The sequence below is a fragment of the Chrysemys picta genome, unplaced genomic scaffold (assembly GCF_011386835.1).
Source record: "Chrysemys picta bellii isolate R12L10 unplaced genomic scaffold, ASM1138683v2 scaf309, whole genome shotgun sequence".
Taxonomy (NCBI): Eukaryota; Metazoa; Chordata; order Testudines; family Emydidae; genus Chrysemys; species Chrysemys picta.
In genome coordinates this window covers 1-71,782 of record NW_027053016.1, presented here as the reverse complement: position 1 = coordinate 71,782, position 71,782 = coordinate 1, and the positions used below count along the sequence as shown (strand labels likewise).

The 71,782-nt window shown below is 45.8% G+C and overlaps 1 protein-coding gene across 5 annotated transcripts; it reads right to left on the bottom strand.

Moving 5' to 3' along the window:
- Positions 1-33,733: 33,733 nt before the first annotated feature.
- Positions 33,734-71,279, bottom strand: LOC135978552 (centromere protein F-like). Of its 5 annotated transcripts, XM_065579451.1 has the most exons (12): positions 71,063-71,270; positions 63,130-63,231; positions 58,304-58,426; positions 55,839-55,961; positions 51,230-51,365; positions 48,680-48,825; positions 45,691-45,772; positions 42,709-42,789; positions 41,313-41,506; positions 39,262-39,531; positions 34,591-34,683; positions 33,740-34,193 (listed from the first exon to the last, which is right to left on the bottom strand). In XM_065579451.1, the coding sequence occupies exons 2-12, from the start codon at positions 63,223-63,225 to the stop codon at positions 33,987-33,989; spliced, it is 1,551 nt and encodes a 516-aa protein (XP_065435523.1). In that variant the 5' UTR covers positions 63,226-63,231; positions 71,063-71,270; the 3' UTR covers positions 33,740-33,986. The 5 variants fall into 5 exon arrangements, with proteins under 5 accessions (XP_065435528.1, XP_065435524.1, XP_065435525.1 ...); XM_065579456.1 differs by lacking the exon at positions 39,262-39,531 and having other exon boundaries at positions 33,734-34,193; positions 71,063-71,279; XM_065579452.1 differs by lacking the exon at positions 34,591-34,683 and having other exon boundaries at positions 33,738-34,193; positions 71,063-71,273.
- Positions 71,280-71,782: the final 503 nt, after the last annotated feature.

Here is a 71,782-nt window from a genome sequence, read left to right as displayed (position 1 = left end):
ACGATTTGTGATGGGGGGGGAGGGGAGAGCCATCACGTTTTCTTTCAGTCAGAGCTCTGCTTGCCAGTGGGAATTTTTCCTATTATATTATCACGACCCTCTGTCCAAACCCAAAACTGGGGGCACCTCAGGCTACGCCAAGCCTCATGCTGTAGACTAGGAAACTGCTCCTCTTTCTGCCTGGCTTCGACAATTGCAGACAGACACACACACATCCTAGCACCATGAAGAAGGGCAGACCTGCCCCCCCAGTTCTCCTGCTACACTCCCCCTGCAGCCCGCTGAATGCAGCTAACAAAGGCGAACAGGACGGCTGTGAGGCGCCCTAAACTGATCCACCCAGTGATGCTCTGCATCCCTCCCATCAACTTCCCCAGCCTCCTGCTGACACCCATCCATAATGCAGTTGACAAGGATGTTTTCACACCCCCGAGAGGAGCAAAGCATGGACGCTCCAGCCAGAACGGGCCCTGGCCCCTTTCCTCTCCCCCTCTCCCCAGCAGCCAGCTCGCAAAGATGTGCTGGATTTAAAGCGCTTGCAAAAGACATCGTTGCAGAGCGGGGTTTGGCCGGCGAAATGGTCCGGGTGGGAGCCCGGAGCCCAGCCTGACCCTCCCGGTCAGGGGGAGCTACACCCACCTTAGACAAAGGAGAAGTGTTAGAAACAAAAGCCAGGCGGGTGTTTAACCGAGCGTGCAAAATCTGGGACGGAGGCACAGGAAGGAAAGGGGTGAAGAGGGACTGAGCAGCCCTGAGTCCCTCCTGCGAGGAGGCATTGGGAAAGCAAGGGAGCATGCAGCATTCAGACAGACTTTGATCTAGAAACGCACGCTATTGTGCCAGTACTCACTTCTTATTTACAGACCCGGCGCCCTCTCCTCGCTTCACGGGCAGGCATTTTTTTCACGGCTTGTGTAGGTGCCGTTTGACCAAATGGAAAAAGAAAGAGAGAGAGAGAAAAGGACCAGACCCAGGGCGGATTTGCTGCTGCTGAGCTCAGATTCCACGCGGAGCAGAGCCTGGCATTCTCCCTGTCACTGGAGGGATGTGAACGATCACAGTGTGTGTGAGAGTGAGAGAGATCACCCTGTGAGAGAGAGGGAAAGGGTGTGCGTGTGAGATCACCCTGTCTCTTTGTGTGATGGCCCTGGCTGTGTGTGTAAGAATCTTACAGAAAGATCACCCTATCTGTGGGTGTGATCACCGTCTGTGTGTGTGAGACTCACTCAGGCGCCAGGTGCGTGTATCAGCCTCTTTCTGTGTGTGGCTGCCAGTCCCTGAGGTGAGTCTGTCACAATCTCAGTGTGTCTGTGTCTTTCGGTGGGGTGTGTGTGTGTGTATATATCCACATCCCTCCCTCTGTCAGTGTGGGCGGGGGCCTGTCTACTCTCAGCCCCGGTGCCTGGTTCTCATGCAGTGTCTGTGCCCCCGCTCTGTCACTTTGTCTCAGGCACCAGGCATGGGGTGCCTGACTCTGGGTGCAGTTGTGTGCTTCGAGAACTCTGTGTGTGTGTGGGTGTGTGTCCTTGCTCTCCGCTTGTGTGTGTGTGTGTGTGTGTGTGTGTGTTGGCGCCCGCTCCCCTCCTCATTCTCTTTCCCCCAGTGTATCCCAACTGCTGGGTGCATCTCCCTCACCCTCCCTCCCTCTACCCAGCCTGCTCCAGCACCAGGGGCAGCTGCACCCTCATCTCGGTGAGCTGCTCAGCATTTCTTCCCGGCCCCTTCGCTCGGCAGCGCAAGAACTAGGCTGAGGCAGATGCTGCAGGGATGGAGGGGGGGAAAGAGGGTTAAGAGAAAAGGTCCATGCAGGAAAGATAAATCCCAAACTGGTGGGCGCTGACTTTGGAGCTCCCGGGGGAGAGCAATGGGGTGGAAGAAAAGCCAACAGCCTGAGTCCACGCATGAAAAAAGTGGGAGAGATGTTTGGCAAAGATAGGGGTAGGAACAAATTGGTCTGTAATATTGGTATGCCGTCCTTGACAAACCCAACAAAATGCATGGTTAGACTGGGCTGTTGGTTCAGAAGAACCTGCTGTTGCAGATGATGGGGGGTGGGGGAGAGGCATGGTGCAGCGGTTGCCTCCTGTAATTCCTGCCTCTTTTTCTTGGGGGACAGAGATATGAAGTTCTGATAGCTGGGAGCCTGCTGGGGCCAGAACTGCTTCCTAGTTGTCACCGATATGTAGATTCCAAGCAACTTCAGTGTTGCCCTGGAATGTTTTAGACTATGCAGCCTATCGTCCATGTTTTCCAAAAAGGAGACCCCCCCTCAAAGGACAAGACGACTGCAGCCACAGATCTCTCCTCATAGATATGGCAGATGCCATGTATCATGCTAATGAGTCTGCCACATCCAAGCTGTCCTGGAGAGCTGTCCTTGCCACGAGCTTGCCCTCCTCTGCCATCAGAGTGAACTCGCGTCTCGAGTCTGCCTTTCTCGGGAGGTGTGCTCTGTACTGATGGTGTCACACTCAGAGTACTCTCTGAACCTGATGGCTCCACTGGAGGGCAAAGGGCCACCCCGATAAGGAGACACTTAAGTTTCACTGCTCTCTCTTTTAAAGCAAGGCTTAAACCCTCTACAAAAGTGTAACACTTGTCACTAATATGGAGCGCCTCCAAACACTTTAGGCAATTGGGATGTGGGTCACTGCTGACAATGGCCTGGCACATGACCAGCAGGACTTGAACCCCAGAGAGTGAGGCATGTCTCCAGCACAAGTCCAGGTACCATGAATCAAATCTGGTCCAAAAAGGACCTAAAAACTGAAGCCTATCACTAACTGTACATTATATCTAACTAACTACTAGCCACTAAATGACAAAACAGACTATATACAGAAAGAGTGCGGAAAATGAACTTGTGACTTATTTATTTAACATTTGCATATTCGCCGAGCCAAGAAATAGCATTCTTAATGGCCAAGTGGAGTTCTCGGAGCCCGCCTCTAAATTTGGCTAGCGGGCACTCCTCGACAACACGTATCATTGTTTGATCTGCACCACAGCTGCAGCTTGGATTGTCTCGAAAACCCCAACAGTGCTGGTTGGCTGCACAGAGGCCTTGCCCAGTCTGGAATCAGTTAAGAAGGGCCCACTGACAACGTCGCAAAGCGGGGAGCATGGGCAGTAGGGTCTGTGACGGGAATTGATTGGTGTTTGATGTTAAGCATCAGTCTTCCCACCACAAGGCCTCTGCAGCCATGTTCTGCCATGAAAGAAGCATAGCTGGTGGGCTAAAAATAGTGATAGCAAGCCTGGGAGCACTCCAACAGTAGTCACTCATGGCAAGAAGAAACTGAGGCAGGGGTGGCTCCAGGCACCAGCGCAGCAAGTGCATGCCTGGGGCGGCAAGCCACAGGGGGCGGCCTGCCGATCGCTGTGAGGGCAGCAGTCAGGCAGCCTTCGGCAGCGTGCCTGCGGGAGGTCCGCCAGTCCCGCGACTTCAGCGGCAATTCGGCAGAGGGCACGCCGAAGGCGCGGCACTGGCAGATCACCCACAGAAACGCCGCCGAGTCCGCGTGACTGCCATGCTTGGGGTGGCAAAAAACATAGAGCCACCCCTGAACTGAGGGGATTTGGGGGAGGCTCCATCTTCTTATGCCAGCATGCAGTGGCACACAACGGCAGAGGGCAATCGAGCCACCCAGACAGGTACCGCTCAGTGAAGAAGTTCTCTGACAACTGCACATGAGTCATGCTCACAGCTAGTGGAATAAACATGTGCAATCACTCAAAGAAGAAATAATATTTGTTCCCCCAAGAACTTGTAGTGAAGAATCCCCTAGGAGATGTTCCCAAGACAGAGGGATAGCAATGATCTTTAGCTCCAGAAAATATGTTCAGTCTAATTTAGTTTTAATGTTTATAATTATGTAAACTGACAGCGACACGTATGGCATCAAGAAAGCATTGGCACAGCAACACCAAAAATCAAATACAATTCAGAGTCCTTCTCATTCAGAAGTTAGAATCACTGGGGCGGAGGGGGGAGAAGTCACTGTTTGCTCACTCTCCAGCTAGGTGTCGTTTGCATAGCCTCCAGCTAGGTGTAGACCAGAGGTCGGCAACCTATGGCACGCGTGCCAAAGACGGCATGCAAGCTGATTTTTAATGGCACAGTGCGGCCGCCGCTGGCCCCGGCAGCGGGCTGAGTGGAGCCGATGGCCAGGACCCCGGTAGGCAGCATGCCATTAAATGGCAGATTTTTAATGGCAGATTGCCATTAAAAATCCTGCCCGGCCCAGCCCCCTCTTCTCCTCCCCCTGCCTACCGCTCTCTCTGGCGGGGGCAGAAGCAAACTTGGTCCTGCCGGCTGCTGCTGTAGGGCAGGCTCCGCCGGCAGTCAAGCTTCCCTCCCCCCGCCTCTTCCCTGAGCGTGCTGCGTCGTGCCCCGTCTCCTCTCCTTCCCTGCCTCCAATGGCCCTCGCGATGGAGGGGAGAAGAGAAGCCCCAGCGCCCTCACTGCTCAGACCAGGAAGGAGGCGGAGAAGAGGCAGGAGGGGGGTGGAATCAGAGCGTATCCCTCTAGCCCCCTGCTGTGAGCTTCTCAGGGCTGGGGGCTGGGAGCACCCCCCCAATCCCAGCCTACCCCCCAGCCTTCTGCCCTGACCCCTGCACCCCCCTCACACCCCAGCCCCCTGCACCCCACACAACCCCAGCCCTGACTCTGGCACCCCCCCACACATACCCAGCCCCCTCACACCCCATGCCCTGACTCCTGTACCCTCCACATATACCCAGCCCCCCCAAACCTCATGCCCTGACTCTTACACTCTCCACATCCCACCCCCCACCCTGAGCACCAAATGGGAGCTCCTGCACCCCCCCCTCACATTCCCACCTGTACCCCTTGCACCAAATGGGAGCTGCCCAGGTAAACGCTCCACACCCAAACCTCCTGCCCCAACCCTGAGCCCCCTCCCTCATTCTAGCTCCTGGCCAGACCCTGCACCCCAACCCTCAGCCTGCTCCTTCACCCCCAGCCCTGTGCTCAGTGCAGCCCCACCCTCAGCTCAGTGCAGGAAGAGAGGAAGAGAATGGGCCAGAACTATATGTGGGTAGGGCCGGGACCCCAGGCCGGCAGAGGACTGAGCGGGGCCAGCAGCCAGGACCCTGGCTGGCAGGAGCCAGCAGATGGAACCCCAGACCGGCAGCGGGCTGAGCCGCTCAGCCCGCCACCGGCCTGGGGTGCCGGCCCCCCTCAGCCCGCTGCCAGCCTGGGATTCTGGCTGCCAGCCCCTTGCCAGCCGGGGTCCCGGACGCAGGCCCCGCAGGTCCCCTGCTGGCCTAGGTGAACGAAACCTTGTTTACTTTACATACAACAGTAGTTTAGTTATATAATATATAGACTTATAGAGAGAGACCTTCTAAAAAATGTTAAAATGTATTACCGGCACACAAAACCTTAAATTAAAATGAATAAATAAAGACTCGGCACACCACTTCAGAAAGGTTGCCAACCCCTGGTGTAGACTAATAGAAGCCACTTCTAAAGGCTTGTCAACATGGGCATATTCAGGAAAGTTAATCAAAATTAACTAATCCCTTCCAAAGTGAATTAAGATAAAGTGGCCTTAATTCAGTTTAATTCTAAACGAGAGGCACAGGGTAAAATGCAATCGAATCTACTTTCAATTCACACCTTTAGTTAATTTGAATTAATTTTCCTGAGTGTCCCTGTGTAGCCAAGCCCGAAAACTGACAATATGATTCAGTAATCTGAAGACAATGTGATTTTCTTTAGGAACATGGGTTGTCTTCTTCCCACTGCATCACCTAGAACCCAAATCTGCCATCTCTGTCTTGCACATAACCCTGTTTTCTGTGAATGAACAGGTTTATTGCATAGTTTTGAATAAATGTGTTGGGTAAAATGTATCCCTAGGGTAACTTTGTGGAAATCAATGAAGTTAATCCAGCATGAAATTAGCCTTTATTTCCCATCCCCTCCCCCAGATTACTACGACCCACAAGAAACACATCTAGTTACATCAACAAATGTATTAAGAGTTTTCTTTAGCAAAACCTGCATGTGTATATGTGTAAACTCATTACATGTAAAATAATGGAGATGCATTCATGGCATGAAGCTTGTTAATCATATGCTAATAGCTATCTTCTTAGCTGCTTGTGTCAATATGGTGACCTCAAAACTACATAGATTGTTCAGTACACCACAGGTCATCTTTTGCTAGCAGAGCTCCTAATTACCGTGGAGACTGTGGATATTTAAAATAATAACAAGCTAGAGCAGTGGTTCTCAACTGATTACACATTGTGGGCCACATATGTGACCCACAATGTGTTCCCTGGGTTCAGGGGCTGGGTGGCAGGGCAGCGGCAGCCCCAATCCTCACCATGCAGGCCAGGCGGCTGCCCCAGACCTCGCAGGGCCGGGCGGCCGCCCCATGACCCAGACTCCTGCCACGCCGGGTAACAAGGCAGCCTGGCCAGAGCCCTCTGAGTCGGGCAGCAGGGCAGCTCAGACCCCTCCGTGCCGGGCAGCTGGGAACCCGGTGGACTCCGGGCCGGCCTTTAGCACACAGCTGAGCAGGGCCACAGCATAAGAGTCGCAGGGGCCCAGGGCAGAAAGCTGAAGCCCCACCACCTGGGGCTGGAGCCTGAGCAATGTAGGTTTGCAAGGTCCCCATGCAATTGCCTTGCCTGTTACCCCCTAATGCTGGCCCTGGCTTTAATACGCAAAAAAACCAGTTACTATGGCACAGATGGGCCACGGAGTTTTTATAAAAAGAAGAACAGGAGGACTTGTGGCACCTTAGAGACTAACAAGTTTATTAGAGCATAAGCTTTCGTGGACTATAGCCCACTTCTTCGGATGCATATAGAATGGAACATATATTGAGGAGATATATATACACACATACAGAGAGCATAAACAGGTGGGAGTTGTCTTACCACCTCTGAGAGGCCAATTAATTAAGAGAAAAAAACTTTTGAAGTGATAATCAAGCTAGCCCAGCACAGACAGACAGTTAGATAACAAGTGTGAGAATACTTACAAGGGGAGATAGATTTCAATGTTTGTAATGGCCCAACCATTCCCAGTCCTTATTCAAACCCGAGTTGATTGTGTCTAGTTTGCATATCAATTCTAGCTCAGCAGTTTCTCGTTGGAGTCTGTTTTTGAAGTTTTTCTGTTGTAATATAGCCACCCGCAGGTCTGTCACTGAATGACCAGACAGGTTAAAGTGTTCTCCCACTGGTTTTTGAGTATTTTGATTCCTGATGTCAGATTTGTGTCCATTAATTCTTTTGCGTAGAGACTGTCCGGTTTGGCCAATGTACATGGCAGAGGGGCATTGCTGGCACATGATGGCATATATCACATTGGTAGATGTGCAGGTGAACGAGCCCCTGATGGTATGGCTGATGTGATTAGGTCCTATGATGATGTCACTGGAATAGATATGTGGACAGAGTTGACATCGGGGTTTGTTACAAGGATAGGTTCCTGGGTTAGTGGTTTTGTTCAGTGATGTGTGGTTGCTGGTGAGTATTTGCTTTAGGTTGGGGGGTTGTCTGTAAGCGAGGACAGGTCTGTCTCCCAAGATCTGTGAGAGTAAAGTTAAAGTATAAAGTTTTTATAGCGTGTTGGGCGGGGGGGGCGGGGTCGGAGGGCTCAGAAATAAGGTTGAGAACCCCTGGTTTATTGTCTTATTGACATGGATGTAGATGAATTAGGTTGCTGAGAGGAGCAGCCACAACTCTTGTTAAAGTCCTAGGCACCTTGACTGAAATCCTCACCTTACTGATGTTAATAGGAACTCTCCCATAGATTTCAGTACTCCGTGGTATTGTGAAGAGCATCCCATTTACCTCTCTCTGAAGAAATGCAAGTATCCCATGGGACAGTCCAAAGTGATTAGGGGAATGACCTGGCCGATATTCCTTCTTGATATATATATCTGAAATTGTTGCTTTATTTGCCTACATTGGGATTAGCACTCAATATCCAAAAGTGTCAGAACTTGCTCCTTGGCAATTAAACAAGAGGCAGTAGAGTCTTTGTCCCAGACCTATTACAGTCTTTACCAGCAGACATAAGGGAGGAGTAAACAGCATACGATTTCCAGTCACTGCTATATAGAATTGATAAACTAAGCCCTAAAGTGTGAGCCTGGTTAATTTTGTGCCGGACTTGCTCAAAGCATCTAAGGGCTTGGCTACACTGAAAACTTGAAAGCGCTGTTGCAGGAATGCTCCCGCAGCAGCGCTTTGAAGTGCGAGCGTGGTAATCCATCTGGTTTAATCCTAGTAATCCACCTCCATGAGGGGATTAGCACCCAGAGCGTGTCCACACTAGCGCTTTAAAGCGCTCAGACTTGCTGCGCGCAGGGGGTGATATTTCACCCCCCTGAGCCAGCAAGTTAGAGCACTATAAAATGTAAGTGTAGCCAAGCCCTAAGGTACATTAGAGCTGCTGCAAACTGCGCTGTTTTTCCATTGACTTAGAAGGACTTGGATCCAGAATTTCAGGAGATTTGGTTCATATATGAAGATTATTTGGGCTATGAAGGACAATGTTAATTTCTCCCCACCTTGGACCATCTTAGCTCTGCTGGCTGGTATTTGGGGGAGCAAAGCAGATACTATAGACCGTCCCTGCCTACCTGCTGGTAAGAGGAGGGTAATACCCACCAACACAGACTCTAGACCGCGCCTCCACAGGTCTAGACTCAAGATTCAGGGAGTGCCATACAAGGGGAGAGAGGAGTATTCTTACTCCTGGTGCCACTATGCATGTAGCTGTGTTAAAGGTTGCCACAATCTGACACTGAATGACTTAGATTCAGGAGAACAACAAGAAGGAAGACAAGTAAGGTCTCTCCTGTACGGACTGCAGAAATTCAGGAGAACAAGAGAGGCAAGTTCTGCATATAGACAAATTTTAGAGAATGAAAGATGCAGTACACAGCAAACAGAAGGCATCACCCTTTCATAGCTACATACCCAACAAAATAAGTTAGAACAGATGGATGGTCTTGAGGTAAAGTCCCTGAATGGGAACTCAAAAAATCTGGGTTCAATTTTCAGCTTTACCACAGGCTTCCCATGTGACCCTTGAACAAATAACTCATTCATTCCATAGCTGGCTAGCTGAAAAATGGGGAGAACACCTCCTCGGTCACTCTAGTCTATATAGTAAGATCTCTGGGCAGCGCTGTCTCTCACTATGTTTGTGCAATGTTTAGGACAATGGGCCCCCCCATCCCTGATGAGCCCTCTAGTAATTGCTGTAATATTATAACTTCCTCTAGCCTATAGCTTTTCCTGGCACACAAGTTACATTAGGTTACAACACCCTGGAACCAACGTACTGACCTATCACATCACCTCAGGAAGAAAACCGTTACAAAGAGAAGAATGCACAGGAGCATACTGTAGGCCTCTAATGCACACTGCACTTGATTTATATCTGATTTCAGGATAAGGGAGCTGGGACATTGTTCTGAGTTTCTGCCTTCAGCAGCAGCAGCGAAGAGGAAAACCTAAATATGTTTTAAGAAACAGTACACCCCATCTTACCAGTTCCACCTCTGCTCAACACACAGCACTTAGATGTGTATATAGTGAAATCAATTCTAAGTTTATTTGGCAAAACATAGTGGAGAGACTCAAGTTGTAGCAAGTAGAAGGACTGGAAACAAATGGTCACATATAAAATAAAATCATAACAGGCATTTGAGAACCTAGACTTAATTAACAAGATATTCTCATGTCGTGTAAAGTATTGCTCGTCCAAAATCCTTGTAGCACTTTACAACCAGACTGGCTATGACCCTCCTTTCACAAGACAAGCATCCCATCAGCTTGCTTCCTCGGTGAAGGATTTAGTATGTCACTCTGCACGCCATGATAGATCAGATCAGTCCTTTGTCTTTATTCATAAAGAGGGTACCTCCCTCCCTCTGTTTGTTCCATCCTGTAGATTTCGCTGTCTCTTATTTGGCAGCTGGCTCAGTATGCAGATAGTCATACATTATGAGGCATACAGTACACAAACGGCCAGTCAGGGAGATAGGTGTCTGTTACCTCCGGCCTGAAAGGATCATCTCCAAGGTATGTCACCTCCTGGTGACCTGCCTTAACTCCAAGATCTTAAGTACATAATTTTCAGTATACATACATACCTCCTTAAATATTATCCGTACGTACAGTTCACAATGATTTTGACAACCTGTCGGCTTCTGGCTCTTGGCGGACACCTTACACACCACCCTTCAGTGAACTATTATTAAGGCTACATTTTAGTCACTACATTTTAGTGAAAGTTATGAACAAGTCCAGGCAGTAAACAAAAATTCATAGCCAGTGACCTGTCCATGACTTGTACTATATACCCCTGACTAAAACTTGGGCCTGGGACCCCCCAAAACACCTGGATCCTTACTAAACTGGTGAATGTCACATTTAGAGAAAAGTAGCTGGCATTTGCTTCTCTTGCACTAGCTTGTGGTACTTACCTTTATGGAAATCAAAGTTCTGGGTCCTTCTCGTCGGCGGTACTGCTGACTGCTGCACACTATCTTCAGCTTTTTTTGTTTTCCTTCGTGCATATATCTGACCCCGGAGATCCAGGTCACTCACATTATGCCACTGAAACATTTGCGTTAGAAACTTTCTCAAAGTGAAATATTTTAGTATTCAATTCTCTGCCCCTGGAACAAACAGTTTTCCAATGAGACTCAAATCTGTTGCTTGTTAAAGCATTATTCTGGATGAGTAATTGGATTTCCTTCTGTAAGCTACCAGCATGCTCACTAAGGGTCTGATTCACTATTGTCCTGCACCTTGTACTGTTAATTTCCACCAGGGAGCCCCATGAATACAATGTGAGAGGGGCACTGCATGTGGTGCACCACTTGCTCAGTCAGAGAGACAGTACCTATATAGAGGGGCTGGGAGAGGTGTGTGGGGGGGAATGAAAAGGGAGAATGTCAAAGAGACCGCATCCCCTAGGCCCATCTCCTCTAATCTGTGTCCTCTGCACGTGCATTAGTGGTCAGGATGCCCAGGTACTAAATGATTAGCAGAATCAGACTGACTTTCTGTATCTTTCCATCATTGATATATAGGTATTATTATTTACATTCTGGTAGCATCTGGAGGTTGCCAGTCAATGAATAGGGCCCTGTTGTGCTAGGCACAAAGTAGTAAAATATAACAGGGTATTTATACAGCTCACTGCCCGGGGTTCCCTTGGGTGAGAAATTTAAAAATTGAGTTTCTTTCTCTTTTGAGTGGACAACTAAGACTTCATGGCTCCTTTCATAGGAGAAAAGATTAGTCAGTGTATCCTTGACCAACACTCTACACCCTCAAAGTCCCTTATAGTTCAGTGTGTAGTGTGCCCTCTTCAGTATGACTTTATGTACTGTGCTTTGGCATCTTTTTAGATGAAAGGAAGAGAGACACATATAAATTAACAGTATTTATTATTGATGCACCGGACATTCATTCTTCAGAAATACTGGGTATGTTATAAGAATATATATACACAACAGAGCTAAACTGAGTGTCACAAAAACCAACAATGTGTGATTTATAATGACTAAGACCTTACTACAGGGAATTTCCTAGGGTTTAATGATCAACAGGAGTTAATTGAGTAAGGCTTAGGACATTGCTGTTTAAAACTCACACTGCTGCAATAGATTCAGGTAGAATCAGTTTTTGAGGAATTGGCATGAAATGTCCTTTAAAACATAGGGCTGTCTTTGCTTACTTGTTTCCATAATGTAGGAGTGCTGTCTGGTGTACTCTCTTAAGCAGTAGGTCATGTGGGAGTTAAAACATGTGCCTTGCATGAAGATTAAATAGCAATCTAAATATTTACAAAGTAATTGGAATGCAAAACGTGATTTTGTGTCTCAGTTCAGCTAGAATGGGTGTTTTTGGTAGCAGTTTAGACATTAGTCTGAGTGACAGTCAGTAGGCAGGTGAAAATCTATTGAAGAACAAATCAAAGCTGAAATTAGTGAATTCTAGGTTAATTTCATAGACTCAGGGTGCATCTTCACTACCCACCGTATCGGCAGGTAGCAATTGATTTATCCGGGATTGATATATCACGTCTCGTTAAGACGCAATATATCGATCTCCGAACACGCTCACTGTCGACTCCGGAACTCCACCAGAGCGAGCGGCGGTAGTGCAGTCGACGGGGGAGCCGCGGCCGTCGATCCCGCGCCGTGTGGACCCCAGGTAATTCGATCCAAGGTACTTCAACTTCAGCTCTATTATTTGCGTAGCTGAAGTTGCGTATCTTGGATCGATCCCCTCCCCCCCAGTGTAGACCAACCCAAAGGAACTTTCTGAAGTGATGCATTAAATGGAAAGGATCTGTAATTTAGTCTTGACTAGACAATGTTGAGTGTATATTGCTTAAGGTCTAATCCTACCAGATCCTGAATGCCATATGTTGTGGTACTCTGCGCCCTCAACTCCAATGGGAGCTGGGGGGGGGGGGCTTTATTCCTCACAGGAGGCACTCAGCACTTCTAAAGATAGGTCCTTAAATGGTAGTGGATATTTTTATTCTATCCCACTGCACTCTATTTGTTACCCAAGAATTTACTGTACTGTCCCCAGGACTAAAAATTTGAGATCTTGTCATATTCCTGTCAAAATTATTAACTAACTAGAGTGAATTCAGAAAACAACAAAAATGATTAGAGCAGAGGAGGAATTGATTGATAAGGAAGAGTTTTTAAAATGCCAGATATAACTGAGGTTGGCTAAGCAGTGATTGCTGGGGAACGGCAAGATCATCTAGATGAGTTTGAAAAGTGTAAACACTAAGGAGGGAGAGGTATCATATAGAAGGGTACAAAGAGGTATAAATAAGGATTAGGTTAAATAAATGAGAAATGTACTCTGATTGTCAGAAACTTGCTGACACAGGTAAGATTGGAGAATAGTTTCCCTTATTCTCCATCCCCACACAAGGGAGGTGATGGAAGTCCAATTAATTTGAGACTTTAATGCATTGTCCCTATCAGCTCTTTATAGAAGAATCCTGCATTGGCAGGGCCTGGATGATCTACTAGATCTTCTCCACTTCTAGTTTCTATTTGTCTTTAAAACAAAGCATTTGTTTTCACTTAACATCTTCTTTTAGACCTGGGTACACAAAGCAGTAGGATGAAAATAACACACAACCCTTTCCAGAGGATGTTTGCAAGCCCCGTTGGACTTCTGGGCAACTAGCCATTTGACTAGTAGGGTGGGGGTGGTTACTTCTTTGAGCTGCAAGGCTGATTTGTTCTTCCCATACACATACTCTCCAGGGCCGACTCTAGGCACCAGCAAAGCAAGCAGGTGCTTGGGGTGGCACGTTTGCAGGAGTGGCAGGGATCCAGCATGGGAGCTGAGAACCAACAGGGGGCCTTTGGAGCTGTAGTTCCTTGGTTAGCTCCCTGCCTATAGAGCCAGCCCTGGAGCAGGGAAAGAACTACATTTCCCAGCATTCCTTTGGCAGCTATCAACAGGAAAGGGAGGGGGAGGGAGTGAGGTAGCTGAGACCTCATGGTGCAGCTTGCTGTGAATGGAGAGCTCATGGTGGCACTGTGAATGGTAGGGATACCATATTTTAACACTCAAAAAAGAGGACACTCCACTGGGGGGGGTTAGCCCTGCCCCCTATCCACTCCCTCCCACCCCCTGCCTGCCCCCGCACAGAACCCCCAACCCCTCCAACCCCCTGCTCCTTGTCCCCTGATCACCCCCTCCCGGGACCCCTGCCCCTATGTGATGTTATTGATATAATCTGGGACCATATAGAACATGGTTGCAACCAAATCCTGTAGTGGCACCAAATCTTGTATAAAGGGGGTCAAATGAGGTGTCTTAGACAAAGTTAGGGTTTGCTGGTTATAATTATACTGTCTATATGTGTGTATCAATTTTGTAGTTGAAGTTGTGAATATTGGCTTTATACTGTCTGTATTTCAAACTTATGCTATGCTTCTGGGTGACGTCCCAGACAAGTTGGTGTTAGCTCTGCCTAGCCTGCTTGATGGCCCATTAAGGACCATCAGCTATACAATTGACCCATGGAGAGAAGGCAAATACGCCTTGTAACTCAGCAAAATATGCAGGAACTTGCCCATGTGACTCCAGACTCCGTTTTGCTGTAATTTTCCACAGTAAGAACAAAGAGGTGTTCTTACACCTGGAAGAGACTATATAAGGTTGGTGCCTCGTCTCCATCTTGTCTTCAAACCTGCTTCTTACCTCTGGAGGGACTTTGCTACAAATGGAAGCTCTACAGATATAAGATATAAAGATATAAATGAATGAGATGGTGAGGGCAAAAATAGTATACCTCTACCCCGATAAAACGCTGTCCTTGGGAGCCAAAAAATCTTACTGCGCTATAGGTGAAACCTCGTTATATCAAACTTCCTTTGAGCTGCTGGAGTGTGCAGCCCCTCCCCTCCCCCCGAGCACTGCTTTACCGTGTTATAGCCGAATTAGTGTTATATCAGGTCGTGTTATATCGGGGTAGAGGTGTATCTAAATTGATTGAAACCTTATTCCAGTTTGCTTTTCTGAAGCCAATTGAGTATAGAGAGAAATTAGCATAGAAAGCATATTTTAAAGCAATGATGTACTGCCAAAAATCAGATGTTAACACGGCTTTCAAATAATTTTTTGGGGAGAAAAGAATGAATAGGAGTCCCAAATGATGTACTTTTCAGCATGCAGCAGTGTAAGTAAGATGTTTGACAGGGAACTGTTGTACAATACTGGCTACACTGGGGGGGAAGAATAATCAAAGCTGAATTGGTGAGTTTGTAGAAATCTCTCCAGTGTCCTGAAGACAAAATAAGAATTTTGTCAACTCCCTCTGCTTGCTAAGAGTAACCCAGCTATAGGCCCAGCTTGGATAGAGGACAGGAGAATAGCTTTCCCAGCAAAATTCATAGACTATACTAGATGCAACTGCTATAACTGCGGTGACAGAAAATGGTCTATTAGTTCCTAGGCGGGCTGTAATCAAATCATTTCCACTCACAGTAGAGCATATGTGCTCGAAAACAAAAAGGAAGGAAATGCCCAATGAAATTTGGTAGTTGAAGCATCTTTCATTTTAGAGCTCAAAGCTTCTGACAAGTTGAGCCTCTCTCCACCCTCAGAGACAGGAGAGTACTGGTATCAATCTCAGTTGTAGCACAGGATAAACAGGCATAATGACTTGCCAGATGTTTATGCAGAGTCAGTCTCAGAGTGCTGCCTTCCAAAATTCAGCTTACCCAAATACAAAGGAGCTCGACCCAAAGCCACGTTTACATTTAGAGACTCTCACAGCCATGCTAAGGACATAACCTCATTCTAGTCAATTCAGTAGCCTTTCTATTTTCATGTGACTTTAGTAACTGAAAATAATGCTTTTCATACAAGGCACCAGCCAGCTGCTGTGTAAGCTTCCCCAGGCTGTTCTAGCAGTACACCTCCATCCTGACTTGCAGTTTCAGTTTTGGGCCCCCTATGCACACACTGCCAATCATGTCCAATTGAAGTGAGAAACTTACTTCTCCGAATTCCCCAGCTCAGCAGTCGTGAAAAGCGAGTATATTAAACCCTCTTGTCCCCAGCAAATCATAAGGAGAAGAGAACTGCTGGGTTTTTTTGTGAAGAAATCCTAAACATTTTGATTAGGTAGCTTCCCAAATACTTCAGTCTAAACACACTGGCTTAGATAAAACAACAAAACAAATGTACTGACAACAGAAAGATCGATTTTAAATTACTACAAGTAATGAGGCATCTAAATCAGAATTGGTTACAAGTTAGGAATTGGTTGTTTTACCTTTTAACAAGCTAAGTGAATACAAAGCAAAGATCTCTCTCACCACAAGTTCCAGCAGTCTTACTGGGTGAACCTCTTTCAGTCAGGATCTCTCCCCCAGTCCAGTGCTACTTCCTTTGTTCTTCAGCTGTGGATGATGCCAGGGGCAGAGAGCAAGGGAGAGATGATTTGAGGCATCGGCCCTCTCCTCTTACAGCCCTGTCTCTTGCTCAAGTATCATCTCCAGCTGATGTCTGGCCAGGAAACAAACTACTTCGTTGTCAAAATATAGATATTTTTCCCCATACCTCTCTTCTGCCAAAGAGTGGCCACTTACACAGGTGGTGGTGCAGTTGAGCTCATTAACACCTGGCTGAGCCATTGGCTAGCCTTTTGTCTCTGGGGGACGTGTTTGTGACTGCCCTTCAGAACATGTTGGAACATATCTTTGGTTAGCTTTGGAAAGTCATGGAAGGTGGGAGCGATTCCAGAAGACTGGAAAAGGGAAAATATAGTGCCTGTCTATAAAAAGGGAAGTAAGGACAACCCAGGGAATTACAGACCAGTTAGCTTAACTTCAGCACCTAGAAAGATAATGGGGGAACTAATTTGCAAACAGCTAGAAGCTAATAAGGTGATAAGCAACAGTCAGCATGGAATTGTCAAGAACAAATCATGTCAAACCAACCTAATAGCTTTCTTTGACAGGGTAACAAGCCTTGTGGATGGGGGGGGAAGCAGTAGATGTGGTATATCTTGACTTTAGTAAGGCTTTTGGTACTATCTTGCATGATCTTCTCATAAACCAACTAGGGAAATACAACCTAGGTGGAGCTACTATAAGGTGGGTGTATACCTGGTTGTAAAAGCATTCCCAGAGAGTAGTTATCAGTTCATAGTCAAGCTGGATCAGTTCTGGATCCAATTCTGTTCAATATCTTCATCAATAATTTAGATAATGGCATAGAGAATTCACTTATAAAGTAGGTAGATGATACCAAGCTGGGAGGGGTTGTGTGACAGAGTCTGCTTACCCCCGCACTAGCCCAGACAGGGTTAGGCCCATATTATTGACAGCGGAAGTCCCGTCTCCTCGGCGGGACTGGGCATGCTCTAAATGCTCTAGTAGTATAAAGGGAGGAAGCCCGGCTCATTCTGGGCTGGCAGCTGCAGGGGAAGGACCAGTCTGGGAAGCTTCTGCAGTAGGCCAGCCACAGCCCCTGACTGCACCGGGAATCAGAGCCTCCCCGGGCCCGAATGAACTCGGGCAACTGGAGGAGCCAGAGAAGGCAGCCAGCCCAGCTGTCCAGGGAGACTCCGAAGGCTCGTGGGAGACCAACACAGAGACCAGTAGGAAGTGACCCAGGGAGGGTGACGGAGTGGTACCTCCCGCCCGGGAAAACTCAGTGTGTTTTAGTAGGACCCCCTGCTGAGTCAGTGGCAGGATGCTACACAGCTGTTAGGGGCCTGGTGGAGTCGGGTGGGCCTGGGGCCCCATACCGGGGCCACTGCACCCCTTGGTGGGCACTCCACCCTTGATAGACTCTGGCCAATAGGCCTCACTGCCCTGCACTAAGGGCTGCTCAATAGACTCTGGTCATTGGGCTGTGCTGCCCTTGTCCTAGGGGCATCACAGTTTGCAATTGCTTTGGAAGTTAGGATTAAAATTCAAAATGATCTGAACAAACTAGAGAAATGATCTGAAGTAAATCGGATGAAATTCAATAAGGACAAATGCAAAGTACTCCATTTCTGAAGGAACAAACAGTTGCACACACATAAATGGGAAATCCTAGAATATCAGGGTTGGAAGGGACCTCAGGAAGTAATTTAGTCCAGTCCCCTGCTCAAAGCAGAACCAATTGCCAACTAAATCATCCCAGCCAGGGCTTTGTCAAGCCTGACCTTAAAAACCTCTAAGGATGGAGATTCCACCACCTCCCTAGGTAACCCGTTCCAGTGCTTCACCACCCTCCTAGTAAAAAAGTTTTTCCTACTATCCAACCTAAACCTCCCCACTGCAACTTGAGACTATTACTCCTTGTTCTGTCATCTGGTATCACTGAGAACAGTCTAGATCCATCCTCTTTGGAACCCCCTTTCAGGTAGTTGAAAGCCGCTATCAAATTCTCCCTCCTTCTTCTCTTCTGCAGACTAAACAATCCCAGTTCCCTCAGCCTCTCCACAGAAGTCATGTGCTCCAGCCCCCTAATCATTTTTGTTGCCCTCCGCTGGACTCTTTCCCATTTTTCCACATCCTCCTTGTAGTGTGGGGCCCAAAACTGGACACAGTACTCCAGATGAGGCCTCACCAATGCCGAATAGAGGGGAAAAGACAGTTACCTTTTCCGTAACTGGTGTTCTTCGAGATGTGTTGCTCATGTCTATTCCACAATAGGCGTGCGTGCTCACCACGTGCACCGGAAGTTTTCCTCCTAGCAATACCTGTAGGGAGGAGCGCCCCAGCGACCCCTGGAGTGGCGCCTCCATGGGAGTCTTCTCTTCTCCAGACTAAACAAACCCAATTTTTTCAATTTTTCCTCATAGGTCACGTTTTCAGACCTTGAATCATTTTTGTTGCTCTCCTCGGCACTTTCTCCAATTTGTTCACTTCGTTGCCAAAGTGTGGTGTCTATAACTTGCCACAATACTCCAGTTGGGTCTTATCAGTGCTGAATAGAGTGGTAGAATTACTTCTTGTGTTTTGCTTACATTTCTTTTGGACTATCTCAGAAGAATTGAGGACCCTAATTGATCGCTGCTGACTGAAACTACTGATTGAGAAATAACCTATTATATAATAAATCCAGGCCATTCATACTTTTAAAAAATCAGTAGTAGCACAGTGTATTGAGAGTTATTTAGCACAAGGCTGAAAGAATAAAAACAAATACTTATTTCAGTGCAAATCAACGGAAAAAAACAATTCTGCCTCATTTGCCTCTAAAAGATGTAGGACAATGAAACCCAGAATGTAGAACATGTTAATCTGGTCTGGATTGATTGCCTAAATGTCTGTAAATTAAATGTTTGTCTTTTCAGCAATGTTATTAGAAGCCTATACATCATGTTCCACACCTACTCTAAGTGGCTCCCTTCAAGGAACTCTCAACTCTCAGAAGACCGTATGGAATATTGAAAACAGACTCTCACTAATCTGTCATTTTTCTATTTAATTTATAAAATGGGACACAGAGAGAACATTGAGGGCTGCGGATTTTGCAGTGCACAGATCAATCTCAGAAGCATTCACATAAACATCTGAAAGCTTGAATTATGAATATAGACTGATTTGTCAGGCATTCAAAGAAGACAAAACAATGCAAATATATTTTTGGAGACTGAATTGTTTTAAAGCTACCCTCTAGCTTTTCAAAGTGCTGTTCAGTTTCTGAGCACATTACACATTGAAAAAAGGTTTATATATAACCATACCATCTTTTAGGGTTACCATTCGTCCGGATTTACCCGGACATGTCCTCCTTTTTGTGCTAAAAATAGCGTCCGGGGGGAATTTGTAAAGCACTCACAATGTCCGGGATTTCCCCCCTCCCCCGGCAGAGCAGAGCGAGCGGCTGGGAGGGCTGCAGGAAAGTCCCGGGCTGGACTCCGGAGCAGCTGTAGAGGAGCCGGATCCGCCCTGCATTCTGAGCAAGTGTATCAGCACAAAGTGCAGCCCTCCTCTTTTGCAACTGGGAGCGGTTTCTGCCATGCAGCGTAGCAAAACGGGAGCGAGAGCACTTTGTGCTGATACAAGGGCAGCTCTCCCCTGCAGCCCGGTCCGGCAGCACTGTGCAGGGCCAGGGACCGGGTTTTGTTGTGCTGGGGAGCTTAGCCACGTGTCCGGCTCGCACAGAGCCCAACACTCTGTTCTGAGCAGCAGGGTAAGGGGGCCAGGGGGCAGGAGAAGGAGCAGGGAGGTTCTGGAGGGGGCAGTCAAGAAACGGGGGGGGAGCTTTTTGGGGGGAGTGGAGAAAGTTTTGGGCAGTCAGGGTACAGGTAGGGGGTAGGGTCCTGGGGGGCAGTTGGGGGGGGTCTTAGGAGGGGGCAGTTAGGGGACAAGGAACAGGGAGTCTTAGGTAGGGGGTGGGGTTCTGGAGGGCAGTTAGGAGCAGGGGTCCCAGGAGGGGCAGTCAGGGGACAAGGAGCGGGGGGGTGGGGGACTGGGAGTTCTGGGGGGGAGCTGTCAGGGGGCAGGAGTGGGGATAGGGATCGGAGCAGTCAGGGGACAGGGAGCAGAGGGGTTTAGATGGGTTGGGAGTTCTGGGGGGGGCTGTCAGGGGGCAGGAGTGCGGAGAGGGATCGGAGCAGTCAGGGGACAGTGAGCAGAGAGGTTTAGATGGGTTGGGAGTTCTGGGGGGGGGCTGTCAGGGGGTGGGGAGTGGTTGGATGGGGCGTGGGAGTCCTAGGGGTCTGTCTGGGGGTGGGGGTGTGGATAAGGGTTGGGGCAGTCAGGGGACAAGAGGCAGGGAGGCTTAGATAGGGAGTGGAGTCCTGGGGGGCAGTTAGGGGCAGGGGTCCCAGGAGGGGGCAGTCAGGGGACAAGGAACGGGGGGAGGGTTGGGGGTTCTGGGGGGGCAGGAAGTGGGAGGGGCAGGGGCGGGGCTCCTCCCGTCCTCTTTTTTGCTTGCTGAAATATGGTAACCCTACCATCTTTGGAACCGCAGTCTTACCAGTTCCATTTTGATGCAAATCCAGGAATTTACCATGGGTTTATAAAATCAATTTCAGTACTGTCGTGGTTGAGATTATATTGTAATCCACATTTTATAGAAGACAACCAAATAAATACTCATCAGCATTGACAGAAAGTTTTAAAAATTGTTTTGAACAACTGAACTCTCCACAGAGGATTGAAAGCCTTAGTATATCTTGCTTAATAAGGCTGATGCTAGGTAGGACATGTTTTCCTTCATAGTGGTGATGGGAATTAAAGCCATTACATGGGTCAAGTTGGCCTAAATCCTTATGAACAGGAACATGAAGCAGCCAGGCAAAACCAGTCACAGGGGCAAATCTATAGAGAAGGGCTGTAATCTACACCAAGGGCCAATGTTTTTCTTCAGGAGAGGGCACATTTACCTTAGTTTGCCAAGTTTTCATTTGTAAAATAAGTACATTTGTAATTCATAATGCAAAGAAAATCCAGTCTAGTACACATGTTCTAGTTCCCTCTCTGATCTTCTTCTAGGAATTGTAGGACTATGTGGAATTATATTCCAATGTACATTCTTGTGGACAGTGTGATGTATAGCTAGCATTAACTACTGCAGTGGTGTACACAACAGGGCAGCCCAGTGTTCCCTTTGAATACTGGCACTTCCAAAAGCAGCATAGGATGAGGTTTGGTAAATGCGTTTAGTTCGGTTGAGAGCTATAGATGTATACTGTTGGACATGAATGAACTGAGTTGCTAGGTGGACTGTAGCTGTCATGGCAAATGTTGAGAAATCATGATATGTGGAGAAAGTGAATAAGGAAGAGTTATTTATTCTTTCACCTAACACAAGAACCAGGGGTCACCCAATGAAATTAATAGGCAGCTGGTTTAAAACAAATGAAAGGAAATACTTCTTCACACAGTGGAGTGAAACTCATTGGCAAGGGATGTTGAAGTCCAAAACTATAAAGGTGTTCAAAAAAGAATTCGATAAGGTCATGGAAGATAGGCTATTACCGAGGATGGTCAGGCATGCAACCCCAAGCTCTGGGTGTTCCTAGCCACTAACTTCCAAAAGCTGGGAGCATTGGCCATGTCAGAAGACCAGATATTGGGCTAGATGGACCATTGGTTTTGATCCACTATGGCCGTTCTTATGATAGGTTTTGCTATGATTAGTGAGTTGACCTAATTACTTCACTATTGCTCAATCCCGTGACAAATCTTCTATTGATTTCAATGGGAACAGGTCAGGTCCTCACATCAAAGGTTCTTTCATCCCCATATGCAACAACTTTGTCTCCTTTTCTTTATGCAGTTGTCCTGTATTACCCAAGCACTAGGTCACCAGGGTATCTCACAAGAGGTCGGCTGAGCTAGCCTTGAGTGCCTCTACAGTGTGGTCATTGACATATTGCTCTTGGAGTACGTGTAACCCTATGGAGGTTTTGTGGCAGAGGGTTCCTAGTGCTTTTCTAGTTTGGAATCCCATTGAAATCAATGGTGTCGAATGGGTTGCAAAGAAGTCAGAGTAGAGCAGCCTAGTGAACTTTGAAAATCCAAAGTACTAGAATCTAACTCAAAACATTCATCCTTGGTAATAATCCTACAAGGGAGCAGCAGCCAAACAAATCTCAGTTTTGTGCTTTTTCGTTCATTACTAAGTAAAAATGAGAAGACTATTTCAAGACCTGAAGGATGAGCTGAACCGCACTTATCAACTAGACCCTTCCATCAGCTACACTGGCATACAGCATAGTGATACCAGCACCTTTAAAACATGTTTTTAGCATATTACTATCAAGTCACATTGATTTTTTTTTCCATTTCCAGACACTTCAGGAGACAAACATAGAAAGACAGCAAACTAGACTATATTAGCATGAATTGTACTGCGAGCCTTGCACAAAAAGGAAAAATCCAACCAATGCATTCTCTGCAACAGAATATACAATTGTTTAATATCACTGTTGTAATACTCAGATTACTGTACACAGAACAATACTGGAGTGCCAATGACAGCATTTGTATGGAGACTTTCATAAATCAAAATGGAGTGCTAAGGACAAGTGTGCTTTCACTGATGATTTATCAGCCCTGGCTCAGAAAGTTGCCTTAATTTATACAACCACCTTACCAGGAATTTACTCTAGGAATTCTTCTTGTTTTATGTACCACACACCTGATTATAGATAGATTAGAAATTAAGAACTGAGGGTAAAATGTTCAAAATCACCTAAACTACTCAGGAGATCATGTCCCGTTTGTTTCCAGAGACTTAAGCTCCTAAGCAATTTGGGAGCCTTTGAAAATTTTATCATACAAAAAAATTAAGTTTAGAGGGAGTTAAGGTAGAGAGTCCATAGCACTAAAACACATTACAGGAATGCTTTAAATTTTCCCAAAACTAAGCACCACAAATGCAGGAAATTCAACATTAAAGCTACATTTAAAAAGTAGTACAAATAGGTTAAGAACTGAAAATACACAGTTAACACAATCTTAACTCTTCCCTGTAGTGACACCATGCAATAACCGTAGGACAATAAATGTTTTCGTTTTTGTGACCTCAGTTCAGCTAAAACTGATTTTTTTAAAGACTTTTTTCCAAACTCGTCTCCCTCATGTCGTCACTACAAAGTCAAGATGGGTTGGGAAAAATTATAAAACCCCTATAATCTCTTTTACCCTTACATTACTGATATATACTCACAACCATAACTTCATCTTAATGTACATTTTGTATGAGTTTCGTTAATTTTTTATTACCAAAAATTTCACACATGATCACCAAACAAGGAATCAAAAGAAAATGGTACTACGATATTTCTAATTATTAGAAGATATGCAGTGTCAATCTTTAATCATTTTATTTTAATTTTAACTTTCAAGGTCAGATTTGCTGGCATACCAGAACAGCCTAAAGCAGCCAGGACGCATTGGCCATTTAAACTTAATGCTAATTGGCATCACTAGAACAACACAAAGCCGATAAAGTATAGCGGTGAATCTGTCTCTTAATTTGCAATTGACTTGTTGCTTTAGAGAGCGGTATTATTGAGATTCATGCTATGTGAAAAGGGGGTGGGTAAAGCACAGTCTGCAAGTCTCAATATCTGTGAAATTTAAAGACTCCTCCTATGCGCCTCAGTTTCCTTGCAGGGGCTGCCTGGGTGCACAATAGAGATAAGGCAGCAGTGTCATCGGGAGCCTTTCAGGCATTGATACCCAAGCTCGTGTGCCAGCATGGAACCTTCAAAGAGCTGTGAAATTGGGCCAACTAATCTACCAATGAGCACTCCACTCATGTCCAGTCTCCTTCATCCAGAGTCATTACATCCCATAGAACTATTGCATGAAAAATAACTTGAGAGAAAGGGGGGTGGGATTGGTGAAATTGCATCTGATGTCACAATGGTCCCAATTAAAAGTTACCTGACCGGTTGAACTGACCCTGTGTGTAGTCTATATAACAATTAGATTAAAAAATCCTTAAAATAGCTTAATTGCAACCTAATTTCTTGCAATATAGCCTACACACAAGTTTTCAATTAATTTTAACTATATAAAACATTTGAAGAGTTTGTGTTAAGATCATTTGGGACATAGAAGAGAGTGATACAAATGCTAAATTTCTTAAGGGTCCCAGTTTTCAATTAATTTAACTAATTAATTTATTTTCTTGTAATTCTCAGAAAATTCATTCTGTGCTCAAAAGGAAAGTACTGTAAGTTTGAGCAGGCAGGATAATGCTGTGTTTTCCATACATAAAAGACGTTGAATCCTTATTTGAGTCTAAAGCTCAACCTGAATTATGCTGGCCATACTAGTACCTTCATGATAACTGAACAAATGAACCATTAACACCAGTTTAGCTTAGATCAAAATTGTACTGTTTGCTTAGTTAATAAAGCTCTTGAAAGATCGATTTTTTTCTTCCAACTCAGATCAGTAACAACTGAAGAAGAGAGACTGTAAAAAGTAGAAGATTCAAAGAAAAAATGAAATCATCTATATATATTATGCAAGTTACAGTCTTACAGTGTTAATATGAGTGTCATAGCCGATCTGATTTTTCTAATACATGGCCTGGATAGGGAAACATGACTTTTCCCAAAGCAGTGCTAATCATTTCTACTCAGTTGGATAATTATTGATTTTAATTGATTCGGCTGATGTGACCCTTTATATGTTCCACTGCACTGCGGTGGGCTGCTAGATTGAGCCCACTAAGGCCTTTTGAAGTGATGAATACATTTTTTTTTTTAATGTAGAGTTTATTTGGAATGATTTATCCCAAACTCAAGTGCATTATGATGAACAAGGTGGAATTCCCATTTTTACTGAAATGCAGCTAGGCTTGTAGACATTCTACTGTGGACTTAATCATCCACTTGTATGTCATCCTTTGTCCATTAAACTTTGTTATATTTACAGTACATTCTATTAATAGCCTCAGGTAAAGATGGACTGAGAAGTCGAAATGATAAGAGCTGGAGGCCAAGACCTCTGGGAAACCCTTGCTCAGAGGTTTAGCCGTTACTTGGAAAGGCAGAAGATACCATCTAACTGGAAGGAGTCCAACACCATTCTGCTGTGCAAGAAGGGATCGTGAAGATCTAAAGAACTTTTGTCCAATATGCCTGCTCTCACATGTCTACAAGCTGTTCACCAAAATAATAACAAACCGACTCTCACAGAGTCTGGACGAGCAACAGCCCAGAGAACAGGCAGGTTTTTGGAGGAATTTCAGCACATGGACCATATTTTCACTATATTCCTTTTATGTATTGCCTTTGTCGACTATGAAAAAGCGTTGGACAGCATAGAGATCAATACAGTGTTGAATTCTCTTGCAGAGCAGGGCATCGACACAAACGATATCAAACTATTAAAGGAAGCAAATTGACGGCACAACTGATACAACCTTATTTGATACTCCCCATCCCAGTTAAGAACAGTGTGAAACAAGGTGACATGGTTTCACCGAAACTCTTCACAGCCTGCCTCAAAATAGTAATGAGGCAGATGAATTGGAAGGGTGGAATCAACATCAACAGAGAGCACTTTTACCATCTTGGATTCATGGGCTATTTTGTGTTGATTACCAAAAATACTATCAAACTACAGAAAATGCTGCGAGAACTCAACACAAAAAGCAGCCAAGTCGGACTGAAAATTAACCGCTCCAAAACAAAATGTATACGATCTGATACATTGCAAAAAGCCCAAATAACAATGAAGGGAGAACAAATAGAAGTTGAGCAATATGTCTATTTGGGCCAAGGAATTAACATGCGCCACGATCAGGAAGCTGAACTCTCGCGAAGAAAGAACGCACATTGGTGTGCATTCAGTTCTATCAAGGATGTCCTCCAAGGAAAAATCAATAAGGCAACACGTGCCAGCCTCTTCAGCTAAACAGTACAGTACTCCTCACTTAAAGTCATCCCTGTTAACGGTGTTTCATTGTTATGTTGCTGATCAATTACAGAACACGCTCGTTTAAAGTTGTGCAATTGTTAGTGGGGGAATGGTCCCGCTATTGTGGGGAACTTTCCTGGCTTCTGCACTACCCCGGTGAAGTGGGCTAGCGAAAGGATCTGAGTCCTCGCTCTCACTCCCTTTACCCAGAGGCCTCCCTGCCCTTGAGGGCTCCCCTTCCACTCTCCTGTCTGGCAGAGTCCTCGTAACCCCAACAAGGCTGGGCCCAGGATTGCTGTGCCCAGGATTCCTGGGGGCTCAACCCCCAACCCTGCTGTGGTCACCTAGGACAGGGGCTAGGGTGTCCCCACTCCGGGGTACCCTCTCTGCACTGGGCACCTCCCTGACCCACTGATTATTCCATACAATTTAAAGCAAATACAAGTTGTTTAATTAACAATTAATCTAAAGAAAAGAACAAGGAAAAATGGGAAAGGTTAAAGGAAAACACATCACCCTGCTCTGTGGCAGGGAACATCACAAACAGTGTCTCTGGACATCAGGGCACTTCGCAGTCTGTTCCTTGTAGGTCCCAGATTTCCTTCTCAGGCCCTGGCTGTGCTGCAGGTATGCTGCAGGTTGGACACTTGCAATGGTGGTGGCCACACACCTCCGTGCTTTGAGTGATGGGACCCTTCTTCCCAGCGTCAGCCCCCCGTCAGGTTAAGGTCCCCCGCCCGGTCTGGCCTACAAGGACCCTTGGCTAGGGGTGTCTTTCTGTGCTGGGCCCTTTGCCCGAGGTCCCCCTTTGGCTGGTCCCAGTTGCTCACCACACCTGGCTCTGTGGCTGCAGCTCTGCTCCCAGCACAGGATCTGCTCTCCCTGGGCTGCGTCTCTGGCTCTGTGGCTGCGCCTCTGGCCCCTCTGGATCTGGCACGGTTCTGCTCTCCAGCTCAGGTTGGGCCCCTGCTTTCTCCTTAGCTCGGCCCCACTCAGTCTGACCCAGGCAATTCCAACTCACACGGAGGACGGGACCCACCCTGGCCTCCTGTCATGCTGATTAGCCTGCCTGCCCTGTCAATCAGGCTGATCTGGAGCATTGGCCTCTCGCCATTGTTCCTGGGGACTGTCAGTCTCAGGGTCCTGATTTCCCATCGACCCCTCCCCTTTTAGTGCTGGGAGCTAGCCAACCAAAACACCCCCACTGAATGTTAGTAAGGGGCAACGGTCCCCTTACACAATGCTGCCTTATGTCATAACAGATAGTTAAGGGTTAATGCCTCTTTTACCTGTAAAGGGTTAAGAAGTTCACCTAGTCTAGGTAACACCTGACCAGAGGAACCAATGGGGGAATAAGATGTTTCAAAAGGAAGGAGGGAAGTTTCCTTTGTTTAGTTTCAGTTTAAGTTTTGACCGGAGTGGGCAAGCTCCAGAATTCAGCCTCTTATCAAGTAGTGAGTATTAGTGAAGGAAATAAATAGGTTTATGTTTATTTTCTTTGTAACTGGTCTTGGGCATTAGGGAATAATCAAATTGTGTATTTTTTGTGTAACTAAGTTTTTGCCCAGGGGAACATCCTCTGTGATTTGAAGCTGTTGTCTGTGAGAGTAGCTGGTATGCTAATCTCTCCCAGAGGGTTTTCTTTTACCTTTCTTTTCTTTAAGTAAAAGCCTTCTTTTTAAGAACCTGCTTGATTTTTCCTTGTTTTAAGATCCAAGGGGGTTGGATCTGGACTCACCTGGAATTGGTGGTGGGAAAGGAGGGGGAATGGTTAATTTCTCCTTGTTTTAAGATCCAAGGGTTTGGATCGGTGTTCACCAGGGAATTGGTGAAGAAGTCTCTCAAGGGTACTGTAATAGGTCCTAGCCGGGGCTCGACCCTTCCGGGCAGGAGGGGAGCCACACCGACTCGCTACTGTGGGAACAAGCAGTCACTTAGTCTCGAAGCTCCGGCTCTTTGGTGCAGGACCGGCGTGACCACAGTTAAAGCTCAGGCCCTTGACTGCAGGGGCCGCGCGAGCCAACAGTTCAGAGCCCAGGCCCTGGATCAGGGCGGGGCAAACACAGTTAAGCTCAGGCCCTTGTTGGCAGGGTCTGAGCGAGCAGGCAGTTCAGAAGCCCAGGCCCTGGATCAGGGCGGGGCAAACACAGTTAAGCTCAGGCCCTTGTTTGCAGGGGGCTGAGCGAGCAAATAGTTCAGAAGCCCAGGTAAGGCACGCCTAGGCTTTCTGTAGCCGAGCGTTGGGTGAGGGGGAAACCTGCCACCCGTGAGCAGGGGTGGCAGGGGGGAACGCAGGCCCACCCACTCCACTGCGTTCCAGCCTGGGGCCCTAGCAGCGGTTACTGCCGCTGCTGGTCAGTGGGGTATCCAGACCGCAACACACTGACATAGGCTCACACTCGGTTGCAGCTGGACCGGGGTCGGCTACCCCCGGGCTACTTCCACGATCCCCCTTAAAGCCTACCTCGTTCGTCGCGCCGGGCTCGGGCCAGTCCATCTGCATGGGCTCCTCTCTGCCAGGGCTCGGTGGCAGGTCCGGTAGCTCTGCCGGGAAGTCAGGCCAACGGTCCTCAGGCGGCTCCTCTGGGTAGCAGCAGGGGCGGAGGGGTTCGGGTACAGTCTCACCCTCAGGGTTGGTGGGGTGGGGTTCCCAGGGATTCTCCCAGTGACGGGAGCGGACGGGCTCCGATGGCTCCTCCTCGTAGCGTGCCCGGGGTAGCTCGGGCCAGCTAGGGTCCAGGCCACGGTCTTCGGCGGTCTCCTGGCCGGGAGCTCCCGGCCACACGTCTGCTCCCTGTGGTGGCTGGCCGCCGACTGAGCTCTGGCGGCCGGCCTTTATACTTCCTGTCCCGCCCCTTGACTTCCGGGGGGCGGGGACAGGCGGTGGTGGTCCCACCCACTCTGGTGCCTGCACGTGGGCTCCCTCTTCTGGGCAGGAGGGGAGCCACACCGACTCACTACAGGTACCCAGGAAGGGAGTTAGCACTTGGGAGTGGTGGCAGCAAAACCAGATCTAAGCTGGTAATTCAGTTTAGAGGTTCACATGCAGGCCCCCATCTCTGTACTCTAAAGTCCAGAGTGGGGATGAAACTTAGGACACCTTATAACGTCGTTTGGCAGCCGCCTGCTTTGTCCACTGCTTGCAGGAAGAGCAGCCTGTTGCAGCTAGCTGCTGAGGGCTTAGAATCTGGGTGGACCAGCAGCCCCCCCTTTCAGCTCCCCACTCCCCTAGGTTCCCTGTGCAGCAGCTGCCCAGCCAGCTATCAATTGCGGGCAGTTCAGATGTCCCTCCGCCCACTGCCATGTGCTGCTCCTGCCCTCTGCCTTGGAGCTGCTCTTGGGAGCCTCCTGCTTGCTGTGCAAGGGGGGGGGCTAATGTCAGGGTTTCCCCCTCTCCCCTGCTCCTGCACCCCACTTACCCCTTCTCCATATACAGCAGGGTGGGGACACTGATGGAGAGAGACAGAGAGAGCTTGGGGCAGCAGCTGCTGTCTCAACTCCCGATAGACTTAAAAAGACAATGTACTTACGAGTGGGGTCAGCATACTTAAAGGGGCAATGTGCATATCTCTCTCCCTCTCCCACACACAGGGTGTGTGTCTCTGTTTGCCATGCTGTCTCCCCCCATTGGTGCTGCCTTGTAGAGTGTGAGGCTACATTAACAACATTTTAACCCTTGAAGGCTCAGCCAAAAGCTAGTTCATCATTTAGCAGTAAGGCATTCCCTGGGGAAATATCTCACTCGCTTCCACCCCCTCAACCAAGCTTCACAATCGTCATCGCTGTGTACAGTATTAAAATGTTTGTTTAAAATATGGTGTGTGTGTGTATAGTTTTTCCTCTGGTGAAAAAAATTTCCCTGGAACCTAACCCCACCCATTTATATTAATTCTTATGGGGAAATTGGTTTTGCTTCAGAATGTTTTGCGTAAAGTCATATTTTTCAGGAACATAACTACAACGTTAAGCGAGGAATTACTGTACTGCAATGTTGTATGGTAGTGAAACATGGGTGCTGACAGAGGAGCAGCAACTGTTGTCATGGAGAGGGCGATGGAAAGAAGAATTCTGGGAATTTCAATCCACGACCGAGTCCCCAATGAAGAGATCAGACAGCAGAGTGGAGTGCTGAACGTCGTTGTTGAGAGCAGGCATAGTAAAATGCGAGAGGCGGGCATATAGTGAGGCTCACTGACAATCGATGGACTAGCAGCTGCACTCGGCCAAACTCCAAAGAGATGGGAAGATGTTACCATGAAAAGACATGGCCGCACATGGAGAAGGAAGGCCATGATACAAGAAGAATGGAAGACGTGTTGTGATTGGTGCAATCGAGACGAGGGCTGAAGGACCAATCGATCAAAGTGATCAAGGTGAACTTCTAGTAATGAATAGTCTCAGAAATGTGTTTTGGAAATTTAATGAAACATCTATATACAGAAGGAATACTGCTAATGTAATATGTGGTTTGGTATTTAACTGCATTTCTATTAAATTTTATCTCAAACAAGTTTCTACAGAATTATTTACAGAACATTGTACAGAGATCAGCTATATTACCAACATGTTGTGAAATAAAAATGGATATGACCATTCTTTCAAGATAGCTTTCCTGACATAGTTCTCAGGAAATGTTTAACAACAAGACCTGTAAAAATGATTTAGTGTTCAAAGTATTATACAAATTATTTTGACAAAAAATAGTGAGCATATAGTTTTCATTCCTAGTCATGAAAACTATTTATCTTCCAAAGGTTATCTTGATCTGAAGTGATATAACCGCAGTGTAGAAGGTTCGTGCCGGGGCTCGACCCTCCTGGGCAGGAGGGGAGCCACACCGACTCACTACTGGTGGAACAAACAACCAGTTAGTTCAGGGACTCAGGCCCTTTGGTGCAGGGGCTGAGCAACTGTATAGAGTTAGGGAGCTCAGGCCCTTTGGTGCAGGGACTGAGCAACAATATAACAGCCAGTTGGAAGGCCCAGGCCCCGGATCAGGGCGGGGCACAAACAGTCACAGCTCAGGCCCTTTGGTGCAGGGGCTGAGCAAACAATATCCCAGTTGGGGTAAGCGCAGGCTCCTACACCTCCTTCAGGGGGGGACGCAGGCCCACCCACTCCACTGCGTTCCAGCCCGGGGCCCTAGCAGCGGCTATCACCTCTGCTGGTCAGTGGGGTATCCTGCCCGAAACACGCCGGGCTCGGGCCAGTCCAGCAACATCGGTTCCTCTGGTCCGGGACTTGGGGGCAGGTCTAGCAGCTCCTCGGGGAAATCCGGCCACTGAGGCTCAGGCGGCTCCTCCGGGTAACAGCAGGGGCGGAGGGGCTCCGGGGGCTCCTCGCCTTGGTAGTTGACGCGGGGCAGGTCTGACTGCTCCTCCCAATGACGGGAGCGGACGGGCTCCAGCGGCTCCTCCTCGTAGTGGGCTCGGGGTAGCTCAAGCTTGTTAGGGCAACAGCCTCGGGCCTCAGAGGTCTCCCGGCCGCACGTCTGCTCCCTGCGGTGGCTGGGCCTCACTGAGCTCTGGCGGCCAGCTTTTACACTTCCTGTACTGCCCCTTGACTTCCGGGGGGCGGGAACAGGCGTCGGTGACTCCGCCCACTTGGGTGTCTGTAAGGGCTCTCCCTCTGCTGGGCAGGAGGGGAGCCACCCCGAGCCACTACATGCAGGATAGTAACATAAGGGTCCTAAAGTCAATCCAACCCTAACCCTGTCCCTTGACCCATTAAGCCCCACCCCTTGACCTGTCAAACCCCGCCCACCTGTCAAAGGAAGTCCCGCCCCAGAGGGTATTACTTCCGGGGTCAAAGCAGACACATGACTATAAGCAAGGTGCCTTCTGTGACCCCTGTAAGAACTCCTCCCACTTCCTTCTACCAATCACCATGGGTTTTGCCCTGATAGGACCTCCTAGAGAGGAGATTTGACCAGTCAGGGTGAGTCCTAGGGCGGGGTGACATGTTCGGAAGTGGGTCGTGTTACCCCTCTAAGAACTCCTCCCAACACCCTCTGCCAGTCAGAGTGCAGCACCATTACCCCAGAAGTCCCAGCTACAGGTAGAAGAGGCCGTCTCTTACCAAGGACACGTGTTTTAGAAATTGTGGAAAGGCTGCTGAGAGGGAAGGTGGACTCCTTTACCACCCCCGTGAGAACTTCGGACTTTGTTTTAGACCTGAGCACCTTTGGACGTGTGTGGAGAAAGCGCTACATCAGTGACAGTTCCAAGGAGGACCTTTTGACTCAACCGTTGATGGATACGTTGGAATCCATCCCCAAAACCCTTGTGAGGCACCCCGATGAGTGTGACGGCCTCTCATTGTTCAACCCCCTAGAGGTGGAAGGTGATCATGGCTTGGAGGAGTCACCGGCGGGCAAGGTGAACGGAAAAGACGTTGCTCAGGTAAATGAATGATTAAGAAGCGAAGGTCGAGGCAGGGCCGGCTCTAACTTTTTTGCCGCCCCAGGCAAAAAAGAAGAGCGCCGCCCCGCCGTACCCCGCCCCGTGAGTGACGCACAGCTGAACCCGCCCCGACCAGCGCCGCCGAAATCCCCACACCCCCAGCACCACGCTGCCCGAAGCCCCACCCCCCGAGCAAGCCCCCGGCCCCCCAACGCCACACCGCCCGAAGCCCCGCCCCCTCCAAGTGCCGCGCCCCCCCTCCGAGCGACGTGCCGTTCCAAGCCCCTGCCCCCCCTCTGACCGACGCGCCAAGCCCCCGCCCCTCCGAACGTCATGCTGCCCAAAGCCCCACCCCCGGAGAGCCGCACAAGCCCCCGCTCCCCCAGCGCTCTGCCGCCCGAAGCCCCGCCCCTTCCGAGTGCCGTGCCAAGTCCCCGCCCCCCCTCCGAGCGCTGTGCTGCCCGTAGCCCCACCCCCCGTGCGCCGCGCAAGCCCCCGCGCCCTCGGCACCGCGCCACCCGAAGCCCCGCCCCCTCCAAGCGCCGCGCCGCCTGAAGCCCCCGCACCTCTCCGAGCGACACGCCATGCCAAGACCCTGCTCCCCCTCCGAGCGCCGTGCCAAGCCCCCCGAGAGCCCCGCCGCCAAACCAAAATAAATAAATAAATAAAAATCCTAGCGCCGCCTCGCTGTAAGGTGCCGCCCCAAGCACGTGCTTGGTCGCCTGGTGCATGGAGCCGGCCCTGGGTCGAGGATGGAGTGTAATGGGGCTAGGAACCAGGGATTGCGTAAATTAACAAATTAAAGCCTTATGGGAGGTACCGTCACAGCATCCTCGAGCTGTTGAGAGATTTTCAGAAAAGAAACAGTGTAAGCACCCCACTGCTGCTTGTTAATTTACGCAATCCCTGGTTCCTAGCCCCATTATACCCCATCCTCGACCGTCGCTTCTTAATCATTCATTTACCTGAGCGACGTCTTTTCTGTTCAGCTTGTTAGCTGGTGACTCCCCTAAGCTATGATCGCCTTCCACCTCTAGGGGGTTGAACAATGAGAGGCCGTCACACTCATCGGGGTGCCTCACAAGGGTTTCGGGGTCGGATTCCAACGTATCCATCAACGGTTGAGTCAAAGGCTCCTCCTCGGGACTGTCACCGATGTAGCGCTTTCTCCACACAAGTCCAAAGGTGCTCGGGGCTAAAACAAAGTCTGAAGTTCTCACAGTGGTGGGAAAGGAGTCCACGTTTCCTCTCAGCAGCCTTTCCACAATTTCTAAAACACATGTCCTTGGTAAGAGATGGCCTCCTCTGCCCGGAGCTGGGACATATGGGATAATGGTGCTGCACTCTGACTGGCAGAGGGTGTTGGGAGGAGTTCTTAGAGGGGTCACACGACCCACATCCGGACTGGTCACCCCGTCCTAGGACTCACCCTGACTGGTCAAATCTCCTCTCAGGGTGGTCCTATCGGGGTAAAACCAATACCGAGGAGGAGTTCTTAGGGGGAGGGTCACATGACACACCTTGCTGCCGGTCATGTGGACGTCTTGACCCCGAAACTAACACCCCCTGGGGCGGGACTTCCTGTGACAGGTGGGTGAGGTTTAAGGGGTCAAGGGGCAGGGTAAAGGGGTCAAGAGGCAGGGTTAGGGTTTTATTGACGGTAGGGCCCTTATACTACTCAGGTTTACAGTATTATACAGTTTTGGTCTTCTTCATTTTGCTCAGGTGATGTTTGTGTGCTCAAGGAACCTCTGCCTTTGTGAGTGTTAATATTCTCCCTAGAGGTCTGAACAACAGTTTTTGTGGGTTGTTCATTCATGCAAAGAGATCTTGAACTAGATTCCATGGGTTCAATAGCTGTTTCTGCTTCGCACTGTTGAGTATCATCTACCTGCAACACAACAAAAAATAGTCTTGTTAAGTACCAGCAGGAAGTGAGAGAGGCATTCCAAGCAACCAAATACCATGAATTAGCAGACACCCGCTAAATGCAAGAATCTTCAGTGTTTATATTGATCACTTTGAAAATACAACAGTGCTGTGCAGAATGCTTTACAGCAACTACCTACTCCTCACCACGTTCAAGTTTTACAAATCGCAAGTCACATAATATAACAAGGTATAGGCAAAGCTAAGGAGTAGTACACAGTAATTCCTTGTCTAGTCTATTCTTGCTCAATCACTAATCTGCAGAACTGTATTTTGAGATATGTAATTTAAGTTTAATTACTGATATTTCATAATGAATTTGTAAATGTACTATAGTTTATTCTGTAAATATAATAGACCTTGAAAAAGTTGTTTTCTCCTGAAGCATTTACACTGGCCTGCAGAGGATATCTTGTCCAGATGTTCTGCTGTTCAACACCAGCTTTGTAAAACTGTTGAAAAATTTCACAATATTTATACCTTTGGGGTTATCTCAAATTCCAGTCCCCACTGCTATTACAATCATCCTTGTCTCCCCTGCACTTCCCACCAAATGCTGACATGATTTTAGCATTAATTAGTTAAAACTTAAGTAGTTATAAATGTGTGCTTCACGACAATTGAAATCCCAAATGCCACAGCTTCTGATAGTGTAGGTAATTGGTCTCAATTCTCATCCCACTTACACTGATGTGGGTCCTGTGTGAGAGATGAGCATCAGGGCTTATCCTTCTAGCGCCGATACTTATCAAAATAAAAGCTGTTAAAATGTTGATGTCAAGTGGAAAAAGGGAAGACAGTCCTTACAGTTCCGTAATTGTAATAGTAGCTTGAGAAATCTACGGCTAAGTCTAAAAATAAATGATTTTTACCACTGAAAGCAGACACTGTGGAAGCATTCCTTTTTAGACCTAAGAGTTGTGGAGATAGAACAATTAGAGAGGTGGCACACTATCACTCTAACAGTGTTTTTCTAGCAATGGGCAAAATCTCCGATTGTGGACATGCAGTTACCAGGGTCTGGTTGAGGCTATCACAATACAAGCATTAAGACAAAGTTCAGTACCAGAACTTCTAAAGAATGAGATCAATTTTCATTCCAGTGTCCTCAATAATTAAAAGCAAAGGAAAAAAATCAGATCAAGTTTGCATAAGGACTGAGAAACGACTTCAGGGTCTGGCCCTAAAAAACGAAAACTCTGGGAACAGAATATCTCTTTAAACAATTTGTTGAAGCATGATTGTTTTTGTAGAGATTGTTACTTAAAGAATGATTTTGTGTGTTGTTCACAGCAATGCAACAGCAAAAACAAAATTGCTACCAACATATATTACTGGGAAAGCTAGTAGGATCATTTATTATTAAGGTTACCTGTCTCATAGAATCATAGAATATCAGAGTTGGAAGGGACCTCAAGAGGTCATCTAGTCCAACCCCCTGCTCAAAGCAGGACCAATTCCCAGCTAAATCATCCCAGCCAGGGCTTTGTCAAGCCGGGCCTTAAAAACCTCCAAGGAAGGAGACTCCACCACCTCCCTAGGTAACGCATTCCAGTGTTTCACCACCCTCCTAGTGAAATAGTTTTTCCTGATATCCAACCTGGACCTCCCCCACTGCAACTTGAGACCATTGCTCCTTGTTCTGTCATCTGCCACCACTGAGAACAGCCGAGCTCCATCCTCTTTGGAACCCCCCTTCAGGTAGTTGAAGGCTGCTATCAAATCCCCCCTCATTCTTCTCTTCTGGAGACTAAACAATCCCACTTCTCTCAGCCTCTCCTCATAAGTGATATGCTCCAGACCCCTAATCATTTTTGTTGCCCTCCGCTGGACTCTTTCCAATTTTTCCACATCCTTCTTGTAGTGTGGGGCCCAAAACTGGACACAGTATTCCAGATGAGGCCTCACCAATGTCGAATAAAGGGGAACGATCACGTTCCTCGATCTGCTGGCAATGCCCCTACTTATACAGCCCAAAATGCCGTTAGCCTTCTTGGCAACAAGAGCACACTGTTGACTCATATCCAGCTTCTCGTCCACTGTGACCCCTAGGTCCTTTTCAGCAGTACTGCTACCTAGCCATTCGGTCCCTAGTCTGTAGCAGTGCATGGGATTCTTCCGTCCTAAGTGCAGGACTCTGCACTTGTCCTTGTTGAACCTCATCAGGTTTTTTTCTGCCCAATCCTCTAATTTGTCTAGGTCCCTCTGTATCCGATCCCTACCCTCTAGTGTATCTACCACGCCTCCTAGTTTAGTGTCATCTGCAAACTTGCTGAGAGTGCAGTCCACACCATCCTCCAGATCATTAATAAAGATATTAAACAAAACCGGCCCCAGGACCGACCCTTGGGGCACTCCACTTGAAACCGGCTGCCAACTAGACATGGAGCCATTGATCACTACCCGTTGAGCCCGACGATCTAGCCAGCTTTCTATCCACCTTACAGTCCATTCATCCAGCCCATACTTCTTTAACTTGGTGGCAAGAATACTGTGGGAGACAGTATCAAAAGCTTTGCTAAAGTCAAGAAATAACACATCCACTGCTTTCCCCTCATCCACAGAGCCAGTTATCTCATCATAGAAGGCAATTAGGTTAGTCAGGCACGACTTCCCCTTCGTGAATCCATGCTGACTGTTCCTGATCACTTTCCTTTCCTCTAAATGTTTCATAATTGATTCCTTGAGGACCTGCTCCATAATTTTTCCAGGGACTGAGGTGAGGCTGACTGGCCTGTAGTTCCCCGGATCCTCCTTCTTCCCTTTTTTAAAGATGGGCACTACATTAGCCTTTTTCCAGTCATCTGGGACCTCCCCCGATCGCCATGAGTTTTCAAAAATAATGGCTAATGGCTCTGCAATCTCACCCGCCAACTCCTTCAGCACCCTCGGATGCAGCGCATCCGGCCCCATGGACTTGTGCTCGTCCAGTTTTTCTAAATAGTCCCGAACCACTTCTTTCTCCACAGAGGGCTGGTCACCTTCTCCCCATGCTGTACTGCCCAGTGCAGCAATCTGGGAGCTGACCTTGTGCGTGAAGACAGAGGCAAAAAAATCATTGAGTACATTAGCTTTTTCCACATCCTCGGTCACTAGGTTGCCTCCCTCATTCAGTAAGGGGCCCACACTTTCCTTGATTTTCTTCTTGTTGCTAACATACCTGAAGAAACCCTTCTTGTTACTCTTAACATCTCTTGCTAACTGCAACTCCAAGTGTGATTTGGCCTTCCTGATTTCACTCCTGCACGCCTGAGCAATAGTTTTATACTCCTCCCTGGTCATTTGTCCAATCTTCCACTTCTTATAAGCCTCTTTTTTGCGTTTAAGATCAGCAAGGATTTCACTGTTTAGCCAGGCTGGTCGCCTGCCATATTTACTATTCTTTCTACACATCGGGATGGTTTGTTCCTGCAACCTCAATAAGGATTCTTTAAAATACAGCCAGCTCTCCTGGACCCCTTTGCCCTTCATGTTATTCTCCCAGGGGATCCTGCCCATCTGTTCCCTGAGGGAGTCAAAGTCTGCTTTTCTGAAGTCCAGGGTCCATATTCTGCTGCTCTCCTTTCTTCCTTGTGTCAGGATCCTGAACTCGACCATCTCATGGTCACTGCCTCCCAGGTTCCCATCCACTTTTGCTTCCCCTACTAGTTCTTCCCTGTTTGTGAGCAGCAGGTCAAGAAAAGCTTTGCCCCTAGTTGGTTCCTCCAGCACTTGCACCAGGAAATTGTCCCCTACGCTTTCCAAAAATTTCCTGGATTGCCTGTGCACCGCTGTATTGCTCTCCCAGCAGATATCAGGGTGATTAAAGTCTCCCATGAGAACCAGGGCCTGCGATCTAGCAACTTCTGCTAGTTGCCAGAAGAAAGCCTCGTCCACCTCATCCCCCTGGTCTGGTGGTCTATAGCAGACTCCAACCACGACATCACCCTTGTTGCTCCCACTTCTCAACTTTATCCAGAGACACTCAGGTTTTTCTGCAGTATCATACCGGAGCTCTGAGCAGTCATACTCCTCTCTTACATACAATGCAACTCCCCCACCTTTTCTGCCCTGCCTGTCCTTCCTGAACAGTTTATATCCATCCATGACAGTACTCCAGTCATGTGAGTTATCCCACCAAGTCTCTGTTATTCCAATCACATCATAGTTCCCTGACTGTGCCAGGACTTCCAGTTCTCCCTGCTTGTTTCCCAGGCTTCTTGCATTTGTGTATAGGCACTTAAGATAACTCAATGATCGTCCCTCTTTCCCAGCATGAGACAGGAGTCCTCCCCTCTTGCGCTCTCCTGCTTGTGCTTCCTCCCAGGATCCCATTTCCCCACTTACCTCAGGGCTTTGGTCTCCTTCCCCCGGTGAACCTAGTTTAAAGCCCTCCTCACTAGGTTAGCCAGCCTGCTGGCGAAGATGCTCTTCCCTCTCTTCGTTAGGTGGAGCCCGTCTCTGCCTAGCACTCCTTCTTCTTGGAACACCATGCCATGGTCGAAGAATCCAAAGCCTTCTCTCCGACACCACCTGCGTAGCCATTCGTTGACTTCCACGATTCGACGGTCTCTACCCCGGCCTTTTCCTTGCACAGGGAGGATGGACGAGAACACCACTTGCGCCTCAAACTCCTTTATCCTTCTTCCCAGAGCCACGTAGTCTGCAGTGATCCGCTCAAGGTCATTCTTGGCAGTATCATTGGTGCCCACGTGGAGAAGCAGGAAGGGGTAGCGATCCGAGGGCTTGATGAGTCTCGGCAGTCTCTCCGTCACATCGTGTATCCTAGCTCCTGGCAAGCAGCAGACCTCTCGGTTTTCCCGGTCAGGGCGGCAGATAGATGACTCAGTCCCCCTGAGGAGGGAGTCCCCGACCACCACCACCCTCCTCCTCCTCTTGGGAGTGGTGGTCGTGGAACCCGCATCCCTAGGACAGTGCATCTTTTGCCTTCCAATCGGTGGAGTCTCCTTCTGCTCCCTTCCCTCAGATGGGCCATCTAGTCCACTCTCCGCATTAGCACCTGTAGAGAGAACATGGAAACGATTGCTCACCTGTATCTCCATTGCTGGTGCATGGACGCTCCTCTTTCTTCTTCTGGAGGTCACATGCTGCCAAACCTCCTCACAATCCTTCTGTCCCTGCTGCGCCTGCTCTGAATCTTCAGAACATTGTGGCCGTAGAAGCATCTCCTGACATCTGTCCAGGAAATCTTCATTTTCCCTTATGCAACGCAGAGTCGATACTTGTTTCTCCAGCCCTCGAACCTTCTCCTCCAATATGGAGACCAGCTTGCACTTTGTACAGACAAAGTCACTTCTGTCCTGCGGAAGAAAGACAAACATGGCACAACCTGTGCAGGTTACAACAGCTGATCGCTCACCTTCCATATCACCGTCCTCTTAGGAGCTTCCTCAACTGTTGCAGGAACTACTCGGAGAAACCTGCAGATGAAAGCCTCAGTGCGCTCTCCCCACGCGAACTCCCAGGCAAACTCCTGCTGTTAGCCTCTGCTGTTCGCCACTCAGCTGGTTCGCTGCTGACTGCCCTTATATACCAGTCAGGCCCACTCAAGGCCCACCAACACAGCCCCCCTAATGCAGCACTTAGCGTACCTCCTCTTGGACAGCTCCCAGGCAAACTCCTGCTGTTAGCCTCTGCTGTTCGCCGCTCCTCCCATTACAAGACCCTGTTTTCTGCTGCTTATAACTTTACAAACTTTAATTGCTTGGGCTGAAATTTTCCATGCTGTATGTCTGCCTCATGCTCTTTTTCTTCGGGGGTGGGGGACAGAGGCAGAATTTCAGCCAAAATGGTTAAGCTATTCCCAAGAGCAAGGCTAGGGAAACCTACATTTTTCTCATATTAAAATATTCTGGCAACTTTTCTTTGAAAAGCTCCATGTGTTGGAGCAGGGACTTGTCATTTGGCAGGGAGAGGCCTTTGTGTCAGAGAATGTGCTTTTTGCCATCCCCAGGAAAACTTGCCCAAATTTGGCCAAATTAGAAGCCTTTGAAAAAAAATCACAGTTCACAGACGCTCAGTAGAGAGAATTCTTAGATTTTTAGCAGCTAAAATCTCTGCAGATTTCATCCTCGCTGCGTATACTTGGATCTCGCACAGCTCTTAGTGCTAACCAAACTGCGCATGAGCTATTCCCCACAGAGTGACTGCACATGTGCCATTTCCCCACAGCTCCTGGATATGAAAACACAGCAATGAGCCATCCTCACAGAGCAACTGATATGCTCCAGCCCAGGCCTACAGGGGTCAACGCCAGAGTTTCCCTGCAACGGTTCTTCCCAGCTGCTTTGGGCCAAGCACCAGAACTGAGACAGGAACCTTTCTTTCCTGTACTCCCAATGACCCCTCCAAGCTGGTGCACATGCCCGGTGGTGGAGGAAGATACTGGACTCAAATGCAGATGGGACAAAAGGCAAATGGGGGGGTGGCGGTGGGAGGGCAGACTGGGACAAGGAGTATGCCAAGATTGGGACAGGAGTGGGGGTGAGGGGAGGGGGCCAAGGACAGGGAGCCAGTAGGCGAGGCTAGGGCTAGAAGACTATGAGAGAAGGCGGGGGTACGGGGAAAGGAATGTGTAGGAAACACTCAGAGAAGACACAGAGCTAAGAGGAGGAGGAGAAGAGAACTGGGGCTGGCTGAACAGAGAGATTGGGACAAGGAGCCTTCATTCCAGCATATCCGAACTTTTGAGTGCTTTTGTGTGTAATCCATCTATGCACGCACACACGCACCCCCTGCTCTAGGCAGCCAGGTCTTTCAAGAAATAATCAAATATTTGTGATGAGCATTAAAGTGGGAAGATTTACCTCATTTCTATTTACCAAGTTAATGAGCACTTGGCATGAGATCACAGATTTGATCATACCAACAATTTTAAGTGTACCATTATGCCCAGATCTTTGTTATATGCCATGCTTTATTGATTGTATTTACATTGATGACCTTGCCTTCACTATATTCATGGCAAATAGAAAGGAGGTGTGAATAACACAGCATATCTTCAAACTCACTTGGAGAGATAAATACATGATGTGGATTGCCCATGCCCTGCACATTCAGATACATTTTTAAGATCAGTTACCTTTTGTGATTTGCTGCCACCAGCTGTCGGTTTACAGATCTCCCCAAGATTATCTGACCTGCCTTTTCGTAAAAGTTGGGAACCTGGTGACAACTTTTGGCTTTGGGCAGCAAGACGGGGACTGGTCCTTAGGTGAAAAGTTGTTCTGCACAAAATGTAAGGGTCGGTTTTCACAATAGGAATAGCAGGAAACCCTAAAAAATAAACAGCTTCTATTAACCAAGGTTGCTTAAATTACTTTATTGTTCTAATCAATCTGATCTTGCTCATTTCAAGATGGAGATGACAACTGGTAATAATTTAAGTAAACTAAAATGGCATTTACTCACTGAATAAAATATAATGGGGGAATTATTAGGACTATCTTGCGTTCCTAGAATTTTATAGGTGAACTCAGGCAAGGGTGTGGATCTGTGCAACAGCAGCTCTACTAAAATGGCCAAAAGCGTTTTCCCCAAGAAAATGTTCTCTTTTCCCTTTAAAGGAACACCATTAACTGGAAAATCATTTCCATCTGAAAATGAAGTCTCTTCTAGTGTTCTAAGTGGAGCTGGCCGGAGGGCGACAATTCTGTTTTGCGACACCTTTCGAGGTTTCAAAATTTGTTTTTATTCTAGATTGGAATGAAACTATAAGCCTTTCAAATGCTTTCACAAAATGAAATTGAATCAAAAACATCAGGTTTTCAATTTGGGGGCCTTCCTCCTTGCAAGAGTCCACTTTGCACCTCAGAAACCTTCCCAGCAAAAACTTTGTCTGAATCAATACATCTCCGTGAAACATTTCGGCTTTGACAATGCAGCACATTTCAATGAAAAAACATTCAGTTAAAAATGTTTCAGCAAAAATTTCCCCCCTTCCTCTCAACCAGAAGAAAAAGGTGGTTTATACGGGGAATGGCTGGGCCTAGAATCCCTATCTTTTTGCCAGAGGTCTTTTGCAAAGTTTTTGGGGAAGTCCCAAAGTAAACAACATGTATCTAGACTGATTTTCAAAACTACAACCTGATATTAGGATTTTGGATTTCAGAATTTTTGGCTGTTTTGCTTTTGTCATCAAATACTACAAAACTGTACAGATGGGAAGACATCACACAGACCAAAAACCAAAAAGACTAGAAATTACATACATCTACAACAAAATATACTAGCCCCCTATAGCCTCAATTGTATACTAGGGCCTTTTTTTAAAGCACATGCGGCTAAACTCAGCTCTGACAAGCAGCTGAGTTAAATGGACTTATGCAACCTATACGAGGGCTGAATCTGGCCGATGATGTCCAAGTTTTTACAATGCTTCCAAGTCACGCATATGACAAGACAATTCTCTAGATAAGCGTGCGCGCACACACTCCCCACCAATGTGGTCTCTTCTCCTCTAAAGAAGTAACAATTACCTTTTTTCACCACCTCTGGGAGTCCGTCTAGCTCATACTCTGGCTCATTCTCATGTAGGGAGATGGCAACCTCATCAGCACCTGACCAAAGGAAAGAGTCATTACCTGTACAAATAACTTTAAGGAGACTCTGGAAAGATGAGTTTAGAGTGCAATGATCTCAATCATTCATTTGTTAATTAAGTACATAAGATGTGTGCTTGTGCAACCACAGTAAACTATACCAAATAAAACAAACCAGACATCATGTAAAGGTTACTTTACAGAAGAGATCTCTGTTGATACCATATTTACTGTCAGGGTGGCAGGTACCCCGATTCTTTGGACACACAATGCATGGGCAACATTAATTCTGGCATTTCCTAACTTTTAAGTGCTTAACATTACCACCTTACCATTATTTTAACAATTTATGGGTATATAATTGAATATAGCTCGTCTCAGAAATATGGATCTCTTTTTATACCGCTAGTGATTCTGCTTATTGGACACTCATGAATATTTGCTAGCCTAACTTACCCTAGCTAATGGCAGACAAGTTGTAGTATATTTTACACATTGTGGTGACCACTTTAAACTGTTGTCCTATTAGCTCTATACTTAGCCCCTGACAACTCTTGAAATGACTGAAGCTTGTGATCAATAAAACCCCAATGTATGTGTCTTAAAAAACATTTGTTAAAGTTAATAAACTCCAGCACTTCCTGGTCCCAGAAAGCTGCAACTAGTACCAGGCTGATGACAGTTAGAAAATGGAGGAACTGTCTGAAGCATGTTTCTTCAGATGCAAGTAATGGAAATTTCCAGAGGCAGGTATAAATCAGTATGGAGATAACGAGATTAGTTCAATCAGGGAGGGTGAGGTGCTCTGCTAGCAGTTGAGGTGTGAACACCAAGGGAGGAGAAACTGCTTCTGTGGTTGGATAGCCATTCACAGTCTTTGTTTAATCCTGATCTGATGGTGTCAAATTTGCATATGAACTGGAGCTCAGCAGTTTCTCATTGGAGTCTGGTCCTGAAGTGGTTTTGCTGTAAGATGGCTACCTTTACACCTGCTATTGTGTGGCCAGGGAGGTTGAAGTGTTCTCCTACAGGTTTTTGTATATTGCCATTCCTGATATGTGATTTGTGTCCATTTATCCTCTTGCGTAGTGACTGTCCAGTTTGGCCAATGTACATAGCAGAGGGGCACTGCTGGCACATGATGGCATATATAACATTGGTGGATGTGCAGGTGAATGAGCCGGTGATGTTGTAGCTGATCTGGTTAGGTCCTGTGATGGTGTTGCTGGTGTAGATATGTGGGCAGAGTTGGCATCGAGGTTTGTTGCATGGCTTGGTTCCTGAGTTATTATGGTTCGGTGCGTGGTTGCTGGTGAGAATATGCTTAAGGTTGGCTGGTTGTCTGTGGGCGAGGACTGGCCTGCCTCCCAAGGTCTGTGAAAGTGAGGGATCATTGTCCAGGATGGGTTGTAGATCACTGATGATCACTTCAACCTCCCTGGCCACACAATCACAGGTGTAAAGGTAGCCATCTTACAGCAAAAAAACTTCAGGACCAGACTCCAAAGAGAAACTGCTGAACTCCAGTTCATTTGCAAATTTGACACCATCAGATCAGGATTAAACAAAGACTGTGAATGGCTATCCAACCACAGAAGCAGTTTCTCCTCCCTTGGTGTTCACACCTCAACTGCTAGCAGAGCACCTCACCCTCCCTGATTGAACTAACCTCGTTATCTCCATACTGATTTATACCTGCCTCTGGAAATTTCCATTTCTTGCATCTGAAGAAGTGAGGTTCTTACCCACGAAAGCTTATGCTCCCAATACTTCTGTTAGTCTTAAAGGTGCCACAGGACCCTCTGTTGCTTTTTACAGATTCAGACTAACACGGCTACCCCTCTGATACTTGTCTGAATCATAACACTTTAAGAGTTGCTCCTCTCTCCCTGTCTACAATCCAGAAGGACACCAAAAGCTGTTTGGAAGGACATATGTATAAACTCTAAAAGATGTCAATTTCTCCATGGTGGATGCTCAACTATCAGGCATCTATACCCAGAACATTCTTTGTTGTGATGGCCAGCAACGGAAAGAACAGACACATTCCAACATTTTACACTCTCATGTCTCAAACAAAGCATTGTAAGAAGTTATACACACCACTCTAATGTTCTTTAAAAAAAAGCCTCCCCTTCATCCTAAGGTCATTTTTGATTTCAAAACATAGGCATTGGAAATCTATATTCATAACATATAAGGAGACTCTGAAATTTGCGGAGACAGATCTTGGGCCAAATTCTCAGCTGGTGTGAATGGCAGAGCTTCAGAAACTATACTGATTTACACCAGCTGAGGATCTGGCGCCTCATCTGAATCAAACGTAATAATGCATGTTTTGAAAACATATTGTATAAATAAATGCATTAAGGTTAGAAACAGGATCATGATTAAGGCTATGTTTTAGTCTCGGGTATTTTTAGTGATAGTCATGGACAGGTCACGGGCAATAAACAAAAAGTCACGGCCCCATGACTTTTACTAAAAATACTCGTGACTAAATCTTACCTACTGGGAAGGGGGATGCTCCTGAAGACTGCTGAGGAGTGGGGGAGAGAGAACAGGGTGACACTGTTGCTGGGGGGATGCCCAGGATCCCACTGCCACTAGTCCCAGACTCCTGCTCCAGGGCAGCACCAGGGACCATGCCTAGTGCTGCCGGAGCAACGGCCAGTGCGACTGGCTCCTGGGCTTCCCCAGCTGATGGGGTGGTCCTGGGATCAGCTGCACCAGCACTGCAAAATTCACAGAAGTCACGGAAACCGTGACTTCCATGAATGATTTGCAGCCTTATAACAACATTCTAGTAGAGCATTTCCTTCTTAAACTACCCCATACTTGTCTTTTGCTCCTTTAACGGAGCACCATGTTCAGCAATTTGTTTCTGCAACATTTTTTTTTCCTTCTCTAGCTGCTTACAGGATTTCATCCACGTCTTCATTTTAGTGCGAGCAAATCCATTTTGCTTCTTTGGTTGAATTCTAGATTTCAGATTGTCCAACTATAAAATAAAAAATTGTTTGTAGTTGCTAATAGGAAACTTCATTCTTCTGTATAAGCATTATACTCTCACTAATGGCATCTCACCTGTCATTAAAAGTTCAGTGCAACTAAAAAACCAGACAAAAGTTGTAATATGCATTTGTATAGTAGATTCACTTAGTAATATACAATTGAATTATAGCAGCTTCTAATTCCAACAGAGAAACATTAAAGTCATGTTTCTTGGAAAGCTACATGTGTGTAGATTTCCTTGATAGAGAAATAATAATCTAAATAGAATATTCAAAACAACCAAATGACAAAACCCAGCTGAAAAGCATGTGGTCCAGGCAGGTTTGTCCACCCTATGTGCATTGGAATGCCAAAATAAACGGATGGTGGATAACTGGCAGCCTTATAAAACACACTTCAGGATAATGTAAATATCAAGCACAGTGCTCCATTAGCTGGGCATGGAGTGAGCACTGTAACTCAGTGCCTGCTTGCCACAATACAGGCTCCACACTGTGTTTTTTCATGTGTTTATTTCTGAAGCGAGAGCACAGAACTACAGTCCGTCATTCGCCACAAATGGAAATAGAAAAAGACTGCAGGCTAGAAAATGCAGAGGGAATTGATAAGAAGAAATTCACCTAGATGGACAGGTTTAAAAACTAAAAACGCCTCTCTAAATTATTAGCAAAAATAGTGCTGTCATAAGAAGAATCACTTAATTAATAATTTAGATGGAAATTCTGCATACATCAGAACTGATATGCTCTCACAAGTTGCGTGTGACATAATGAGGTAGCAGAAGCAGTTTAAAGACAATAGGGGCACGTCTACAGTGGGAAGTTTCACAAGGTATTAATTAATGTGTTCATTAACATGATGTTACAACATGCAGTGTAGACACTGCATTGTTATGTTTAATATCACATCAGTCAGTTATGGTTAATCTTAGGGGCAGAGTGAAAAGACATGTTTAAACACGGTCTAATTTTGAAGTACAGACCCTGGCAAGTAAGGTATTGTTTCCTTTGCACCATAAGTGGAGGCATGGCGATGTCTCTCTCTGGTAGGACTACTGCTGCACTTAGGTTCCCCAAACTTTCAAATTTTCCTTACATTTTAGTTTAACATCTAGTTTTAACCAGAAATGATGATCTCAAAGGAGGAAAGCATGAGAAACTAGACAGTTTATTAGTATTGGGTTTTTTTTCAAGACACTGGCCTCCGGTGATGGGAGAGTCATGTGGGTTTGGGATTTCTTTTTTGTGTGGTTGTGTACATGGGGTACTTCCCCCGATTGTTTACAGAAGTGAGGTAGCACGCTAATCACCCTGCTCTGGGCATCTCTCAACTAAGTAGGGGTACTGAGACAAATGCTGATTGTTGAAATAGCTTGCTAGATGGCTCCAGGTGCCTGAAAGGGTGTCTGTCTACACCCTTCCGAAGAGAATTAGTACCACTTGGGGGTTTTTACCCAGTAAAGCAGGAGCCATTTTGAACATGGGAAGGGATTTCTCCTTGATGCCTCTGTAATCCCCTGATGGTGCAGCTACATAAGGAATGGAATTCTTATGTGCCTCTGTTCTGGGCACACACTGTCTAAAGTGCTCTTTAATCCTTCAACGCTGAGCAAGCCTATGGAGAAGGGGAGGAGACTCCAAACACCTTTCCCTGGTAAAGCCTGGGTCCTTGACCTGATAAACCGACAGGGACAATTCCCACTCCATTGTGACCTCAAATTTGGGCCCCCTTCCCTGGTTGAAAGAGGATCCCAGGTTGAAAAGCAGAGATGAACAATTTACATTACCCTGCCACCTGAGACAGGGCTTCGCAGAAGTAACACGTGTCTCTGCACACCCAGATATACTCCAGGGTGGGAGGGGGCAGTGAGTCTGATACAGAGCACTCCAGGAGACTCCCATATAGGAGAAGACCCCAGCAAACACATCCTAAGGATGGGAAGGCAAGAGAAAAGATTTAAAGCCTGATGTTTATACTTCCTGCTCATTAATTATACATATTACTTCCTTACTAAGGGGACAATTCCATTTGTCTTTTTGGGGCCCAGAGCATATGGAGTTTCCAAGTGTTATTCCTGTGCAGACTATGTGGGGTTCTCATCTCCTTGAGAATCCTCACGCTCCTTCTCACAATGGAGTCAGGGCTTCAAATGGGTGTGTAATGCGCTGGTCCAACAAAGCCCCATCCCCTCACATAGCAAGGGTTGGTGGCTTGTAGCAGCAAGACGTAGGTTACCCTCTAAGACCCCTAAAAAGCTGCCCACTGACCTACTTGGACTTAGCTTGATTTTGCTGGGCTTTTCTACCACTGCACTAGTGGTCAAAGGGAGTTACTGAGAAGTGCTGTGTTTGCGTCTCCAGAGAACTTACTTGAGGAGAGACAAAGAGGAGCAAGAAGTTGAAATGAAATCAATGTAGCAGAAAAATGAACAAAAATTCATGATAAAACAAAGTTGTTGGGAGAAACTGAACCGCCAACTCGTTCTGCTGGTGGACACAATTTCTGGTGGCCTGAGGTGAAGGATGGAGCTTAGTCCTGGAGCCTTCAGCAACAACACTGGTCCACCTCCCAGTTCTACGGGTGAGAGGAATCACCTCTTTGTTCCAAATGAGGAGAAAAGCTGGGCCACAGAATAGACAAAACGTGCATATTTTATCATGTTTTCAGGTGTCCCGCTAAAGACCTCCTGTATCTTTGATAGCCACAAGTTTATAAGGTAACAGATTTAATGAGATTTCCATGCTACTAATGGAGAAGTTATAGCAAATGTTATATTAGAATAGAGACTAGATATTAAAAAGGACACAAATAAATATTTGGCTCTTAAAAGCTTAAGTATGAAATGCCTTATTAAACTATCTGAAAAACTTATGTTTGTTTCTAGTAAGTCTACTTTTTCTTCTTCTAAAGCCTTCTTAAGGGTTCCATTTTCAAGTTGTAGCTCCTGGACTGAATCCTGGAGCAATTTATTGTTGTTTTTTAAATGCTGAAGCTCGGCTTCTTGTGCTTCCAGTTCTATTTTCTGAGACAAACTCTTATCTATAGTAATAAAAAAAATTAAGTGGTTAATTTGTGAAAGCAAACAATGTCTAATATGCAATATTAGCTTTTATGGGTAACACTATAAAATGGCAATATTGACAATTTTCAATTTTTCACCTAGCAATAAATTTTCTTAGTATTTCAGAATATAATTACGTATGTGTTCTAAAACTGCCTTTATTCCCAAACCATGAAATTGTATAGCATTGCCAGAATTCAGTTTTGCAGAAAGAACATACTGCTAGTCAAATCGCTCTATGCTTCACAATTGTAACTCTGTTTCTACAGCCCATCTTCACTGAGGTCTGATGGCTTGTACTCTGAAACTCATGGTTGACAGGTAACAGTATCAATGGCTAGATAAAGAATTTTGGTGCCCTATTTGTCCATTTTCCTGTCTTCAAAATCCAGAATATATAAAAATGATCAAGGTGTTTGATGGACTGATGTATGGAGTAAAATTAAGAGAGACAGACAATAGAAGAGATTTCCTGTATTGCAAAGAGAATTCTATTGAATAACACCAACTTATCATATAAAACAAGACTACGCATTCCCTTCCTACAGGACAAGGAATATTCAATGTCTCCAAGACCCAGAACTTGGTGAGAAAGAGGGGTAGAGAGAGGTGAAGGGAAATGATAGCAATCAACAGATATTTGAACTATGTCAACACATAGGATGGAGAAGGATTATTTAGGGTGGTAATTCAAAGGGGAGTGTAGCGGGGCGGTTGCCCGCTCTAGCCCTGAAGGGGTTGGAACAACCCTGCAGAGGGCTGTGGCTGGGGAAAGCAGCAAGCCTGGGCTGATTGGGGAGGCAGCTACAGCTGGGCCACGCTCCCATCAGGCCACAGCTGGCCCTTATAAAAGGGCTGTGAGCCAAACACTCAGTCAATCTTCCTCTAGCTCTGAAGGGAGAGGGACCTAGCTGTTTGGGAAGCTAAGGGTACTGGAGTGAAGCAGGGCTAGGGAAAGGCCAGAGGAGCTGGGGAGCTCCAGGCTGACAACTCCCCAGGTTGCAGGGCCTTGTCCAAGGCCCAGAGTGGTACTGAGTTGTAGGGAAAGGCAGCAGGTCCAAAGTCCCCTGCCAATTATGAGTGGCCATTACAGACTGCAGTCGGTCCTAGTAAAACAGGGCTAGATGGTGACTGGCAGTAGCCACTGAGGCAAGGTGGAGGATAGGGGGTGGGGATTCCCCTGGGTGGGAATCCCCAGAGAGTGGGTTACTGTTGTGAGCAGGACCCTGACAGGGGAGGACACCAGGGTCTGGGAGGGACACGGGGGCTAATGTCGAGCAGGATGGTGACCATCAGAGGGTGCTCTGGCTAGAAATGAGCTAAGTCCCTGGATGACCAGAAGGGGGCGCCGCAGGGGTGAGTCCCACAGCCTTACAAGGGGGAAAAGGTATAACTAGAGAGGATAATCAGAGACTTCTTAGAGAGGAAGAACCGTCCGGGGGTTAAGAGTGACAGTCTAGGACTCTGGACACCAACATTCAGTTATGTTTCAATTAGGACAAGTTATTGTTGGCTGCAGTGAAGAGCTACAGCACAAACATCTTCTGACTTATTTTTTTGTTCATAATTATTCCCTCCAGAAAACTGAGAGAATGCTCCCATTTGACACCTTAAGAACCACAGATAAAAGATAGCGAAAGCAAGAAAATGGGCTTAGAAGGCATTACATTTTCTTAGCTAGCCGAAAGTGCTGCCACTTGCCAAGAATAAGATCAAAACGCAAAGCAGTTATTTGGATGGCCTCATGGATTGGAGAGTGCAGAAATACTGATTAAAATAGGAGCAGGACTAGGTCCATAAATTTAATTTTGAAATCTCATTAAGTGAGGTTAGACTTCTACAGCGATAAGTGGGAGCAGTCTCCTTCTTTACAATGGCTATTTAGCAGAATTACCTGTTCTCTCAAACCTCAGTCTGCAAAATGCATTTTCCCAACCAGATAGACAAATGTAGGGAAAAGTCAAATTAGGGCTCGGCGGGTAACATTTCATCACGTTTTAGCTTGATGGAGTCCATATACAAGCTAAAGGATAATAGTTTGAGGTATATTTGTTTGCTTGGGATTTTAAAACACAGGAGCACATTGTAGTATTTAATTTGCTGACCATATAGTTTTGTTTGGGACATATTTATTCCTCATTTTAAATCGCTTTAAAACCATATAATTTTATGAGTTAGTATATTTGTATAAAGAAGTTCCATCTCAGTTTGGAAAGAGAATTGCGTGTATTAGCTGAAAGTTAATTGAACTATATCACACAGTGGGAACTTATTATTTCTTGGGGATGCTTCAAATCACCATTTATAATGAAGTTTACAGATCTCCCACACTGAAGTAATAGTTTGTAACGGGATTTAAATAGGTAGAAATGTGTCACTCACTTTTCATCTCTTCAGCATTCTTCCGGGTCTCTGTTAGAAGGTGTTGGGCTATTTTAAGTGCTTCTTCCAGCTGATGGATTTTTTGTGTTTTTTCATCAGACTGGCAGCAAAGAAGGTTTTTTTCCTTCTTCATTTCCTACAACAAAACATTAGTTACAAAACAGTCGATTAAGTCAATAAACTGAGAGTAGTGTGATGTGGCATACTACCCCTCTGAGTCCCATGAAGACTCTGGAAAGTTGGGCCTTGGTTTCTAAGCACTTACAGTGGTTAGGAACACAAACTGCACTCTTGGCAATCCTCAGAGGGCAGACAATCCTTTTGGGACGTCTCCCAGCTGGCACAGATCACAGCAGTACTTAGCTGGCTCAGGAAATGGAACCAGGGAGCTGCAACCAGTTCTCTGTTGCCTGCCCATAGCAGATCTTGACACAGGATAGAATCTAGCCCACAAAAACTGAGTCAGTGAAGTTAAGTGACTTGCCCAAAGCCACAGAGGGGAGTCAATTTCACTGCCAGTATCAGAACACAGGAGAAGTTTCCAGTTCCAGCTCCTGTTCTCAGACCACCCATCTCTGTGTGGATGATTCAAATATATGAAGTTGCTCTTGTTAGCAAGATAGCATTAGATGCAAAGTATTATTACTCAGTAATACCTGGGGGTTCGGGATAGAAAATTTTCGAAGCATCTTTTTTCCAAATAAGTTAAGAAAAGTTAGAATACCCCGTACAACTATGTCCTACCTGGGAACTTAAAATAAAAGTGATTTCTAAGAAACTAACTCCTTCCACCCAAACTCCTGCATTGCTGGGTAACAGATGGCATGGCTCTGGTGGGACTCTCTTGGAAGCAAGCCATCATTTATTCATCTACTTACTACTAGCAGATGGGCATCAGTGCACAGAAGCCAAATTCAAGAAAAGGGAGGGTCTGGATGGAAAACAACCTAAATCCTTGCTGGCACAGCAGGTCTGTATTTTCAGCTATTTAAACAAGTCACCCAAAGAACATGAATAAAACCGTTGCTGCTTCTAGTTATTTTCCTTTTGTTTCACAACCTCCTAGTCCAAAATATCCAACTGTTATATCGAGAAACACACACACACACACACACACACACTATCATCAATCATTCTAAAATACACAGTTGTGAATCACATAGGCCATCATTAACTCTTGCTTGAATAATCGAAATCCAATGTATTTAGACTCGAATGCATCTGTCCTGAAAAATCTGCAACAGTTACAGAACACAGCAGCACACCTCCTCAGTAATACAGGTTCACTTGAGTACATCAGTCCTATGTTTCACTCACTCCGCTGATTCCCCAACAGAACACTCAATCAAATCTGTCTTTATTTTTGAAGTTATAAAGAACATGGGCCCAAAATTCCATCTTACTCTCTCAGACTTCAGTAGCTGTGTTTCTCGGGAACAACTGTCTACACATCAGAAGTAAAACTAGCATATGCAGGAGACAGGGCTTTTTCAGGAGCTGGCCCAATACTATGAAATTCACTCCTGCAAAAACTTAGAATGACAACTAACATCACCATTTTTCATATTTACACTCCCCCCACCCCACCCCACCCCACACACAAACCCTTTACCTTCTGGGACAATGGCTTTCAACCTCTTTTCCATTTGCGGACCCTAGAAAATTTCAAATGGAGGCGCAGACCTCTTTGGAAATCTTAGACATAGTCTGTGGATCCCCACAGACCACGGGTTGAAAACCACTGTTCCGTTGTAAGGACAACCTTTCGAGGACCCCTTAGACAGTCTGCAAACTCCCAGGGGTCTGTGGACCAGAGGTTGAAAACCACTGCTCTGGGGGATATGGGAGAAATAGAAACCTCAAATAACAGATGCTAGTCACCTTAATTATTCTTAACTCTGGAAAGCATTCAGATACACCAGCAATTGGCACAATATAAGAACTTAAAAAAAATATCTCGGCTGTTGCTTCTATGACTATTCTGACTTCTCTTCCCTTTCATTTTCCTTCTAATTCCAAATTAAAAGGAAAATCTTTTAATCTACAATCAAGGTTTTTTTTTAAATCAAAATTTACAGCCAAATCCTTTTCGTGTAAATTGGAATAACTTTATTGATTTCAATGGAGCTATGCTGATATATTCCAGGTCAGGATCTGGCTTCATAGTTAGAATTTTGATGATAATGCTAGTCTATAGTGCTTGAAAAAGTAAAAATGTACAAATCATTTTGGGGATTTTCTCTTGCTTTAAATTGATTGTGTGACCAAAAAAGTACCCATTCCTCCACGAAATCTTGGAATTAGGCCAAACACACTTATACTTAGGAAGCAGCTAATGATTCTAGAATTATCAAATGAACTCAACCCGATATTAAATATATTTTATTTTTAGAACTAAACAAAGAGTCTTTTGAACCATACGACATAATTAGATTAGACAAATAATTCCATATGAACTGTAACCCTATCTGTAGTATAGCTGGTGCAAAATAATTTTTTGAAACCCTGACCATACAACCAATTTTGTGCCTGGGGTCAGTCCACATGGAATCAATTGCAAAAACTGCAAGATCAGGGCCTTATTTTGTATCACTTCTATAGGTCTTGTGACAGGGTCGGGCCAGAGGGCTACAGGAGAGTGATCCTATTGGGATCCAGGAAGTGGGCGGGCCAAAGCCCGCCCACTGCTAAAAGATCCCCCCAGCCTTAGCGGGGGATCCACAAGACCTGGAAACCAAGTGATTTTGGGGGACAACTAATGAAATAACAGGGACAGGAGTGCGGTCAAAGGGTCCGAAGGGAACCTGAATGGGACACTGAGAAGAGAACCACAGACAGCGCCCACTGCTCCTCGAAGGCGTCAAGGGAGTCAGTGGACGCCGCCCAGAGAAACTCTGCCCAGATGCATGAATGGACGGAGGATCAGAAAGAGGCCCCACAGTCACAGGAGACTCCATCCACCAACCTCCTCTCCCTGGTTTTATAGATGGCCATTTTAGCCAGGACCAAGAGGAGGTTGACCAGGAGGTCCCATGACTTTGTGGGGCCACGGATAGAGAGTGCATAAATAAGGAGGTGAGGGGAAAAGTGCAGCCAGAAACGCAACAGGATATCTGTGAGGACCCGGAATAGGGGCTGCAGCCTGGCGTACTCCAGGTAAACGTGCGCCAGGGTCTCCCTCACGCCGCAGAAGAGGCAGGTGTCCCGGGACGGGGGTGAACCGCGCCAAGTACATGCCCGTGGTCACGGCCCCATGAAGGAGCTGCCAACTGACATCCCCGTCAGGCCTTGGGAGCAGGGTGGAGTATAGGCTGGCCACCGGGGCTCCTCACCCTCTAGAAGTGGCAGGAGGTCCCGCCACTTTGTGTCGGGGTGTGACGCGAGAGTGAGGAAGTGCAGGGTGTGGAGCACGAGCATGTATAGATGTTTCCTTGGCGCAGTCTGGAAACGAACCAGCTTCAAGTCGTATAGCCGGCTTACGGTGAAAGGGCGGGGAGGCCGGTTGGGTCCACAGGGCAGGGGCCCGCTACAGGAGAGTGAGAGAAGGCAGATATATTAGCCCCAGATTAAGCAGGTCCCTTTTCCCTGGGTAAGATAACGGGGCAGTTTCAGAAAAATCAGGAATTTTCTGAAACCAATTAAGGCAGGCAGGCTAATTAGGACACCTGGAGCCAATTAAGAAGCTGCTAGAATCAATTAAGATAGGCAGGCTAATCAGGGCACCTGGTTTAAAAAGGACCTCACTTCAGTCAGTGAAGGGTGCGCAAGGAGCTGAGAGTGAGAGGGCGTGCTGTTGGAAGACCGAGGAGTACAAACGCTATCTGGAATCAGGAGGAAAGTCCTGTAGTGAGGATAAAGAAGGTGTTGGGAGGAGGCTATGGGGAAGTAGCGCAGGGAGTTGTAGCTGTCACACAGGTGTTACATGAAACTCTGTAGACAGCTGCGATCCACAGGGCCCTGGGCTGAAACCCAGAGTAAAGGGCAGGCCCAGGTTCCCCCCTCTCCCTTCCCCCTATTGGATATAAGAGGAGTCAGGGTGACCAGACACCAAGTGTCAAAAATCGGGACAGGGGGTGGGGGGTAATAGGAGCCTATATAAGAAAAAGACCCAAAAATCGGGACTGTCCCTATAAAATCGGGACATCTGGTCACCCTAAGAGGAGTTGACTTGGACTGTGAGTCCCACCAGAGGGGAAGGTCCCTGGCCTGTCCCCCTGACCCAAGGTGGGTCAGGAGAGACTGTGGGGATTGTTCTCCTTCCTTTTCCCCATGCTGGCCAGTGATGAGGTTAGCTGAATGAACGGCAGGTTTGAGCCACAAAAGTGTCCAAACTGAGGGCTGCCCTGAATCTCTGAGGTGAGCAAATCCGCCAATAAGCGCAGGGCTCACCAAGGCAGAGGAGGAACATTGTCACAGTCTCAAGATGGTCCAAAAAAGGACAGCCAGATTAAGACAGTATCGAAACACAACTCCTGGTGGAAATACACTATTCTCCAACACACAGCTTGCAGAGTTCCCCTGTGAGTCAGTAAGGCCTAAATGGCACCAGTTCTTACTGATTTCCAGTTTAAATTGTTAATTATTCCAGTTGCCCCTCTGATTTCTTTACCTCAAAGTTTCTCCTCAACTCATTTTGCTTTGACTGGCTTGCCAGTAAAGCCTCTTCTGCTCTGCACAGCCTCTTTGTAAGCTCATTGGAGTTGTTTTCAAAATGATGTTTCACTGCTATTGCCTATGAGGAAAACACATCACATTTTATTTGTAGTCATATTTAATCTATTTAAAAAAATTAAAAATTCCTGATGTCCCTTGAAATGATGAGCTCCAAAGATACGTTATAAAACAAAGGAAAAAGAATAAGCTATGTTCTGCTTCCTCTTACAGAAAGAACTTTGGAGTAACTGTTGACTTCTGCGTTGTATAACTAAGAGCAGAATTTGGCCCTAATCCTTGAAACTCAGCATGATGGCTTTAAAAAAAGTACAATTAAAAATAGGCCAGATATCTGAAAAATCCATCCTCCTTTCACTGTCCAGTCCCGGGTTCTAGATTCTGTATCATACCAAAAACAGTACATGTTAAGGTAACACAAATCTTTAACTCAAGACTGGGCAAGGATATGAAAAATATTTTCAGGCACATTTTCAAGTATATAGTTGTAATGTATAAATATATTCATAATTTAAGCAATATTTATAGTACAGTCTGTTAATCATTGGGAATCCTAACCAGAGCTTTCTTTTAAGTTCAATCATAAGGGCAGCAGATTTAACACTTGCTCTCAATTTTTTTTAACGTAACATATTTTGTCAAAGCAAGCACCTATTAGATTTAGAAGATGCTTCCCCATTCCCACTCAGTCCTCAACTGCTCATTTGAGAGGTAACGTTTAGGTGTTGGACTGATGATCAGCTATCACCAAATATGCCATTGAACAGCCAACAAACAGAAAGGATCAATACCAAACTAGACTCAGTTCTATACAATCCAAATGTCGGAGAAAAACACAGTTCTCACTTTTTGTTTGGGTACAGCAAGTCAGATGCTTTATTTCTCTCACACAAATATCAAGAGATTGACAAATTACTCTACCTTTCCCACTTACTATATATTCAAGGAATAGGTTACATGTTCTTAAAAACCAGTATTTGTACACCTTAATTCCCTGTATTTATGGACCAACAAAGACATTCAGCTTGCACCTCTGTCTCCAGAACTACATTCTTTGGGGATAAGGGAAATTAGTGTAGTGCTATGCTCAATCTTAAATTTATCACCTGACTTTATATCGCTATCTAAACCAGGAAGTTAACGAGACCATAACTGTGACACCACCAAATTCTACCTGGTTTTCAACCTTTTAAATCTGTTTTATATCTGTCATAAGAGCTCTATAGTACTCCAAATTAAAAAGGAAGTAAATTTATTACCAACATCAAGAGAGAAAAAAATGAGAATGAAATAATTTAGTTCCATTCTAGAAAGGAGTACGCTTTTCTGGATAAAAACCTTTAGACATCCAAGTTTCAGTATGAAGCGAGTGTTTCAAGAGTAAACATGGAAAGAAGAGTATGTGTAGTGGTTAATATTTTCTCCTCTGTAGAAAATGTTTGATTAATGTGCTCACATAGCTATGCCGGACAGCTATCGTGGACAAATTTAGAACCTCTGTATTAAGTCAGTGTAGACCATGTGTATCAAAAATAAAAAAGCAGTTTTCTATTAGAGAGTGTGGGTAGAAAAGAAGCAGTGCTCAAATCCGAACAAGTCTAAAGGGAAGGGTTCCAGGGCATTACCCCCAAACTGCCTTTGGGCCCATCTGCTACCTCAGTTTACCTTCAATCTTGCATCAAACCAGCTATCACATGTGGCGATTTTACAGTAGTGCTCTCTTCCAGTTTGGTTTATTATCATAACACAACACTCAAACATACCCTTACCAGCCTCAATTATTCCTTTCCGTTTATAATGCCTCAAGTTTTTCCAGGTTTTTATCAGAACATGCCCATCCCTGCAGTCCAGCCCCTCTCTTAGCTGGGATTTCTGCATCCTGCAGGTCCATCAATGGAGGCTTATCCCTGCACAGTTTCCAGTTCCTTGTAAATCTCTTCCCCCCAAAGTCTTCTGCCTTAGAGTTCTGGAAAATTGTCACTTGTCCTCTTCACAGGCTCTCTGCCTGGGAACTAAGGAGAGAGAGTGTGTCTCTCTGAACTTTTGGGGCGTGGTGGGGGGGTCTCTCTCTTGAATGACTACAGGCTGCCATGCATCTAAACCAGCAGGCCTGTTTAGATGCATGCTTCTGTCACATGACCCTTGTATTCATTCCCATCATACAGGGAGATGGGCTAAACCTGAGAAAAAGTGCAGCTGTGCCCCAGTCTTTGAATGGACCAGCTCACCCTGTGACAGGAACATAGCGCAGCTTGCTCTGACCTGTGATGTATTTAGTTGCACTTAAATATTAGTCATGTATAGATCTTTAAACACAAAAAAGAGGACAGTTAAAATTTTACATAAAATAAAAACTCAGCATCACCACTTCCATTTGAATAGTTCAGATATTAAAAATCCTACGTTGTCAAGTTCTGCCCGTAGACCATTGTAATCGTTCTTGGCTTGCTGCAAGTCCTGGTTGAGTTTCATCTCCTTGCACTGCTGGGCCACTGTCTGTAAGGCACGGAGCTGACGTAATACTTCCTAGAAATGTAGAAGATGGGGGAGGGGGAGGGCGGAGGGAGAAACACACTCCTGTTACATGTTTCTAGTCAAGTTACTAGAACTATTAACACTGGAAAACATGGGGGAGGGACAGTAAATAGTCTCTGTAAATAGTTACTAATTACACTAAAGCCCTCTCTTACAGAAGCAAAAAGAGTTTAAAAACCATTTTTAAGTAAAGCCTAAATTCGGTTATGGCCACTAATGGCCAGGACTCAGTGTGGCCAATCAGAGTAGCCTACTGAATCTGTTACACCAACACAGGTGGATCAAAAAAATACTAGCAAATAATGGAATGAAGCTTATGTATCAATTCAAAAGTAGATCTCCATAACAACATTGAGCATTACAACTAAGCAACCAGACTAATCCCCAATAATCATGATCCTTTGGGGGAAAAAATTCCCTTCTTTGCTATGATTACATGTTTAACTTACTGCTGTAAAAATGTTTTTTGTGAGGAAACTGCCTTAGTTTTTTTCAATTTGACTTAACATAAGACTGAGTAGCAACAGAAGTTTGGTAGAGGGGCATTCACTCCTCCCGCCTCAGTTCTGGGGGAGCAGAACTTCACTAATGCACACCTCCGAAGATCCTTAGGAATCTAGCCCATCTCCTGCAATCTTTAGGAGATGCAAAGTAGATATCCATCCAGGTATAATTAGTTTTTGAGGCTTCTTCCCAGCCCCACGGTCCTTATGGTTGGGGCTCTACATGAATTTGAGAGGGAATTTATGTTGGGGAATAGGGCTATGAGGGGCATAGGACTTTTAGTAGAGGGTGTTGAGGTTGGTAAGGAAAAGAAAGAGCTAAGTGGGGGAGCAGAAAGTGGAGGAAGATAGGGAAGGGAAAGCACTAGTGGCGTCTCCTGGCAACAAACCTCTCTGCCAAACTTCTCTTGGCAGCAGTTGCAGGACTCCCCTCTAACAAATCATAGCAGGTTTGTCAGATGGAGAAGGTAGTGAAGTGCTAGTGCTTCCCCTCTGCTTTCTCCTAAGCACCCTCCTATCCTCCAGCAAGACACCTGCTCCATCCCATGTCCTCAAGTACCCCCACAGCCTGTTCCCACTCTCATTGCCAGCCAGAGACCCATCCTATCAAGTCCCCAACCCTCTTGGATCCCAGTGATCCATTTCCCCAAATCTTTATGTCTCCCCCACTTATCCCCAGCCTCTCTGCCCTCATACCCTTTCCAAAGGCCCACTCCTACCCTGGGCTGGCCTGCCAGGAGCAGAAGAAGGCAGGTGGGGAGGGTCACACTCAGGAATAAGTGAGCCAATTACTAGCAAAATGTTCACGCTTTTTTCTGATTTTTTTATCGTCTAACTATAAATTAGAGGTGAACAAATTGGTAGCCTGCCTGCCCAGCCTACCTTGAAGAACTACGGATTCACTTCCTCTTACCAAGTTATAACCACCAGACTACTATTATCAACAGGTAGGAAACATGGCTTTAGTCAATTTAATTCGTGGTAGGCCAATAAATTGTTTCACTAACAAATGCAGATCCATCCAGCTGCCAAACTAAAAGAAAAGAAAAAATCCAAATAAAAGTAGCAAGGGAGAGTGTGACAAAGGAGAAAAAAATGAAAGAGGGAAGGTCAGAGTGGAGATACTTAAAATATTTTCCCACTAACTTTCCCTCAATTTGAATACGAGGTACTAAAATTTGCCCCTTAGTGGCAAAATCAGAATATCATGTTACAAAAAAGTTATTTTCCTTACACTAACTGGCTTCTTTTGAGATGTTTTGGCTACATGGATCCTGCTCTAGGTGTGCACGTGCCCCATGTGCATGAGACTGGGTTCTTTTGGGTTGACAGTGCACAGTGTAGCATCAGCAGGTATCTTAATATGCACGCACACACACACGCACCCCCCTCACACACACATAACACCTGCGGGCAAGGCAGGCCCAGCCACTTCTCAGTTTCTTTGCCAATACAGAATCCCAAAACTAGTGGATTTCACAATAGTAGAGAAAGAGGACTGGTCGTGGGGTCCATGTGGGCAGAACAGCCAGAAGAACCAGAATTACTGTAAGGTAAGTCTCCCACTATCTGTTAACATGGATCTCACTTTAGGTGACTAACAGTTATCTCCCTATGGAGGGGGATGTCAAGAGTCTAATTTACATAAAGACTGCAGGACTGCCCTAACAAACTGGGCATCAGATCTAGTAGTTGCAACTAGCGAGTAGTGCTGAGTAAAAGTATGCAATGAGCTCCAACTGGCTCCTTACCAAATTTCTGACATAGGAACCTTCCTCAAGCATGCCCATGTCACTTGGGGCCTAGTATAGTTTGCTTTAATATGATAGGGCTACCATTCATCCGGATTCCCCCGGACATGTCCGGATTTTTGAGCTAAAAATAGCGTCTGGGGGGAATTTGTAAATGTCCGGACTTCCCCCACCCCATGCAAGCGTGCGCGGTTAACAGGGTAGCCGGCTGGATGGTGCCACTTACATGGGGCTCCGACAGCCAGAGAGAGCCCCTCCTCCTCCCCCCTGCAGCAGAGATCACTCCCTCCCTCCCTCCCTCTCTGCATTCGCAGATCGCCTCCGGCAGTCTGGAGCTCTGCCCCCGCTCCTCCTCCCCTGCCAGCCAGCCTGCCGGGACGAACGGCTCCGGGCGTTCCTGAGCAAGCTCACAGAGACGTTAGGCGAAGGCCAACAACAAGGGGGCCAGGGGATCGGAGAAGGGGCAGGGAGGTTTTGGATGGGGCTGTCAAGAGATGGGGGGTTGGGAGTTCGGGGGGAGCTTTCTGGGGGGAGTATGGATAAGGTTTTGGGCAGGTAGCGGGTAGGGTCCTGGGAGGGCAGTTGGGGGGGGTCTTAGGAAGGGGCAGTTAGGGGATAAGGAACAGGGAGGCTTAGGTAAGGGGTGGGGTTCTGGAGGGCAGTTAGGAGCAGGGATCCCAGTAGGGGGCAGTCAGGGGACAAGGAGCGAGGGGGGAGTTGGGAGTTCTGGGGGGGCTGTCAGGGGGCAGGAGTGGGGAGAGGAATCGGAGCAGTCAATGGGACTGAGAGCAGAGGGGTTTAGATGGGTCGGGAGTTCTGGGGGGGTTGTCAGGGGGTGGGGAGTGGTTGGACGGGGTGTGGGAGTCCCAGGGGTCTGTCTGGGGGTGGGGGTGTGGATAAGGGTTGGAGCAGTCAGGGTACAGGTAGAGGGTAGGATCCTAGGAGGCCAGTTAGGATTGGGGGGGGGTCTCAAGAGGGGGCAGTCAGGGGACAAGAGGCAGGGAGGCTTAGGTAGGGGGTGGAGTCCTGGGGGGCAGTTAGGGGCAGGGGTCCCAGGAGGGGGCAGTCAGGGGACAAGGAGCTGGGGAGAGGGTTGTGGGTTCTGAGGGGGGCGGGAAGTGGGAGGGGTAGGGGTGGGGCTAGGGCAGGATGGGGGTGGGGCTAGGGCGGGGCTCCTCCCGTCCTCTTTTTTGCTTGCTGAAATATGGTAACCCTATAATATGAGAAGTTGGATCTAATTTATTTAGTTCACAGAAGATCTTTATGCAGTCAAATATCCATTTCAAAAGTCTCTGGGTTGAAACAATGAGCCCTCTAGACCTGTGCCAAATATTACAAAAAAAGTTCTAGGCCAGTTATGGAAAGGCTTTGTTCTATGGAGGTGGTAGAAAAGTGCCCTAAAGACACCACTCATATGAAGTTTTGCCTCTCCAGGAGTCAAATGAGGTTTGGGGGGAAACACTGAGGGTCTATGCCCTGATGCAAACAAAAGCCGGAGACCACTCTGAATCAGAACCTAGGGCGAGATCAAAGAACAGTCATCTTGTCTTTGTGAAATATAGTAAAAGAGGTCCTGCCATTAACGCCTAAAGCTAGCTTATCCTTTGAGCAGAGATAACAGTCACCAAAAATCCTGTCTTGATAGAGAGGTGATAAAGGCTCTAACAGGGACAGCGGGGAGATCATTAGGTCCAGGAAGACAATACTTTGGTCCCAGGAAGGTCCCTCACTTGGGGAAGTGTAGTTGCTGTAGCCAACTACACTTGAGCACAACAATCTCCAGCGGCATGGTTCCAACGGAGGGCACAGGGCAGCCTCCATCAACATGGCTTTTAATCAGATATCCCTGTCTTTAAGAGAGCAAGGTCTGAAGTTTTTGTAGATCCTACACTTCTCTTTAATATGTACCTCTCTGAGGCACTTAAGGCAGCTCGTGTTCAGGTCACTAATAGACCTAGGTTTGCTGCACCCAGCCCATGGCTTAAACCCCAGGGACCGGCCATACCCCGTCCTTGGGGCTATGTCCCTAATGGGATTCCGCTCCTAAATGCTAACTGCTAACACTACAGTAACGATATACAAGAAAAACTCAGAGTCCAAAGTTAGAGAAACCACTATCGGACTTGTGAAAACAGGAAGCGTTCCAACAACCGTCACTGGTGGAAAGAAGGAACTGAGAGGGCATGGGGCCAGCAGGGTCCAATGTACCAGCGCATAAGCACAGGGCTCCAGAGGTTGCCAAAGCCAGCCCTAGGGGGCGCGCACACATCAAATATGGAATCGACATGAGCAAGCACTCAAAGAAGAAGAATCCAATCTTGCGTGCCTGAGGCACATATGCACCTAGAGTGGGATCTACATGGACAAATACTCAAGGAACAACTGGTAACAGCAGTCTGGAGGCAACTTTAAACTTGTGAAAAAATGGGTCTTGTCTTACCTTTTCCCGTTCTTTTCTTTTCTCTTCTAAGGAGCGACGATTAATTTCAACTTCTCTTTGCCATTTCTGTACTCTTTCCATGGTTTGCTCCATCATTTCAGTCTATAAAAAGTTTAATCATAAATCACAGTGATGGAAGGGGAATATTTATTATTTGTACTACAATAGCAATCCCGCCCCCGCAATCAGGATTGAAACCCCACTTTAGTAGGCACTGTTAAAAAAACAAAAACAAAAAAAGACCACATACATACGAGGAAGTCATGGTCTCTGCCCCAAAACTGCTTACAGTCTTCCATGACCTAGTGAACACCCATAAAGGTATCCCATCCCAAACTGATAACAGATTACACTTGGCTATAGTACAAGTGTGTGCTAAGTTTCAATAAATGAGCAGCAAAAACTAAAAAAAACTAGAAGTGTTTAGGCACAAGAGATAAATTCAATGCAACTTTCAATTTACAGGGAATCAGCACATTGATTCAACTGAAAAAAATTAGTGAACTATTTTGAACAGCAAGAACAGAAGAATTTTCCTTGTTTAAAGTAGGTTAGACTGAAATTTTAAACTGAAAATCAATATGCTAAGAATTTCCTTTTTAGAGGAAATTCTCCTATTAGAAGTGTTTCAGTTTATCTGTCATTTTATTAAAATAATATATTGCTTGTAATTTTGGTGGTTTATAAAGAACTAGAGTACACTGAAACCCCATTTAATAAATTCCCAGGGTAATTTCTATTGTGAAAACAATCTGCTGATAAAAGTCTGAAAGTTGTCCAAAGCACACTACTATACATTTTCTCAGAACACAATACTACCACCGCTCCTTTGCCTCTTACAGTTTCATTGTATTCACAGCATGTTAGGGAGACTTGCAACCAATTTACACAGAAAGCTGTCCTAGCAGAATAACTGTTTTTCTCTCCACAGAACACATTTTTATTTTCTGAAATCTTTTCTTTAAGACAAGTAACTATTTTTAAAGGTAATAAAAAAGTGAACTGCTGCTAAGATTTAAATCATCTTCATGGTTGGATGCTTTTAAAATAGAAGATGAATAATTTACTTGAATATAATTTTAAAGGGATGTGAAAAAATGCTTCTTTTGCTTTATTTCTTAGTAGTTTAACATAATACAGTACTGTATTTGCCTTTTGCGGGGGGGGGGGGGGGAGAGGGAAAGGGGGTGTCTCTGCTGCTGCCTAATTGTGTTCTTCTGGTTCCAAATGAGATTTGTGTGGTTGACTGATCAGTTTGTAACTCTGGTGTTCGTAACTCTGAAGTTCTACTGTAAATTATGGAGCCACCATGAGCAAGCACATACATAGTTAAGCTTTGTTGGAGAACTGTGTAATGAATTGTGTTAGTCAAATATGTACTAAGTAATGTTAGAGAAATTATTATATATAAGACTATAAGAAAATAGGAAGGAATTTTTGCTTTTTGTATGTATTTCTGCTGCTTTAGATCATCAGATTTTGCTGAAACAGTCTGTAAATCAGAAAACTGGTTTGTATGTCTCAGATATAAAGTTCTTGACCAAGCAGAGAGCAGGGTAGAGAAGAGAGCTGTTAGCTTTCAGGAAGTCAGGTACAATCCCTCATCCTCCACCCGTCCAACAAGTAAAAACTCAAGACCACAAAAACAGATGAGTAAAAAGAATAAAAATTGCTGTAATGTAAGTACAACTGCATGGAGCCAGTGAGCGTGACAGCAAGGAATAGATGCATTGGGAACTCCATAGATATAAGTAAGTTTTAGCAGAATAAGCAAAACATGTATTAATTTGGGTTAGTTATTGTGATTTTTAATTAGGGGGTTAGAGTGGAATATATACGGATAAAGACACAGATGAGGTAGCTTGCTATACTGAGTCTGTGCAAAGTTACAGAACAGAGGATTAAAAAAAATAGATGATTGACAGAATAGTGGAGAAGATACAGAGGAAAAATAGCCAAGCATAGCAGAGATTTGAAAAGAGTCACCCTGTCCCCAAGAAAGATAACTTGAGCATTTCCTTTTCTTGTCTTATCTTTTTTTTGCATGTTTATGTAATTCATAGGTGACAGTAGCATTGTCTGAAAACATATATAATAAAGGCTAAAATAAATTGTTTCAGCCTAAATTGAAGTGGATTTGGTTCTCACCCAACAGGTTGACATTGGCATTTAAAATGGAACTCAAAATGCCTGTTTCACAGTATAATAAATTAATCTACTTTCCAAGTTTAGCAGAGTTACACTTTAGATGACATTAATTTTCTGCATAAAATAGTTTCTTACTTTGCCAAAGAAAACAATTAAAAAAAATCACAATATTAATAAAATTCACCACTTGTTCTCTCACCTTTTTCTTGGCTTTGAATATTCCACCGACAGACCACCCCAGACTCTTCATATATTCCATATTTAATAATATAATTTAATAATATAATATAATTCAATCAGATTTCCAACTCATTTAAAGAAGCTAGACTGTAATAAGAAAAGCTCTTAACAGTCACACCTAGAGGTTATGGTGACAGAGCTATGCCAGTAACTCAGGTGATTTATAAGTAGCATCATTGTGACATCAGAAGTAGCAACCAATCAATCTTTCCTCTGCAATTTGCTCAGTAACTCAGGTGATTCATAAGTAGCATCATTGTGACATCAGAAGTAGCAACCAATCAATCTTTCCTCTGCAATTTGCTATCAGTCACTGAAGTGGAGAGGGCCTAGTCACAGGTCAAAAGTTCTCATTGTTAAATTACTTGAACATCTGTATACAAACATGGTAATAACACTGGATTGGCTCAATGTCCCTGGCCTCAACCTACTCCCAGCCAAGACCGTCTCTCGATGGGCTCCTCACAGAGGTAGCAAAGAACAGCCCTTACTGTACCTCTCCAGAGGGAAATTCTTAACCCCCATTCATCTGAAGGTATAATCTTCAGCATCCTGTATATAGGGTGTAACATTCTTAAGTAGGCAGCAGAATCTGCATGCATCCATTAAAACCCTGACAGCAAAGGGTAGGTGACAACCATCACATCTACAGAAGACACATGTGGAGGTCCCTTTCTCCACGGCAACATAACTTCTTTCATCTAAGTGTGTATGGAGGGGCACAAAGGGGATGGGAAAAGAGTTAAGCTAAAGATAAATATGAAGAATCATGGAATCCATGACTTGCATGAGCTACAATGTTCTACCAAATGCACAGGAAAATTGTGGAGCTGCAGCAATTGGCAGAGGCCAAAACATTCAGCTGGACTTCCCCATGTTCTCAGGAATTCCTGTAGCCCCTCAGAGTTTCTCCACTAATCTCAACTCAGAGTGCCTGCAAAGTTCAGAAGCTCCACCAGAACCTGCAGTCTTCCTGGTAACAACAGAACCTGAGGAATACAGACCCCTATCGTACTTCTAAGCACTACAATGTTCCCTGTTACTTAGCTCCCCCATTGTTCTCTGCATAACACCGGGGACTTTCTGCCAGCTTTCTTTCTTTGCATGGAAAAGATTTCAAAATGTCTTAAAAAAATAATCAAGAAAATCCCCAGGCAGAAACCAAACCAAACAAATCATTAACATCTGTGAGTAAAGTTGACAGTACATGTAAGTGTTTTTTTAAATTCATAATAATGCTGCAGTTATTAAAAACAAACAAAATCAAGCATTAGAAACCAAGGTAATTCAGAGTTAAGATCAAAATAAAAGACAGCCTAACATTTGAAAGTAGGCAAGTCCCTCTGCCCCTAAAGCAGGGGTGGGCAAATTTTTTGGCCCGAGGGCCACATCGGGGTGCAAAACTGTATGGAGGGCCGGGTAGGGAAGACTGTGCCTCCCCAAACAGCCTAGCTGCTTTACGTATTTCCACAACAGAAACATATCAGCGATGATGCCTAAGCTCTGGTAGAATAAATGCTGAATGAAGCAGGAGAATCCATATTAACCACTTATTAAACAGGCCCTCACACAGTCATCTATGCACCTAACTGGATGAAGATCTAAAAGATTTCATCCTTTGCAAATTAACATGCCAAAGCACGTCTGACATGCAACATAGAGAGCATAGCAGCAGCCTTAGAAGCGGGTGGTTCAGAGAAAAATATAGGCAGGTGAATCTGCTAGTTCAGATGGAAGTCTGTGACAACTGTCAGTAGGAACACAGGATGTGTCCTAAAGACACTTTGTCCGGACATAAGATAGCATAAGTTGGGCTTTGAGCAGGGAGTTGGACTAGATGACCACCTGAGGTCCCTTCCAACCCTGATATTCTATGATTCTATGACCCAGGGCCTGAAGCTAGTCTCATTGCTTTACCCATTAAGTACATCTGGAGCAGGGCTTCTCTAGATTTGCAGGTCCTGCAAGTGAAGGACTTGCAAATAGAACATTTTCCAGGGATATTCCCCCAGACAAAATAAATATTTTAAATGCCAAACATTAAAGGGTATAGTGCTCTTGTTTGATGGGCAGTATGTAAATCCAGGGGACTTAGAAGAAGCCATCCTGGCACCAGAAAGAAATAACTATTCTGGTTAAAAAACCAAAATGCCAATGGGCAACAACTAACCATCCCTATCTATACTATGCACAAATTTGAAAAGAGCCAGTTATTTTGTTAGCACTGCTCACTGCCCATGTTCTTCTTGAAGCCAGGAGGCATGAGAAGAACTGAGTGGTGGCTGGCCTGCTCCACCCTTTTATGCCCTCGGTGCAGGACATGAGGCCGCTCAAAGTGCATGAGACTCTGAACCTGGGTGAGTGGGGTACGTTGCACACCGTCAGCAAACTGTGCATATGGATAACCACTCGAAGGGGAAAAAGTTACAAAGGGATAGCAGTGGTCTGTTCACTAAACCGATAATACACTGGCTTTTACAAATTGTCCTAGAGCCAGTACAAAAAGCCCTTGATCAAAACACCAGTTCAGTATGGAGACCTAATCTTGCTAACTCTTATGTGAAGGACTTAAAAACAGCACATTTTCCAGGAAGAAAGATTAGAGGCTAGAGTCACTGAAGAGGCAGAATTGAGGTTGTTTGAGAGCCTTAATTATACATTTCCAAATTTTTAAATGTTGGGTTGTGATTTACGTTTAACTTAACTTTGAATTTCCTGTATTTTTAATACTTGTTATTTTTAATTACTACAAATTTATTGTAAGGGACTCTCATCCTTAACTTGAGTTTACCCAAGTATTTAGCCTGCAATAGTTTAGAATCCAAGTAACTTTCCCCTTAATTTATGGTAGTTTAGGCTGAAAATGTTAAACTATATGACAGTGTCTCTTTAAGGTCACAATTGGCCACCAGGTGTCATTCTTGCTCTATGTAATATTATTGGTAGGGACTACAGTCCATTTTGGTCAATTTTACCGTCATAGGATTTTAAAAACCATAAATTTCATGATTTCAGCTGTTTAAATCTGAAATGTCACAGTGTTGTAATTGTAGGGTCCTGATCCAAAAAGGTGTTGTGTGTGGGGGGAGGGGGGGAGAGGGGGTTGCGGTGCTGCTACCCTTACCACTGAGCTGCTGCTGGTGGCAGCGCCACCTTCAAGCTGGGAGACTGGAGAGTGGCAGCTGCTCGCTGGGAGCCCAGCTTTGAAGGCAGAGCTACTGTCAGCAGCAGCACAGAAGTAAGGATGGCATGGTATGGTATTGTCACCCTTACTTCTGCGCTGTTGCATGTGGGGCACTGCCTTTAGAACTGGGTGCCTGGCCAACAGGCACTGCTCTCCGGCTGCCCAGCTCTGAAGGTAGCACAGAAGTAAGGACCCTCAATTTGAGAAACACTGGTCTCCCCCATGAAATCTGTATAGAATAGGGTAAAAGTACACAAAAGACCATAGTTCATGGTCCGTGATGCGTTTTTCATGGCTGTGAATTTGGTAGGGCCCTACTGGAGAAGATGTTCCAGATCTTCAGTGAATCATGCTCAAAGGCATGAGGCTGCAAGATGCTAAGTACCTGCTAAGAAGTGCTTGGACCCTTGCAGAAAATGGCAAGCTAATTAAGAACTCAAGGTTGTATAACATAATGCATACTTTCAATTCATCATCCTCAGGATGTTCTAAGAAACATTATTCAAGTATCTTGAATCTTGTAAATATGACTGAATGTTTGACACACACTACTGCTAACAGTAATTATAAGAGCAGCCAGAAGAGGCCTGGTGCAACATGGTACAGGAACTCCTCACTTAAAGTTGTCCCAGTTAACGTTGTTTCGATGTTAAGTTGCTGATCAGTTAGGGAACATGCTCATTTAAAGTTGTGAAATGCTCCCTACTAAGGTCGTTTGGCAGCCGCCAGTTTTGTCCACTGCTTGCAGGAAGAGCAGCCCGTTGCAGATAGCTGGCGGGTGGTTGGAACCAGGGTGGACCAGCAGCCCCCCATCAGCTCCCCCCTCCCCTAAGTTCCCTGTGCAGTAGCTGTCCCTCCCCCCACTGCCATGTGCTGCTCCTGCCCTCTGCCTTGGAGCTGCTCCCAGAGACTCCTGCTTGCTGTATCGGGGGAGGGGGAAAGAGGGGGGCTAATGTCAGGGTGTCTCCCCTTCCCCCCTGTTTCTGCAACCTGCTTACCCCATCTTCCATAGAGCAGTGGGGACACACTACAGAGGGAGCTTCTAGGCAGTAGTCTCAGGTCTCAGCAAGCTGATTTAATTAACAAGGCAGTGTACTTAAGCCTGGAGTCAGTACTTAAAGGGGAAATGCTCATTCTTCTCTCACACCCAGGGTGTGTGTCTCTGTCTCTTTCTGCCGTCCCACCTTTCCTGCTGCCTTGTAGAGTGTGAGAGTTAACCCTTGAGGGCTGGGGTGGGGAGCAGGCAAATTTTTTTTTGCTTGGGGCGGCAAAAAACCTCGAGCCAGCCCCGATACTCTCCAAAGTCAGTGTTGATCTCTCTATTCCTGATGGCAGCTGAAGGTACAGCACAACGCCTCAGACCTAAACAGAGAAACAGCACCTACTATTAGGGTTACCATACGTCCGGATTTTCCCGGACATGTCTGGCTTTTTGGGCCTCAAATCCCCGTCCGGGGGGAAATCCCAAAAAGCCGGACATGTCCGGGAAAATAGGGAGGTAGGGTTCTAAGTGGAGCTGGCCGGAGGGCGACAATTCTGTTTTGCGACACCTTTCGAGGTTTCAAAATTTGTTTTTATTCTAGATTGGAATGAAACCATAAGCCTTTCAAATGCTTTCACAAAATGAAATTGAATCAAAAACATCAGGTTTTCTATTTGGGGGCCTTCCTCCTTGCAAGAGTCCACTTTGCACCTCAGAAACCTTCCCAGCAAAAACTTTGTCTGAATCAATACATCTCCGTGAAATATTTCGGCTTTGACAATGCAGCACATTTCAATGAAAAACATTCAGTTAAAAATGTTTAAGCAAAAATTTCCCCCCTTCCTCTCAACCAGAAGAAAAAGGTGTTTTATACTGGGAATGGCTGGGCCTAGAATCCCTCTCTTTTTGCCAGAGGTCTTTTGCAAAGTTTTTGGAGGAGTCCCAAAGTCAACAACATGTATCTAGACTGATTTTCAAAACTACAACCTGATATTAGGATTCTGGATTTCAGAATTTTTGGCTGTTTTGCTTTTGTCATCAAATACTACAAAACTGTACAGATGGGAAGACATCACACAGACCAAAAACCAAAACTACTAGAAATTACATACATCTACAACAAAATATACTAGCCCCCTATAGCCTCAATTGTATACTAGGGCTTTTTTTTAAAGCACATGCGGCTAAACTCAGCTCTGACAAGCAGTTGAGTTAAATGGACTTATGCAACCTATACGAGGGCTGAATCTGGCCGATGATGTCCAAGTTTTTACAATGCTTCCAAGTCACGCATATGACAAGATGATTCTCTAGATAAGCGTGCGCGCATACACTCCCCACCAATGTGGTCTCTTCTCCTCTAACGAAGTAACAATTACCTTTTTTCACCACCTCTGGGAGTCCGTCTAGCTCATACTCTGGCTCATTCTCATGTAGGGAGATGGCAATCTCATCAGCACCTGACCAAAGGAAAGAGTCATTATCTGTACAAATAACTTTGAGGAGACTCTGGAAAGATGAGTTTAGAATGCAATGATCTCAATCATTCATTTGTTAATTAAGTACATAAGATGTGTGCTTGTGCAACCACAGTAAACTATGCCAAATAAAACAAAACAGACATGTAAAGGTTACTTTACAGAAGAGATCTCTGTTGATACTATAGTTACTGTCAGGGTGCCAGGTATCCCGATTCTTTGGAATCTGACCCTGGACACACAATGCATGGGCAACATTAATTCTGGCACTTCCTAACTTTTAAGTGCTTAACATTACTACCTTACCATTATTTTAACAGTTTTTGTGTATGTAATTGAATATAGCTCGTCTCAGAAATATGGATCTCTTTTTGTACCGCTAGTGATTCTGCTTATTGGACACTCATGAATATTTCCTAGCCTAACTTACTCTAGCTAATGGCAGACAAGTTGTAGTATATTTTACACACTGTGGTGACCACTTTAAACTGTTGTCCTATTAGCTCTATACTTAGCCCCTGACAACTCTTGAAATGACTGAAGCTTGTGATCAATAAAACACCATCAGATCAGAATTAAACAAAGACTGTGAATGGCTATCCAACCACAGAAGCAGTTTCT

Excerpts from the sequence above, each read along its gene's own strand:
- LOC135978552 (XM_065579451.1), bottom strand. The coding sequence starts at position 63,225 with ATGATGGAGCAAACCATGGAAAGAGTACAGAAATGGCAAAGAGAAGTT. Across the intron at positions 42,790-45,690 it reads GAAGACGTGGATGAAATCCT|GTGCTGATGAGGTTGCCATC; the intron begins GTAAGCAGCTAG and ends TCCTTTGGTCAG. Across the intron at positions 34,194-34,590 it reads GAGAAAACAACTTTTTCAAG|GTAGATGATACTCAACAGTG; the intron begins GTCTATTATATT and ends GTTGTGTTGCAG.